Here is a 72089-nt window from a genome sequence, read left to right as displayed (position 1 = left end):
AGTGTAACAACACACAGATACACAAGATCAGTCACAGGTAATTGTGTATACTTACCTTTCATGCTACGAGCTGGGAGAATAGCTACGTTGTTACCTTAAACAGGCTTATTAAGTCAAATCTGTTTTATTTGTATAGCCCAATATCACAAATTACAACTTTGCCTCAAGGGGCTTTACAACAACACAACATCCTGTCCTTAGACCCTCGCATCGGATAAGGAACAACTGCTCCAACTTTCATGTCGCCATTAGCGTTGCACAGCATGCGGGATTTCTAGAAAGACCTGCGAAACCCGTTTTAACTTGAATGAGGATGAAAACAACAGGGGGTGTTTGTGTTGGCTGCAGGCTAGGTGGAGGGATGGACCTTCCTGTTATTGTCATACATAACTATTTTACACTCTGCTGCTGCTGCTTTTCTGTTGCGTGTACGAGGAGAGATCCTTCCTCTGATGCGCTTCCTGAGCTTTATCTTTGTTCTTTCTTTTTCTTTCGCTTTCTTTTTTTCCTGCTAAGTTTTTTTAAAGGTGTTTTTTTCCTCATCTGAACTGAGGGTCAGAGGATAGCGGATGTCGCACCATTACCACTTAGTCTGTTCTTATGTGTTGGGGAATGTGATGTGATTGTAAATCCCTCGGTGGGTGAAGTGTGATTTGGGGCTTTACAAATTCAAATGTGGCTTGACTTGAACCTTGGAGCGCGGGGCAACACTAGTGATTGATGCGCCTCTTTCGTCATATCTTTGCTTTGCTTGTAACACTGACCACAGTCCTCTCTCACTCGGTCTACATACGATCTGGCTTAAGCTTGTTTTGAGCTTCATGCAACACTTCACAGAGGCATGATTTCAAAACCAAACCCGCAGCAAAACTCATTTGCACATTGCTGTATAATCAAATACACGTGTGGGGGGGGGGAATGACAAGAGGCAAAGTTAAATCCGCTTGTCTGGAGGAGAAAACAGATCAACGCCGCCAAAACTATGCAGCAAACATGCAATAGTGCAGAAATCTGCAAAAATGAAGGACCACGTGTCAGTCTCAGTATGCATTCGCAGAGTATGGCGCGGTGATGTACAGCTGGAAAACAGCTGTGCAATAACGAAACACGCTTGGATATTCCCCGTTGATCGTGAAGCAGACACACTTCCGACTTGTCAAGCGAGGTGGGAAGAATCAACCAACATCATGCAACAAAAAAAAATGCATTGGCACATAAACGACCCGGTTGATGTAACTTTAGTTCAATTCCGCAAGTCTGTGATGATGATGATGATGACGATGATGATGATGTGCGTCGTTCTGTCATTTGTTTGAACCGGCGTGTTGAACAGTAATAGGAAAGCGTGCCCTCCTACCGTTTCCCCATTGCAGGGTCTGGTTTAAATGCCGTCCGTTGTCTCTTCGGGGGTCCGTAGTAAATCTGGTGACCCACCTGCAGAGCCCCGGCGGTCGTGGCAGCGCCGCTCGCTCAGCTGCGCCCCCGCAAGGTAAAAGACAACAACTGCCTCCGCTTCACCCAACAACTTCTCTCCATCCGCGCGCCTGCCTACCGCACTCATACGAAACACGGGGGGGGGGGGGGTGTATACTTTGTTATTGAATGGAGACCTTTAGCAGACGTGATCTGAGCTGAGTTTGCTATTTTATGACTTTGAGAAATGCTGAGAATCCACTTAGAATCGTTTTATTCATATTTGTGCCATTAAACCCTGCAGGAAACTAGATTTGAGCATGTTGTTAAAACGTCCGTTTCAAGCCGTCAATATGTAAGAAGTCTCGACTTCAGGATGTTGGCGCCCCCTTGTGACTAATTGATGGAAGTGCTGCTAAGGAAAAGGCCCTCTGTGATTGCAGCGTGATTTTGGGCTATACAAATAAAACTGGACTGGACTTGAAGCTTGGGGCCCGGGTCAACACTAAGTGATTAATGCACCTCTTTCACCAAAGCTTTGCAACACTTAACGGGAACATGACGTCAAAACACAAACCGCAGCAAAATCCGTCTGCACGTCACTGTATGTGAAAATAAAAATGACAGAGGCAAGTTTAACCCGCTTGTTTAGAGGGGAAAAAACAGATCACTGCCAAAAAACTATGCAGCAAAACGTGAAATACTGCAGAAATCTGTAAAAACAAAGGACCACGTGTCAGTCACAGCGTGTAGTCCCAAAGTACGGCGCGGTGATTTACAGCTGGAAAACAACAACAGTTGCTAGTGCTGATAAAAACCCAAAGCAGCATTTAAACACTTACTCTGTGAAGTCACAGTCACCCTAACAACTACTTCTGACTGTTACCAACAAACTCATGGCATCACAAAATGTCTCGAGTTTGCGGTAAAAAGCTGACATGCACATGAATTCAGAGGCAGAATCATGTTTATTGGCCGTGTAGGTTTGCGCTTACATGGAATTTGACTCCGGTTTCGTGGCTCTCTCAGTGTACTTAACATAGAATAACAGCACTACAACGCAACAATCTTCAGATATGTACACAAGGATTGACTTATACAGGTGAAATAAGAGGTGATAAAGTGCAGTGGTGCAGGGAATATATCAGAGACGCTGCAACAGATGTTAGTGGGCTACTTACATATACATGCCTTAGGCAGATCTGACAGAGCATACCAGTATACGTCCAATGTACAGTACAGTAGATACAAAATGGTGCGATTTATTTGACAATGTTAAGCGTCTATTTGAATGACAGCCTGCAGAAAGAAACTGTTTTTAGATCTGGTTGTTTTGGGGTACAGGGCTCTGTAGCGCCTGCCAGAGGGGAGGAGTTGGAACAGGTTGTGACCAGGGTGTGATAATGGGTCTGCAGTGATGCTGCCTGCCCGTTTCCTGAGTCTGGAGGTGTACAAGTCCTGAATGGAGGGCAGGTTGGCACCAATGATTTTCTCTGCAGACCTGACTGTCCGTTGTAGTCTGTCCCCTGTCCTGTTTTGTGGCCGAACCAAAGCAGACAGCGATGGATGTGCAGAGGACGGACTGGATTGTTGCAGTGTAGAACTGAATCAGCAGTTCCTAGGGCAGGAAGACTCAGAGACTCCTGATAGCCTATTTATTAAGGAGGCGACAGTATCCACGTTTATGGTGGTGACAAAAATTTAAACACAGAACTCAGTTGGTATTCCCAGGCCTTACTGCTGTAGTTTTCTCCTCCATTGCCAGATTCGGCATTCTTCTGCCCTGTGTAGGTAGCAGGTGGCTGAAAAGGGAAACCAGTTGCACTCCATTTTCCCCTAAACACCCTCTTATAGCGTCTGCTTTTCCTTGGGCAGTACCTCACAACCCCTGTTTGGTGTGACTCCAACAGTGGAGCCCTCAACAACATGGTCTGATGTCACCTCACCCTTTTGGACAGTAGTCATATCTCAGAGCTCGAGGGGGGACTCTGTATAGTTATATAAGATGGCCTTGGGAGTTAAGCTTGATTTGCAAATATAAATTCCACCAATGGAGGACATGGCCAATTTAGACACGCACATGCATGTGCACGTGCACACACACACATACACACATTTAGATAAGACCATGGAGGAAGACACGGTGGCACAGACCCACACTTAAAATAAAGGCAAGAATGTGCGATGAAGCCTGGGCGAAGACAAAAATAACAACAGCGCTGGGCGCTAATCGCACAGCAGGCAACACACTTCATCATTTGTTCCTGTCCATTCATGCACACACGCACACACACACACACACACTCACACACGCGCGCACACACACACACACACACTCACATGCATGTGCACACTCCCTTGACTGGTGCATTATGTCAGTCCATTAGTCAGTAGGAATTGTAGCTTCATGAATCCCTGCATTATTTGTGAGATTGATCAGTAGATTCATATTTTCATAACCTAATGTACTCAAAGGGAAACATATGTAGGTTAGTGCATTGGTTATCTATCTCTCTATCTCTCTATCTATCAGCTGCAGCGCCCGGGGACCAACTCCAGTTCTTCTTTCCATCGCCTGGGTCAGGGGCACAGACAGGAGTATTACCCCTAGCATGCATGTCTTTTTGACGATGGGGGAAACCGGAGCACCCGGAGAAACCCACCGCAGACACGGCGAGAACCTGCAAACTCCACCCAGAGGATGACCCCCCAAGGTTAGACAACCCCAGGGTTCGAACCCAGGACCTTCTTGCTGTGAGGCGACAGTGGCAACCACAACCTGTGTTTTCTTACTTGTCATCCTCTTCTTTTTGTATCACTTCATGCAACAACAAAATACAACGTCTACGTACAAAAACCAGCTAAGCATGAAAATTGCACCTTGCAAGAAACCCCCTCCAGTAGAGACGACTCTATCCATCTATCGTCTCCTGGTAGATGGGCTCCAGTAATTGGGCAAGGGAAAGTGGGAGGGGGGGTATGCAAGGAGGTGCTGACATATTTATAGTCCCCAAAACTTGAGGAGGAGAGAGGGACAGAGAGAGAGAGAGAGGGTAGTAATGGTGGTGATGTCGGGGTAGAGGAAGATAATGACAGGGAAGGGAGCGGGGAGGGGTGGGGGGTAGAGAGATATAGATGTTTATTTTTAAATCCATCTGCTTTGCGTTGAATGAGCAGATACAGTGTTCAGCTGGGGCAGCGAGTTGAGAAGTTAGGCCATTCAAATAAGCAGTGTGTGTGTGTGTGTGTGTGTGTGTGTGTGTGTGTGTGTGTGTGTGTGTGTGTGTGTGTGTGTGTGTGTGTGTGTGTCTGAGGGAGAGAGGCCGAGCGAGTGAGGGAGGGAGGGAGGGAGAGAGAGAGAGAGAGAGAGAGAGCATGTCGGACCAAAGTCATTTTGGCATATGCTGGGACATTAATCTAAGGACTGTGAGGAGGAGTTAAGAAAGAAAGAACGTAAGGCAGAGACAGAAGAAGAAGAGAGAGACACTCACACAGACAGAGACAGACAGAGAGAGAGACAGACAGACAGAGAGAGAGAGACAGAGAGGACATACATTGACCCCTGATAACCGGAGCATTACAGGCTACAGGCCAAACAACAGGTAAAATCATTCTCCTGCCTTCTCACTTCATTATTGTTCAGCTTCTGTGTGTGTGTGTGTGTGTGTGTGTGTGCGTGCATGCGTGTGTGTGTGTGTGTGTGTGTGTGCGTGCTAGCGGCTCTGATTGCGGTTTCAGTTACTGTCACCGACGTTCAATCTCACTCTTTCATTGCTTTGCCGTTCTGACAGATGAGCCACAAGTTCCCCCAAAAATAAGACCTCCAGTTATCTCCAACCTTACCCCCTTTTGTCCGTTTTGGTACCAAAGCTGAGTGAACCGAACCTCGTCCGGACTTCTGTTAAACATGCTAGCTCGTCAGACTTTAAAGGGGGAGACATCGGCGGCGGCACTACATGACTTACTCTTTACCACAATTGTCATATTGGAAAACAGCGGCCTGCGGGGGAGGCTGCCAAGGTGCCGCACTTGTGTGTTCTTCAGGAATCGGGTGCCAGCGTACACCGCTGTGTGCACTTGCGGGCAGCAGCATGTCCGTCGGCGTGGAAACGGGCATCTTTGTACGCGTGAGCGTAACGCGCGGTTTTCCACAGCAGATGCAGCTGTCTGCACGACTTGGCCGCGCTCGTGTCACTGGGACTCTATTTCGGGACGCAGTGTTGTCTGGAAGGTCCGATAAAGTTGCAAGGAATCCTCGCAAAGTAGGGGGAGAGGGGGTGAGAGGGGACGGTACCCACCGACCGACACACACACACACACACACACACACACACACACACACACACACACACACACACTGACAGAGACAGACTGGAAGCAGACAGAGTGAGTGAGAGAGACAGACAGAGGCAGGAGTAACACTGTAGCAGTGGGACAGACGCCCAGTCTGACGTCACACAGAGGAGGTTGGACAGTTAATGACTGCATGTAAACTTCTCGGTCCGACTGAAGGTGACCGTGCATCATGTAAAGGTCCCGATAGGTCATCGTGTAAAGGTCCTGCTGGATTACTGATAAACAAAATAAAGCATTGTCACTGATTTTTATTTTGTTTTGATATAGGTCTTCGTTTGCATCGAAGGTTGGACAAAGAGACGTAAAACCTTCCGAGGGACATGGAGGGAGAGTCGCCCTGCCCAGAACCCTCTGCAGACACAAACAGTCATACTGATGACAACAACAACAGCAACGAGGTCTGTTTTGTGTGTGTGTTTGTGTGTGTGTGCGTGCGTGCACATTTGTGTAGATGTGAAATATCACACAGAAGGTTTTCATGTTTGGCTGCAGCTATTTTCTGCCCCGTGAACAGACACTAGAAGTATTTGCGGCAATGGCAGGTGTAAGACACAGTACCGCAGTAGCCGTGTCCATGTAGGCTCCGCTACACCTGTTCTCACTTCAAACTGTGACCGAAGAATGTCGCACTCTACTCGCAGACACGCGGGTTACACAACGTGCACAACTACAACCTGTGATGAGTCACTGTCGTGCACAAGGCCTGGGCTTGACACCTCGGACTGCTCGTCACTTCCTGTAAACAGAGCAAATATAGAAGAAGTGACAGTGATATTGTAGAGCACAATATACTCTCTTTGTGTGACGAGGGTGGTGTTGTGTTTTTTTTCAATACTAGATTTGAAATCAGTGACATTTTCAAAAAAGGCTCCAAACCAAGGGGTAAAATTATTGATGGTGTTGGTTCGATGTCAGGGTTCAGTTTTATAACTCGTTATAGGAAGACTGGTTGTTCTTTTTTCATCTTAAATCCCCATCCTTCCAAATGTTATCCCTATGAGGGAGATGCTCCAAAAAACAAAAAAATCCCAAAGTGGGACTTTTAAGCCTCAAAGTGGTTTGCATGGTAGAGCACTTTGCTGATGCCAGAATAAAAAAAAGGCAAGATGATTTATCTTGAGGACTTCTACAAAAAGTGCTATTGAAATGAAACGATATATGTCGCGTCAAAGAGGACCCCAGCCAGATCTCTTTCCCTATCATCGTTTTAGCAGTGTGCTGTTTTTTCTCATCACCTAACTCCGCTCCGTGTTGTTGCAGATGGAGGTGGTGGTGAAGGAGGGGAGTGAAGTGCAGGAGAGAGATGGAGATCAGGGGGTGGAAGGAGCTGAGGAGACTGGCGGGGGCACCGTGCCACAACAAGAAATAGAGGAGGTCAGCCCCGGCGGGGACACCGTGCCACAACAAGAAGTAGAGGAAGACAGCACTGGTGGGGACACCGTGCCACAACAAGAAATAGAGGAGGTCAGCACCGGCGGGGACACCGTGCCACAACAAGAAGTAGAGGAAGACAGCACTGGTGGGGACACCGTGCCACAACAAGAAGTAGAGGAGGTCAGCACCGGCGGGGACACCGTGCCACAACAAGAAGTAGAGGAGGTCAGCACCGGCAGGGACACCGTGCCACAACAAGAAGTAGAGGAGGTCAGCACTGGCGGGGACACCGTGCCACAACAAGTAGTAGAGGAGGTCAGCACTGGTGGGGACACCGTGCCACAACAAGAAGTAGAGGAGGTCAGCACTGGTGGGGACACCGTGCCACAACAAGAAATAGAGGAGGTCAGCACCGGCGGGGACACTGTGCCACAACAAGAAGTAGAGGAGGTCAGCACCGGCAGGGACACCGTGCCAGAACAAAAAATAGAGGAGGTCAGCACCGGCGGGGACACCGTGCCACAACAAGAAACAGAGGAGGTCAGCACCGGAGATGTGAACAAACCTCAGGCCGTGCTGAAAGATGGTGAAGGCGATGCTGAGGCAGTTGAGGGAGAGGAAGCATCCCACGACAGAGAAGAATGCAATCCTATACCGGTGAATGGAGAGAAGGAAGGGGAAGAAGAGAAGGAAGGAGAAGGAGAGAAGGAAGGAAACGACAACTGCACAGGTTCAGAGGTGGCCAAGAATGGAGAGATCACGAAAGAAGTAGGGGTGAAGGGGGAGAAGAGCAGAAAGGGAGAGGGCGATGGAAGAGAGAAGACGGAGAACGAACAAAAGGAGGAAATGGATAAATTAGAGGGGAAAGAGAAAGGTGAGGATTTAAAACCAGCCAAGGGGTCAGATAACAAGAAAAAACAAGCCAAAGGAAAAGAAGGGGGAGAAGTGAAGGACAAAGGGAAAATCAAGGAAGCAGAAAAACAAGGGAAGACCAAAAAAAAGGGTGGCACTATTCCCCCCTCTTCCTCTTCTTCGACACCTCTTCCTCTGTCCCGGCCAAGGACCTCGGCCAGATCCATTCGCGCATCTAAGAAAAATGACATAATAGCCAAGTTCCAACAAGGTGCACCTGAGTAAGTTATCAAAAAATTATGTTCTGTCCCTCAAATGGTCATTTGCAAAATAATGATTGACACTAGCGATCCACCAATCAGTGCTTAGTAAGCGTCTTAACTTCCTGTGACACTGAGCTGCAGTATTGCTCCTCTAGGAGCTACAGATGAGCAGCTTAGATGCAACATACAGTTGATAATGCTGGATTAGTCAAATTAGATTAGTTAAAAAGAAAACAAGACACGGCTAAAAGAAAGGGAAATAGCGAAAATTAGTTGTTGGGGAAACTGTAAAAAAGATTCACAGGGCAACTGGAGGGCATGCAGACCCAGATTTGACCCCATGCAGACCCAGATTTGACCTTCAGAAATGCCTTGTGTTGATTCCACTTTGTGGAAAGAGCACAATTTTCAGTTTAGCAGTATTAAAGAAACCATTAACAGGCATACTCACCCCTGGTCAGAGGGAAGTTAGCTACAGGTAATTTAGTATTTTTACACTACTGATGTGACACTAAGGCTTTATCTCAGGCATAACAGCAGTGGAGCTCATCTTGAAAGCTTGTTGAACAGAACAAGGCGGAACTTAGAGAAATTCGACACACAGTCATTTATAGAATAAGTCGAAAAAAACGAAGACCTGTTTATAACATGTACAGGTTTTGGAATCTGTTAACATTTCTAGGACACCGATACCCCGCAACTTTAAAGTTCAGAGGTCATCCATGGCGGCCGCCACCGGGGCATCGATTAAGCAGAAGGTGCTTCAGTGGTGCCACAACAAGACACGCAACTATGAGGTGAGATTAGCAGAGAGCCGCTATTTGCTGTTGGAGAGCTCTAAAATAATGCTTCCTGTGTTCTCTACATACGGGACAACAGACTTATAAGCAGACCCGGCGCTAGAGCAGATCAACAGGATGGGCATTGGATTTTCAGCCCAGATAGCATCCAGATGTGGGCCACTTCAGGCAATGATGTGGCACTGATGGCCTTCTTCTGGCCCTGACAGAATGAATATGACCCTGAAGTGGCCCACATGTATAATAGCAAATATGGCCCAAATATTCCAAATCAAATGTGGGCCGTTTTTGGCAAAGACACGGTGCTCTCGGCAACATGTAACCTGGATGTGACCCTGAAGTGGCCCGTGTGGTAAATGGTGAATATGGCCCAAATATCATAAAACAAATATGGGCCACCTTTGACAAATATGTGGCACATGCGGCATTGCTATGGCTTGGTTCTGGCCCAGATCTGGCCAAGAGGAGTCAACCGTCCAAGTGCCATCATTCCACGCATCATTCCACAGCAGCACCACTGCATACACAATGCCACACTACACAGCACTTTAATGTTTTCGTTAATAAAAAGCATTTTGTAATTATATGTTATATTAGTATTGTTGTTATAATACTAATACTACTCATTGTAATACAATAACAATAAGTTGGAGGGCTCACAGGCTGGTGGCAGCACTGGTGGCATGGAGAGTGAGGATGCTGATGATGTGCTGCTTGAGATAGGGTTTTTTGGGGGGGGGGGTTTGGAAAACTAATTTCTGATGTCCATTGCGATCTTATCGATGAAGTGGCGGTCTTCCGTTCCGACACTGTTGGCTAGTTCCACTCGCCAATTTAATTCAAAACGCGAGTCAAGTGATGCGCCGCTGTGACAGGTCAAAAATAACATCAAGCACAAACGGGTTTATATGTCAGGGCGGGGCCACTGTCAGCGGGCAATAAGCCGGTACAGCCGAGTCTGGCCCGCCCCCAACGCCGGCCATGATAAAAGATAGTATTGTAACGTGCATGGATAAGTACACACGTTGGTCCTTGACTAACGGGTCGGACCCTTTAGTCGACTGGTTAACGTTGTCGCTTGCGGAGTGGGACACACGGGTTCGCGTCCCAGCTGTGGCGACGGTCTCCCAGACTGCCCCCCCGAATTCGCTGCATTGGTGTCAGAAGTGGGATGGTGAGACCGTGAGGTCATCGGAAGCGCGTGCGCCCAGAGGCGTGAGGGAGCTGATATGCTGAAGCGCGGGGGCGCGGTTCCCGAAGGAGGGAGGTAGTGTAACGTAGCCCGGTATCACGCCAAAGCGTGTAATATACACTTTGGTCCAGCATGTCAGTGTCACGATTTGCCTCGCTCGGGCGTGAAAAGTACACGCGTGTATGAAGGTGCAGTGCCAGCAAGGGGCGATGATTAACTCAATGCCAGCAACTCCCCATGGAGGAAAAGAAGCGTACAGCATTTTCCAAAATCCCTCGCCTAACCTTAACCCAACCATAACCCTAACCTAACCATAACCCAACCCTAAACCTAACCGTAACCATAACCCTAACCCTAACCCAACCTTAACCCTAACCTTAACCTTAACCCTAACCCTAACCTGCCTTCACCTCTAAATCATCGCCCCCTGCTGGCACTGCACCTTCATACACGCGTGTACTTTACACGCCTTAGCGAGACAAACCGTGACACTGACACGCTGGACCAGCGGGTGTATTACACGCTTTGGCGTGATACCGGGTTGAGTAGACACGTTTGTCCTTGACTAATGGGTTGGACCCTTTAGTCGACTGGTTAACGTTGTCGCTTGCGGAGCAGGAGACACGGGTTCGCGTCCCAGCTGTGGTGACGGTCTCCCAGACTGCCCCCCGAATTTGCTACAGTATAAATAGTATTGTAGCGAATTCAGGGGGCAGCAGGGAACCGCCGCAACCGAGACGCGAACCCGGCGACTGCGCTAACCAGCCGACTAAAGGGTCTGACCCGGATTCGCGTACCGGCTGCCCCCCGAATTCGCTACATTGGTGTCAGACGTGGGATAGTGAGACCGTGAGGCCATCGGAAGCGTGTGCGCCCAGAGGCGTGGGGGAGCTGATATGCTGAAACGCGGGGTTGCGCTTCCCGGAGGGGTGGGGTAGTGTAACGTCCACGGATCCGTATACTCGCCAGCCCTTTGGGTCGGACCCTTTAGTTGACTGGTTAACGTAGTCGCCTGTGGTGCGGGAAACCGGGGTTCGCGTCCCAGTTGCGGCGGTTCCCGGCTGCCCCCCGAATTCACTACAGTATGAATACAAGTGTTAGGGTGACTGGGCCCATTGAAACGTTTTCTTTTTTTTCACTATTGTAAGTGTAAATTAATAGTCCAATATATTTATTCTTATTCAAAAAGACTTTTGAACTTACACGAAAGCCATTTTAAGTATGACTGAAATTCCTGTATAGTCTTTCATGCGCCCTTAGCCTACTAACATTACAATGCCACAAGGTCTCTGCAGCCATGAATAGCAATGGCTTCATCAAAAACGAAATGTAAGTTTAATCACAAACTGCTGGCAGAATTCCCAATTATCCAACCTTTACCTGAAGATGAAACTCCCGAGAAGTGGTCAGTGAAGATGGATGTACATGTGGGAGGTTTACTGATCTTTTTTTTTTTTTTGAGGGGGGTTTCACAAACGTCCCCAGTTTTGCTCCTTGCTATGGTTGTATTACTCGAGCATGGACTCAGTCTCAAGTCCACGTTTTGAAGGACTTGGACTTTTCTTGGATTTCACAACACAGTGAGTCAGACTTGACTCTGTCTCACAGTGTGGACTGAGGACATGAGTTTGATTTTCTTTTCTTTTTTCTTTTTGAAATAAACTCAGGGCTGGGGAGGTCAAAAAAGTGCAATGTAATGTGCTTTGATTCTTTTATTATTATTATTATTATTATTATTATTATCTTAGTCATCTGAAGTGTTGGAAAACTAGTATCTCCTTCCTTGGCAGAGATGGAGGGAAATTTTGATATTTACTAAGATTTACTATTGCAATTACATTCATAGTGTTTAATTGGATTAGCACTTCTGTTGTGTTGGTCTTATTTAAGTTTCGGTCTTGAGTTGGACTTGCCAACCAAAAGTCTTGGACTTGACCTAGACTCGACAAGTTTGGGTGTCGGACTTGACTTTGACTCGTCCTAAAGACTTGGTCTGCACTCGGTGTTTGGGTGCATGGCCACACCTTACTATGTGTACATTGCTGATTCCTCCCTTCGGTGAACATCTTTTTGTCTTCTCATCCTCCTCAGGGAGTCAGCATAGAGAACTTCTCATCATCCTGGTGTGATGGCCTGGCGTTCTGTGCTTTGATCCACCGTTTCTTCCCCGACGCTTTTGATTACAGCTCCCTGAAACCAGAGGAGAGGAAGAAGAATTTCAGCCTGGCCTTCAGGACGGCAGAGTATGAATTTCTTTCTCTCTCTATCTTGATTTCGAAATGTTGCTATCAAACTATTTTCACAAGAGTGTCTATAGAAGAAAAGAAAGAATCGAAGACTCTAGTTCTATGTGCTGTTGTATTCTAGAGGCCATGACACAGATTAATTTAGGCAAATGATTGTTGTTGTTTTTCTTCGTGGACTTTGTATAATATTGTATATATCATTGGTGACTGGCACCAAGTGTCAGATAATCAGCCATATTACCTTTTTAAGTAGTGGTTTTATGGTTTCTAGATGAAGGCTTTGGCTGAAACGTTGGTCTAGTGAATTCCATTGCATCTAGAACAGAGTATGCGATTCTTTCTTTTCTTCTGTTGTTGTTTTCATAGAAACTGCACCTCGTAAGAAATTTGGTGTGCATTGCCCATTTTTTTCCTACCATATTTTCAAATTTTCTTCATTTCTTTCTCCTGGTTTTCCTGTCACACCACCCCTTATCCCCCCGACCCACTTCTTCGCAGGTCCCTCGCGGACTGCTGCCCCCTGCTGGATGTAGATGATATGCTCATGATGGGGAACCGACCGGACTCGATGTGTGTGTTCACTTATGTCCAGTCCCTCTGCCAGAGCCTCTCAAAAATAGAGAAGGAGAGGAGAGATAAAGAGAAGGAGAAGGAGGAGCAGGAAAGGGGTACAAAGGAGGGAGGGTATAAAGGGAAAAGCATGGGAGAGGAGGCAGAAGAGGCAACTGCCGAGAAGGAGGAGGGGGAGGCTGTCGAGAACGGAATCAGAGACAGCCAAGAGAGGGAGAAAGAGGGAGGTGAGGGGGCAAAGGCTGAGAGAAAGGAAGCTGAGGAAGAGGGGGATACACAGACGAGCTCTGGAAATGAGGGAGAGGGGCTGAATGAAGAAAAGCAGGGAGGTGAGAGACCATTAGTTGGAGCAGAGGCCTAGATGGAAAATGTTAGAAAACAAAGAGACTGTGAAGACCAAAATGGTACGCCTATTGATAAAATGAGTTAAGTCTTACAATGGCACACGTCTTGGGTTATGAGCGCCCAGTGTGAGTGTGATGTATTCGGCCTATTTCTCCCCTCAAATTCTGTAAATTTATCATTTTGCAACGTCCAGTTTTCACGAGTGCAATGCAATTCAGTTTTCCATGGTGTCTGATAGATTGTAGATTTCTCTGATGTGATGTTATGCAAGTTTGTTTTGAGCACGTAAAACAGAACATGTTTATTTTTTTCCATTTGTTCTGCATTCGTTATGAGCAATAAATGAAGGGATAATTTGATCGATGAAAATAGAGCATGTGTTACCAGTAAATCACTGAGTTGTGTAATTTGGCGTCACCACTACAGTCCTATCCTAGAGCATGACGATGAACGAGATGATTTATGAAAACAGTGTAATGGATTATGAACGGTTTAAGAGTAAAACAGCATTAGAGCTGTGTTAACGTAGCAAAGCGAGCAAATGTGAAATCCTTATGTTTTAGGCTATTTGTTGGAGATCAATCAACTTTTCTTCCTCTAAAGAAAGGGGACAGTGAGGAAATATTGTAATAATTGAAGCAGTGGCCGGTCTTCTAGGTTCTTAATTATCAGTATAGCCTTGTTTAGAACAGTGCAATATAAATAAAGTTTATCATTTATTATTATTATCATCCATCCATTATCCAAACTTCTTATCCTGCTCTCAGGGTCGTGGGGATGCTGGAGCCTATCCCAGCAGTCATTGGGTGGCAGTCGGGGAGACACACACACACACATTCACACCTAGGGCAAATTTAGTACGGCTGATTCACCTGACCTACAGGGCTGTGGGCTGTGAGAGGGAGCCAGAGCACCCGGAGGAAACCCACGCAGACACGGGGAGAACATGCAAACACCACACAGAGGATGACCCGGGACGACCCACAAGGTTGGACTACCACAGGGCTCGAACCCAGGACCTTCTTGCTGTGAGGCGACCGCACTACCCACTGCACCACCATGCCACCCCTTATTCTTATTAATAATAATAATAATTATTATTATTATTAGCAGTATTTGAAAAAAATGTTGAAGGGGGGTTGCTGGAAAACGCCCTTTTCAATGATTTTACTTAGAAACGGGAGGTTTGATATGGGCCTATAATTGTCCATTAGTGAAGTGTGTAGATTATTATATAAGAGTGGCTTGATGACTGCAGTTTTCAGGGCCTGTGGGAAGAAACCTGAGAGAAGAGACATGTTAACAAGTTGTAGTAGATCTGAGGCCATGCAATTAGAAACATTTTTGAAAAAGCCTGTTGGCAGACTATCAAGCCAGGGGGATTTCAGATGTATATAGTATGTGTCCTCCAAGTTTTTATGGTTGATGGGATCAAATTGTGTCATGCTATGTGAATTGATTTTAGGTGGACACAGGGACAACAACTTGTAACTACTACGGAGGGACTGACTGCCTGTCCAATTTTCTGAATTTTGTCATTGAAGAAGGGGGCATATTCATAGAATATATAGAAATTCAGAGATAACTGCCACAGGAGGGTTTGTTAGCCTGTCGACAATAGCAAACAAGGCATGTACATTATTATTGTTTTTGGCAATGACGGCAGAGAAGTAGGACGGCCTTGCATTTCTCAGTTCCAAATTATAAATGCAGTCTCTCTTTGTCAATGTCATAATGAACAGTAAGATTTGTTTTCCATCACCTGCATTCAGCTTTACGACACTCTTTTTTCTATTCTGGCCAGCGTGGCACATCTCCATGGAGATCTTTTCTTACCAGAGACCACCTTTACCTTAGTGGGTGCAATGGCATCGATGACATCTGTAACTTAAGAATTGAAATGACCTAAAAGCTCATTAACTGAGACCCAAGAGAGTGCGGGTGTGGAAGAGAAAGCCTGAATTTCACTGGTGCTTTCAGTGATATGCCATTTTGTGATTACCTCTGTTTGAACATTTGTGTGCACGGAGAGATAGTACTCTCAAAGAAAACAGAGGAGTGAATGGAGAGAACAACATCAGTCACCACAACCTTAGAAATGTTCAGCACCTTGGAGATAATTAGGTCCAGAGTGTGCCCCTTGTTGTGTGTGGGCTCCCGTCACATGCCAAGTCAGTCCACAGTTATCAAGAACACAACACAAGTTCTTTAGTTCCTCTGTCCTGGGGGTTATCAACATGGATGTTTAAATCACCAGCAATAACTACAAAGTCAAAGTCAGTACAGATTATAGACAGCAGTTCGGTTAAGTCATCAAAAAGTTTGCATTGTATACTAGGTGGCCTATAGATGTTTAGAAATATAATTCCAGAAGAGGAATTCAATTGAGGAGCCACATATTCAAAAGAAGCGACGTTTCCATAAGATAGCCTCTTGCATTGGAGTGGCTCATTTAACAAAATGGCAACTCCACCTACTTTCTTGTGCTTTCTGGTCGCGCTCACAAAACTGAAGTTGGCAGGGGTTGACTCAAATAGAACAGTTGTGCCGTCATCTTGGTCTAAACAAGTTTCAGTTAAAAAGATAAAATTGAGATTGTGCTTGATGATAAAATCATTGATGAAAAAAAAATTTCCGGCCAAAGACCTGATGTTTAGAAGAGCTAAATCTAGTGTTTTCAGGGTATTATTTGCCCTTTTTTTGCAGCAGGCTGTGGCTGCTGGCGTGCAACGGGAGTCAGATTAGATAAAGGAGCTATATGCTTTCAGTACACTTTGTTCTTCCTGAAGCTGGTCAAAACAGCAACTGCAGACCTTAAAGCTGCACCTCGCTGTCTGGGGTGGTCTGTATCAGCAGCAGTGGGTCTATACCCAGTAAGCAGAGGGAGACATGAGCTGAAGGGGGGGCGGGGGAGGGGGGTAAGGACCCAGTCGGTCCTAGTAGTCAGCATGCCCTCTAATGCTGACTACAGGGAGATTGCCCTCACTTTTGGTGCCACATAGGAACATCTCATCAATCCCTTCTACAATTTCATTTAGCAGCTTTTATCTGCATCCTTTGCTTTTGTGAGAGATATCTGAGAGGTGGGGGGGGGCTGGGGGCTGGGAATGATCCATGGTGTTGTCCTTGTTGTCCTGGTTAGAAAAGATTGCTCTACTTTTCCCAGATTTTCCTGACCCTTTCCAAATATCAGCAGTGGGATGCTGGAGGCCATAGGTTAAGTTGGCACTAAGCATTTGGACCCCCCCCCCCCACACTCTGTTTAAATGAACCCTTAAAAAAAATTTGTTTTTTGTTTTTGCTCCCAGAATAGGTTGAAGTTGTCAGTGAAGCTCAGTTTTTGAGCAGTGCATGCAGAAGAAAACCAGGTATTTAATGCCAGCGAGTGGCTGAAACATTCAATTCCCTTCACTAAAGTGGGGATTGGACCAGACACAGGCCCCTTGTCTGGCTCTAACGCTAGCTGTGGCATTACCATTGGGCTCGCTGACAGGCAGCTCATCCGAAACAATATACTTGTTTTCCAGCCGAACGTCTGGTGAGACATTAATGGAACTGTTACTGTACTTGTTGTGTCGGACTCTTCTTTTACCCCAGACAATATCTGTGCAGAGCTAAGGTTTTGACACTGCATGGGTAGGACAGGTCTTTGGTCTTGTCCCCCGGTTTAGCCAATAGCACATATCCAGAACCATTGTGGTGTCAGTCTCAAGTGAGTTTGGGTTGGACCAAGGAATAGTGTCTGCATAGTCATCAGCATGGGGCTCTCATTATGTCCGAAAGCTGCTCTGCAACACGCTTCATGTCCCTGGTTCTGATCATCTGCCAGGTCCGGGACATCAGCTTGGGAAGCAGCAAAGAGTGTCAATAAGTTGTTCATCCTCTTGTATTTGGTAGAGCATAGAGATTCTTTTTTTAAGGTCTGTGATTTTCTGATTGAGCTGGTGCATTTAGTGGGGGGAGAAGAGAGGTTTTTTTTGTGCATTTTTCCCAAAGCAAAACCAAGCCTCCAGCTGTCCAGTTTCTGTCAGTGTTTTTCACGCCATTATAAGGCTTGTGCACAATGCCCAAGTCGATGAAAAGGAAATTTAAAGAAGGGGTTTAATATGCAGCACTTAAAATAAAAGATGCACCTAATAAAAATACTGTAACCGGTAATATTCTTGCCCGGTGCGGGATTCGATACGGGGTGTACTGCACCACAAGGCGACGTCACTAACCGCTCGGCTAAAGGGTCAGATCCGTTAGCTGCGGACTAACATGTGTTATTAGTAGTTTACAATATTATGCCTGTCAGTCTGTGGATGCACAGCCTCCTAGTCGAACCCTCGCACAAGTGACAAATATAAACTTGCTCTTTCCAACAAGCAAAAGGTTTTTTATGCGGCCCATGTCTTTATTTTCATAATATAATACAGCTGGGTAAACAGTTTACGGTCGCGCATGCATGACTCACATCTACATGCAGCACTTCCTGTTTTGACTGCAACCTAGAGGAAGCTGTTGACTTTTGCATTTTTTTTTTGATGATCAAAATTCTTTTAATAACTTTTGATCCTGACGCTTTCAGCGACAGAGCGCAGCAGTAGTCGAGCGAGCTAGAGTGAAGAAAGGAGTGAAGAAAGCGAGAACAAACGAAGGGTTTGAATCACTGCAACCGCCCAACCACTAGAGGTCCTAGCAACGCTGCCACTGAAAATTCTAACCCATACCGAACACTACCGAACAGCTGATTAGAACGCCATTGTCGCGTGATCCGGAACTTTTCCCACGGCCGGAACAAATTTACTGCAGTCACGGTAAATGTGTTCCGGTCGGGGAAAGGTTCCGGTTGCGTCATCCGGACCTGTTCGGACCTTGTTAGGATCTATGTTGGCAGTTAATGCATTGCTTTGGTGCATGCTGCCACCTACAGTAGGCTATAGGAGTGTGCAAGGCGGTACAGTAGGATCTTGCCACAGAATAGGTTCGAATCCCGCAAGGGATGTGAAAATAAAAGTGATGCTATCCCTTGCAATAAGTGCGGAAGTGTGTGAAAACAATGTCAAAAAGATAAATGAGTAGAGAAGAAATTGATATATTGTATGTTTTTTCTTCCTTTTCCTCCTTTTCTTTTTCCCTTCTTTCCCGCACCCTAGCAGTCCCTTTTGCCCCATTTTTACAGCTTCGCTACAATATATATATAAACCAGAATTTATGTCGAAAGCAAGACGAAACACTCCACTGAACAGAGCCTACAGTTCATTAAATATTGTAAAAGTAAGAGTGAATCTTCAGTTTAAACGTTGTGTAAACTAGTAATAAAATACGTTAACCCCAGGTTTATGGTTCAAACCCTTTAGCCGAGCGGTTAGTGACGTCGCCTTGTGGTACAATACTCGCCGTATCGAATCCCGCACCGGGCAAGAAAATAACTAGTTACAGTTGTTTTTAAGGTTTATTCGCAACATTTTCTTTTGCTTAATTGCAAATCACTGTTTCCCCGTTGAATGGCATGCAACGTGACTGCGTAATTTATGTCAAATGGAAGAAACTAAAACACGTTGGAATGCACTGTGGGAGGATTCGCAGAGAAAGAGGATTGATGAATACAGAGTTGAGAGAGGCTGGACTCAGAGACACCAGTTTTGTTCAGATTATGGACAGCATTGCCTAAGCAACAGCACCATCTAATACTCATGGACTTCATTAAAAACACAGGCGTAAGTGAAAGGATTTAGGGGAAAAAATGTTCTTCATAACGGCGACACGGTGGCACAGTGGGTAGCGCGGTCACCTCATAGCAAGAAAATCCTGGGTTCGACCCCCGGGGTAGGCCAACCTTGGGGTCGTCCTATGTGTGGAGTTTGCATATTCTCACCGTGTCTGTGTGGGGCCCCCCTCATGGAGGCCAGGTGAATCAGCCATGCTAAACTGTTCCTCGGTATGTGTCGGCCCCGTGATGGACTGGCGGCCTGTCCTGGGTGTCTGCCGCCTAACGAATGCTGGGATAGGCTTCAGCATCCCCGCGACCCTGACAGCAGGATAAGCGGTTTGGATAATGGATGGATGGATGTTTTTCATAACAATAACAGAGAGATGGAGCAACAGAGAGATTGAGCAAGTCTTACTTGAGGCTGCACTGAGATGGAAGTTAATGAGTTCATACGCTGAAGAAAAACGGGAATTTCACTGAGAGCTGGAGTGACACTGACTCAAACACAGATGAGGTAAACTAGCACGGGAATGCTGTTAGACTCACGATCACGAAAGTGCACAAAATGCGTCCGCAGTGCTTTTATCCGTACTCCGGAGCAGTAGATGGCGGCAACGCACTTCAACGCTGGATGCCAGAGCTCCCTTTAAAATGCAAGACGAAGAAGAAGAACCAGCGAAGAAGCGGAAGAAGAAGGGAAAAGAAAAGGGAAAAAGGGAGAAGAAGTCGGCATTCATTCATTTCGCACATAAATCTCCCTGGCAACGAAACTAAACATGTCAACAAACATGTCGCCGACCACAATGACTTTAGAGGCGCAGCTTGTGTCGATAATGGACGTACTGGCAAAAGCGGCAGTGGCAGAAATCTGCCAACTCTTCTCTGCGAGCTCGGCTGCCCTGCGTCTGCAAATAACCCAAAGCCTCAAAGAAAACGAAATGTTGAGGATGAGGATGAAGGTGATGAGGAGTGAGCTCTTTTCCCTGCGGCTTCAGACCAGGACGAACGTTTCGCGGCCGGCGAGTCGTTTTTCTCTGGCCAGGGCAAATGTTTCCAAACCCCGGACGAAACCACATGGCAGCGGTAAGTCCCAGAAAACCACAAGCATATTTTAGCATTGTAAACAGTTGACGTTTCCCTAACACCGCCCCCCCCCCCGCCGCCGCCGCCGCCGCCGAGGAGAGTTTATATCTATAAACTAGGTTATGTATTGTGCTTGTTTGTTATGCTGGGAAATATTATCACGATAATCAGGGAAGTTTGCACGATATCGATATGTGTGTCACGATGTCTGCTCATGTAATGCAAAAATAACATGTTTAAGAATTCGTCTGAAGTTCTTAACGTTGGACTTTTTGTCAATGTTAATAAGGCGTGATGTCAAAGCCCGAACTAGAGACCCCCTCAAATATTGCCGACCTCGTTTTGTGAGAAAATTTTACTCAGTAGGTTCATTGGTCATAGATTGTCATTCATTCAGACAACAAAACCGTGTTTCGATATGACAACATCCAATTTTCATCCCGATACAATACGATGGAAAGACAATAAACTAATAATTGAATAACAGGAATAATACTGAATAAACAGTAACTGAATTATTGCCAAGCCTTGTATATTACTGTTGTGGTTATTACATCTACTACTATATAATAATAATAAGAAGAATAAGAATACATTTATTTGTGGGTGCCTTTCACAGCACTCAAGGACACCTTACAGAACACAGTTAAAAACAAGCAGCACTGTATCAGACAGCATAAAATCAAAACAAAGCAATAAAAGGTTAATATATAACAGATACGTATAAAATCATCATCTGCACAAAACTCAAGTTAAGTGTGGATCAGACTGAACATGCCAATTTGAAGAGGTGCATTTTGAGATAGGATTTGAAGGTTGAGAGTCAATATTGCAAATATCTTACGGGAGAGAGTTCCATAGGCAGGGGGCAGAACGACTGAAGTCTCTAGACCCCATGGTAGTCAAGTGGGCCAATGGTGTAGTGGAGTTGGAGAGCAGAAGAGGATCTGAGAGTGCAGGAGGGCATGTGGATATGAAGGAGTTTGGAAAGATATGAAGGAGCTAAGTTATTAAGAGCCTTAAAGGCAAGAGGCAGGATCTTGAAGTCGACACAGTATTTAACAGGGAGCTTATGGACTTGCTGAAGAACAGGAGTGATATTATCTATGGAAGGAGTTCTGGTAATGATGCAGGCAGCTGAATTCTGGACCAATTGAAGTTTATGAAGACACTTGAGGGGAAGACCAGAGAGGATGGAATTAAAGTAGTTATTATTTATTATTATTATGGTCCTTACTTTCAAATTCTGTCCTTTGCTTTCCCCCGCAAGTCCTTGTAAAGCCACTTCTGGTCAACAAACATGTCAGGAGTACTGTTTCTTTAACTGTACCATCAACAAATGAGGACTCTTCTGTTGCCACCACAAAGGGGGTAAGAACAGTGGCTACCATATAATATCAGGTGTTTTCAATGATCTACACCCACATGTATGACTATACTTATGTTTTTGTGTCAGTGTGCAGAAGAGGATACCCCGGAGGTAATTTTGATCAAAGATGAAGAGGAAATTGGAGGATGCAGGCCACTTTTAGGTAAGTACTGTAATTATAAAAGGTTTTCCATTGATTTTTGAAAGGCTTTGGTGGCAAAGTTCAGAAGATTGTACCAGTGGGACATGGATACATTTTTATGCCACGGTATGCAATAACTAGTAATTACATAGAAAGCTGTAGTTATATAATTGTATAACTGTAGTTATATGAGGTTATGTAATTATGTAGGAAGCTGCAGTTAATTTAACCCAGTCTATGTACATATTTTTCAATATGTCAGGGGTAATCATGACCCAGCTTTTACACTTGGATCTTTAAGAATCAAAATCCCATTTTCTTGCACTCGATCTCGAGTGAATTTCTATGTCTTTATAAAAGATATTATTAGATAACGGTCTTAATAACATTCATCAAAGGTTTATTGCCATTTCTATGTTATCCCTTTTTATGGCACCCTGTTGCTTCTCCATATCGGGTTTGTGTGTCAGCCTGCCTCTTTGCTTTTGTGCACAGCTAAATAATGATAATAATAATAATTTTATTTATATAGCACTTTACTAAAACAATGCCACATAGCAAACTAAGTATTTATTTAACATTATTATTAGTCATACTAATTATATGCGGATATAATTTGTAGATCCATAAATATGTGGATCATAAATCAGATTTCCATACCGGATCGGTTGAGGCCCGGGTTACCAATGATTTTCACCAATACTGTTGGCCAGTAGGGTGCTGGCGGAAACTATGCAACTGTTGGGCAATGGAGAAGGAGATGGCGAAGGCATGTCCAGAAGCAGCAAGAGAGGAGGAAGGGTAGGAGTCTGGAGGTTAGAGTCGGAACTTTGAATGTTGGCACTATGACTGGTAAAGGGAAAAAGCTGGCTGATATGATGGAGAGAAGGAAGGTAGATCTACTGTGTGTGCAAGAGACCAGGTGGAAGGGAAGTAAGGCCAGGAGTATCGGAGGTGGGTTCAAACTCTTCTACCATGGTGCGAATGGGAGGAGAAATGAGGTAGGGGTAATCCTGAAGGAAGAGTATGTCAAGAGTGTGTTGGAGGTAAAGAGCGTGTCGGACAGAGTGATGAGTATGAAGCTGGAAATCAAAGGTGTGTTGATGAATATTGTCAGTGCATATGCCCCACAAGTTGGGTGTGAGGTGGAAGACAAGAAGAATTCTGGAGTGAGTTGGATGAAGTGGTGGAGAATGTACCCAAGGAGGAGAGAGTGGTGATTGGAGTGGACTTCAATGTGCATGTTGGTGAAGGGAACGGAGGTGATGAGGAGGTGATGCGTGGGTGTGGTGTCAAGGAGAGGAATGTGGAAGGACAGATGCTGGTGGATTTCATGAAAAGGATGGAAATGGCTGTGGTGAATATGTATTTCAAGAAGAGGGAGGAACACAGGGTGACATATAAGAGTGGAGGTGCACACAGGTGGACTATATTTTATGCATGAGGTGCAATCTGAAAGAGATTGGAGACTGCAAGGTGGTGACAGGGGAGAACGTAGCTAGGCAGCATCAGATGGTGGTCTGCAGGATGACTTTGGCAATCAAGAAGAGGAAGAGAGTGAAGGCAGAGCCGAGGGTCAAATGGTGGAAATTGAAGAAGGAAGACTGTTGTGTGGAGTTCAGGGAGGAGCTAAGACAGGCACTCAGTGGTAGTGAAGAGTTGCCAGATGGCTGGGAAATTACTGCAGAAATGGTGAGGGAGACAGCTGGGAAGGCACTTGGTGTGTCATCTGGACAGAGGACGGAAGACAAGGAGACTTGGTGGTGGAATGAGGAAGTACAGGAAAGTATACGGAAGAAGAGGTTGGTGAAGAAGAAGTGGGATAGTCAGAGAGATTAAGAAAGTAGACAGGAGCACAAGGAGATGAGGTATAAGGCATAGAGAGAGGTGGTGAAGGCAAAGGATAAGGTAAGATACTTTATCGTCATTGTGCGCACACAACAAAATTTCGTTTGGTGACTCTCACACCAGCAACACTAGACAAGGTAAATGATTAAAAAAACAAGATGAAAACAAGAACAAGCAACATGTAGTATAAATAAGTGAGGCAGTAAAAATAAGTGAGGTAACAAAAAGGAAAAGGTGTATGGCAAGTTTTATGAAAGGTTGGACACCAAGGAAGGCAAAAAGGATTTGTAACAATTGGCTAGACAGGGAGCGAGCTGGGAAGGATGTGCAACAGGTTAGGCTGATGAAGGATAGAGATGGAAATGTGGAGAGTGTATGAGAATCAGGAATCAGGAACAGTTTATTGTCATTTCATTTCATGTACTTGCATACACAAAAAGAAACAAAATTTTGTTTCCCCCAGCCCACAACATTGCAACACAGAAGACAAAAACACATATCCAAAACTTTCCAAAAACAACACCACCAAAAACACACAGAAACCGAGACAACAAAGGGAAAAAAAACCCGTTAACAACACAGTCCACCCAGTGCAACACAGTCCAAAAATGCCACTGTCCAGAGAACGAACGCCAGCCAGAATGACTGTGTGAACCCCCAGTCTGCATGGACTAGCAGTTAGCTTAGCCTGCCCCACTTCTGTGTCCTGTTAGACCGCCCTTGGTGTTTCCTCTTCGGACACAGCTCCGGGTAGGGCCATGGTCCTTGGGCCCACCGGACACTGCAGACCAGGCTCCCTAAGCCAATCCAATGCAAGCTGTCCCAGCCAGACGCATAGTCGACGCTTAGCGAGGCTGCTGCCAGACTACCTCTGTGTTTCCTCTCGGGTACAGCTCCAGGCAGGGCTGTGGTCCCTGGGCCCACAGGACGCAGTAGACAAAGCTCTCTCAGCTGATCTAATGCCAGCTCTCCTAGCCATTAACGAAATCGATGATCAAAATAAAAACTTCACACGATGACACAAACTTAGACGTAGACGTGGACAAAGACACTGCATAGTCGATATTGGGTGAAGCCGCTGCAAACATGAGTTTGTGCCGCTGTCTTCCAAGTCCGGAAGGTGGAAGGAGTACTTTAAGGGGCTTTAAGGTAATGAAGAAAATGAGAGAGACAGATGGCTGGATGATGTAGGAATAGTGAATCAGGAAGTACGGTGGATTAGCAAGGAATGAAGTGAGGGCAGCTATGAAGGTTCAAGGATGGTCGTTCCCTCTTCACATAGATGGCCTCTGACTCCCCGTTCAAAGCAGCATTCCTCCCTATCAAGGATGTGCACATCCTCATCCTTGAAAGAGAGGCCACTGGCCTGTAGATAGGTGTAGACTTTGGAGTTCTGGCCTGATGCAGTAAGTCTTTTGTGTTTTGCCATCCTCTTGGCCTGCGGCGTCTGTTTAGTTTCCCCAATGTACAAGTCACGGCAATCCTCCCAGCACTTAACAGCGTACACTATGTTGCTCTGTTTGTGCTGGGGGACCTGATCCTTGCGGCAGACCAGTTTCTGGCACAGCATGTTTTGGGGTTTGAAAGCAACTGAGACATGGTGTTTGGAAAGTATGTGTCTCAACTTTTCCGACACTCCCGCCACATACAGAATCACCACTGGTTTACGCTTGGGCAGCTGTTGTCCTTCTCCTCCCTTCGATTGGCTGGTGCACTGTTTTGGTGTCTTCCTGGCTTTGACAAATGCCCTGTTAGGATAACCATACTTAACCAGGTTCTGTTTAATGTGGGATTTCTCCACTTCCCCTGCTGCTGTGTCAGTGGGGACGTTTTCAGCTTGGTGGTACAGCATCCTGATGACTCCTAGTTTGTGCTCCAGTGGATGATGAGAGTCAAACTTTAAGTACTAATCAGTATGTGTTAGTTTACAGTAAACATCAACAATCAAATATCCCCCAACACTAACTGCAATTTCAATGTCTGAGAAGGCTAATCTGTCATTTTTCACATCCTCCCTCCCTTCAGCAAATTAATGTATTGGGGAAGATTACTCCAGAGAATTGGCACTAAAACTGCAAAGGCACGGTCACCTTTTGTTTTGCAGTTAGAGTGGGGGATGGATAAAAGACCGAGGTTTGAGGATCGGAGTGGTCGGGAAGTGGAGTGAGGAATGGGAAAATCAGAAATGTAATTGGGGGCAAGATCATGTGGTGTTTTAAATGTAGTCAATAAGATCTTCTGGATTATTCAGAATTTTATGGGAAGCCAATGGAGGGATGCAAGAATATGGGTAATATGGGACCTACGGCAAGTTCTAGTTAGTAGTCTAGCAGCTGCATTCTGAACCGAACCAACTGTAGATGATTTAAAGTAGCTTGGTTGAGGCAAGAGTAGAGGGAGTTACAGTAATCTAATGGGAGAAAATGAAAGCGTGAATTAATATTTTGATATCCTTAAAAGACAAAATATTTCTGATTTTTGCAATATTTCTTAGCTGAAGAAAACAGCATTGGACAAGCTTAGTAATATGGTGATCAAAAGACATATTCTGGTCAAAGATGATACCAAGATTTTTAGCGGCAGGTTTGATGTTTGAATGAAGTGGACCAATAATATGATCAACTGCAATGGCAAAGTTCTCAGGACCAATTAAGAGATCTTCAGTTTTGTCAGGGTTTAGATGGAGGAAATTAAGGGACATCCAGTCTTTGATGGCAGCTAAGCAATCATGGAGGGAGGACAGTTGATTCAGGTTATTGGGTTTGGCAGAGAAATAGATCTGAGTATCATTGAAGTATCATCCAAGTACGTGGATTGAAGACACAGCTTCAGGAGCAGACACACTTGGTCAGTGTTAAGGGTGGTCCTATCACTAAGGGTGGGGTCGGTTTTTAAAAAAAAAATGTTTTACCATTTCATACAGACTACCTCCACTGCTTCTTCAACAGGAATGCATCAAAAGGAAGAGAAACTTAAACTTAACATCATAAGAGACCAATGTTTTATTCCTCCCCCCATAATGATATCCCTCACTTTATCCACAAAATTCATAGTGTTCTGAATCTTCTCCTGGATCGCCACCTTACCGTGGTGGAGAAGCTTGCATGTACCAATGATCCCAAAAGCTATGCCATCTGCGGCTTGGCTCTTGGTGGCCTCCAAGGGGAAGGTTCCAGATGAAGCATGAGCCAACAAACACCTCAACAGCAGAACTGCTGGAAGATGTCTCCAGGTCACAACAGCAGTGATGGCAGATGAAGGCTGCAACAGAGGGTGGTCCCCAATCGTCTTGGTTCTCCATGCCATTAGACTCTGGCCACCCGCTGTGTAGTGGCTGCAGGCGCATCAGCCATTCCATGTAAAAAAAACTGTCATGTGCAGGCGTCCTCCCGTTACGCGGCTCCAGGATTGGCGTCTATGCCCACCTGAGGACCCAGAGGGAGGATGGTCATACTTGCCCCCAAGTGACCGCCGGTGATGATGAGTGTTCTGAATGTATTGTTCATTACTGCCTACCAACGGGTTAAGAATAGAGCTGTTAGAACAGGACACTGCTATTGACAGAATTTTGTACCACAGATTATACCCAAGGGAAGCTACACCTAGTCTGTATGGTTAATATACATAAACAGGAAGTGACATTACGGCCTATTGTTTATATGATTAACTCAGTGACCTATAACAGTTCTAAATTTCTTGCATCTATTCTTAACTCATGTTAAGTACATTGGAGAAGCTAAATAGATGCTGGCCAAGAGGATGGCACAAAACAGAAGAGCTAACGCATCAGGCCAGGACTCTGCAGTCTACACCCATCTACAGTCCAGTGGCCACTCGTTCAAGGATGAGGGTGTGCGCATACTTGATAGAGAGGAATGCTGGTTTGAACGGGGAGTCAAAGAGGCCATCTATTTGAAGAGGGAATGACCATCCCTAAACGGAGGGGTGGGGGAGCTAACAGTACATCTGTCACCATCTTACAATGCTGTGATTGCAAGCATTTCCAAATCCTCTGTGAATAGTACACATGGCCATTTAAACTCTAGTTAATGGCCACATAGTGGCCTCATCTCTTGGATCGAGCTACTTTATTCATCTTCTCACGCAGCAGCATGCACGAGTACTCAACCGTCCAATTTTTTTCCACTCTCCAGTGGGACACGCCAGGGGTGCCCACGCTCCCTGTTATTGTTTGCTATCACCATCGAACCACTATTGATCACTCTGTCGGTGGAGAAAGGACTGAAGGGGATTTGGAGGTGGGGCACTGAGGATAGGGTTTCGCGGTAACACTTTAGTATGGGGAACATAAAAAAACTTAATTACTAGTGAATTAGTAATGATCAAGATGTCACTTTAGTATGGGGAACATATTCTAAGTAACAAAAACTTAATTTACAGTAATTTAACACTATTAACACTTGTAGTTTTGTGTTTTGTTATGTAAGAACAGACCATATTCATTAAATGTTAGTAAGGGAGAATAACTCTTCTTGTGGTACTACCACCTTATAAAGTCCATACTAAGCAAAGCATATTGAGATGGTACTACTAATAAGCAATAATTCTGAGGTTATAGAGGGAAAACTCATAGTTAATGGCTTACTGGTTGTATAATAAGGCCATGCAGAATAAGGCATTAATGAGTATGTAATAATGACCAATTAAGAGCCAATATGTTGCTAATTTGCATGCTAATAAGCACCTAATTAATGGTGACTACGTTCCCCATACTAAAGTGTTACCGGTTTCGCTATATGCTGACGATGTTTGGTATGACTGAGGAAGATGCAGATGACAGGAACAGATGGAAACGGATGATCTGCTGTGGTGACCCCTAATGGCAGCAGCTGAAAGAAGATTAGTTATACTAATTATAAATAGGTCAGTAAGATTTACTGTGTTGTCTAACATGCAACAACTCTCCTTCTCATTTTGCAGTTTTCATCTCTGCTGTACTTAAGGGTAGCCTTTGCTGTCCAATCCCATTTACAACCTTGCACACTCAGGGAGTCGAATGTGTTATGTTTCAGCACACACAGACATGGACTAATGTAATGATGTTAATGGATGCTTAACATCACCCCCCAAATAACAGCTGTTTTCCACCCCTTTTTAATCTTTAAAAGAATCATCAGCAATAGGACAGTTGGGTGGGTGGGGGTGGGGTCTGTGCTATTGCCAGAGAGAAGAAAGGAGAAGTGGTTGTTTTGGATCAGACTGTCTTTCCAAATAGTCAGGCTGGTAATATGAAAACAATTTTTGCATGTATGATGTGTGTGGACATAAACACGTTGACATGTAAACATTTGGGACTTTGCATCTATGGCAGAGTTCAATCAACACAGGAACAACGTTTGCAGATTTATTACATGAATGCAGACATGATCATATTTGTACAGAAATCTCGAGATGTCATCCAGGACTGATGTCTTTCATTGAAATGAAGCCTTGTTTCATTTTTTTCATTCATAAACTCAAGTGTGCAGTTTTAGGTTAGTTTTGGGTAGGATTTAGGCCATTTTTAGTTGGCCAGCCTGCCTAATTGCCAAACGGTGTTCATGGAGCTGGAAGGATTTCAGTGCCGACACACCACACCTTACTAGCTGTTGCTAATCAATACTCTACTGAGCACATTTCATAAAAAGGGTGTCTGTGTGCCTGACAAAATGCATATCAGGACAGCATAACAAGTGAAGTGAATACAATGTGACTCATAATGTCGCTGTGTCACTTGTTTGCAGGAGGTCAGGATAACTTTGGGAACCACAGCACTCAAGGTGTCGTTGCCATGGGAACTCCAGATTTAGAAGTCTCCGGCTCCTCCTGCACCTCGGGTCATTCTGAAGAACTGCGAATTGTGAGCGTCCATGGTCGAGGGGAGGGGCCTCTGGCAGAGGAGGAAGAAAGCCTTTTCTCTGCGTCTGAATTGCAGGCTCTCAGCTCAATGTCATCTGACCACACCATCATTCACGATAGCCTCGAGAGTTTCAACAGTGGTCCTAATGAGAGACCACCAATCAGAGGGGCACAGGCTAATGGTGCAGGGCTGGTGAGAGAGAGCCAACTGGAAAGAAACCATGTCACCCAACTAGCTTCAACATCACTGAAATTTGCAGAAACATCAAAACTCACATCTGATAGCAATGCCAGGTATCCGAGTCACATCAGCCATATTTCCCAACAGCAGAACTCTATCTTCCCTAACACTGTCAACAAATTGCTGGATTGCAATTTCTGTGGGGAGCAGTTTCCCAGTCGCAAGGATGTGATTGTGCACCGAGCAAGCCACACAGGAGAGACGCCGGTTCCCTGTGGCTTATGCGGTAAGTCGTTTGTGAACAAGACGACATTGAGCATCCACATGCGCATCCATACTGGTGAGAAACCGTATGTTTGCCCCCAGTGCGGGAAGCGTTTCACGCAGAATGGCAGCTTGAAGATCCATCTACGAACTCATTCTGGTGAGAAGCCATACACATGCTCTCAATGCAGCGCTAGCTTCAACAACCCCAGCAACCTGCGCCGACATATGAGCACACACACTACTGACGGGGTACTCAGACACTCAGGTCACACAAATTTGTAATGATTTAAAGCCGCAATCTGCGACTTTTCTTTATAAATAAGTTATTTTATCCATTTAAAAGCGATCAATATTACAGTAGAACAGTGTTCCAGTATACTAGTTCAATGTAGAAGGCAGTGAGAAATAAACCTGCAACTGATTTTCTCAGACTACAAACAAGCTGTAGGTGCCATTGTCGCTTGTGTGCTATGAGCTCAGCAGTAAACTTTTCCCACCCTTGTAAAAATGGGATCCTCAGGCTAAAGCTAACACAGGCAGTCTCCCACTATATCACAGCACTGTTTTAAGGTAATATTGATTGTGTCCATAGGAAGCATTGCCACATCAGCATCACGTTTCAATTTTTTTTTTTTCCTGCTGGAGTTGTTTCCAACGAGTATGTGTTTACTGCTGCACCAGTTTGTCCTACCTGGTCAAAACATTTCAACAACGGTATACGGAGAATGGGGAGTGTTTCCAACCATCGTACAGATGCCAGTAACCATGTATTCATGGAGAAAAATCATGGCTTTCAGCTTTAAAGGTAGAGCAAGTAGGATTTTTCCTTAAAATCAATGGAAAGACTCATACAAAAAATAATCCCTCTCAATCATCACTTATGACCCACTAGATGTGTGTGGCAGTGTCTGTATCTGCAGACACCCTGTCTTCTGCCTGGATTTTCTTACTTTGCTGTGTACGGGATGTTTCTGGGCGTTAACCTTTGGGCAGCGGAACTCTATAAAACGTAGTGACCAGGTGCCACATCAAGATCGTAAGCACACATCCAAGAGGAAGCTACGGCAATGGCGGACATGGCGCCAATAAGATGCAAATGTAGTGAGGCGAAATGCTAAGTGGACAATGCCCATTCCAGAATGAGGGTGAATCTGGAGTTGGCTTTCACCTATGGTGAGCGCTGAAGGAGAGGATAGGAATAAAGAGCGATGCGGAGTTAGCCTGTACACTGGGATATGTTCTGGCACCTGCGGGTCAGGGGGTGTACACTTCTGGTGTCGCTGAGCTGGGGAGGAGGGCCCAGCTTTGAATGTTGTGTTTAGAAACCACAACCGACAAATCCTACTCATTCTACCTTTAAGAACAATTCTGGCTTTTTTTCTTTTTCTTTTTTGTTTTTTAATTTCTCAGGCAGCACTTGTTGAATATATTTGTTTTGTTTCACTGTGCACTGATCTACACAGCCGTGGTGTAGGCAAAAATCACAGTGTGGGTGGGCACTGACAAAATGAGGTGGGCCAAGCCTGTCCAAGACCAATCATACTTAATGGGTTCTGAAATGAATATGTTAACTAAAATAGGCCATTGCATCTATACTTGCTTGAATGCACCACAGTTTAATCATACAAGGCTTATACCTTATCAGAAGTAATGTTGGACGCACCAAGATGAACATTAACAGCATCGCATAGCCTGGCACGGCGGCCACATAGTCACACACACAGAGCTGACAGACGCAACAGCATTAGTAATCAAGCGTATGGATAGAGGTACGCACAGGGCCGCTGACACCAGGGGAAACCGGATCAGTTGTCCTGGGCTGTCTGGGTCAAGGAAGGGTCCAACTCGGATGCCCCATAGCACCGCTGGAGCAGGGGGACCCACGTGAGCCCGGTTGGGATTGAGGTCCAGACTAGAGAAGAGGCTTACATACACAGCGCCTATGTTTGAGCTGTTTAAGGTCCCCGTATGTTTTTTATATAAATCTGTATAGTATATGTTCAGATCATTATATAAGTTTATCAATTTTCCATGGACAACTTAAAAGCATTAAAGTTGGGATTTGGGAATGATAGCATGTCTCTAATATGACTGAATTTTGGTGGATGGGCTACCCTTTTAAATACCCTATATCCATCCAATTCATCCATTATCCAAGCCACTTATCCCAATCGGGTTCGCAGGATGCTGGAGCGTATCCCAGCAGTGGTGCAGTGGTTAGCGTGGTCGCCTCACAGCAAGAAGGTCCTGGGTTCGAACCCCGGGGTTGCCAACCTTGGGGGTCAGCCCGGGTCATCCTCTGTGTGGAGTTTGCATGTTCTTCCAGTGTGTGCGTGGGTTTCCTCCGGGTGCTCCGGTTTCCTTCCACAGTCCAAAGACATGTAGGCCAGGTGAATCGGCTGTACTAAATTGTCCCTAGGTGTGAATGTGTCGGCCCTGTGATGGACTGGCGGCCTGTCCAGGGTGTCTCCCCGCCTGCTGCCCAACGACTTCTGGGATAGGCTCCAGCATCCCGCGACCCTGATTACCCTATATTTGGATTAAATAGTGTGTGGTAGAGGAGAGCTCTTCTGCCGTATGCAAATGGAACAAGCATGTGTGTCTTATGGCCTGTCAGCAACCTGTGCGCGGTTGGGATGGGGATGGGGGGCTTTGGAGATCATCTTGTCCTGGTCACGAGCAAGACACGCTTGAACATAGCCATATAAACCATACACACACACACACACACAGTGTTGTGCATGAACGCATTGAACAAGCTCGTGTTTTTGGTGAACAGTGAACTGTACTTATCCATTTGCAACTAATGAACGTGAACATGAGCATTATTCCATCCCACAAGCGTGAACAACAGTCACACACCTTGTTTTACGGCATGCCGGCATGGCTCGTGCAACTGGTAATGCAGGCGCAGCTAACAGTACTGCTGAAGAAGCCAGTTCACATGAATACAAAATTTTACATTTTTATGCACTTGTGCCCGCCGGGTCTGGAAAAACACCCCCCAGTCCAAAGACATGACTCGGCCATACTAAATTGCCCCTAGGTGTGTGTGTGTGTGTGTGTGTGTGGACCCTGTGTGATGGCCTGGCGGCCTGTGTCTCCCTGCCTGCCACCCAATGACTGCTGGGATAGGCTCCTGCATCCCCGTGACCCTGAGAGCAGGATAAGCAGTTCGGATAATGGATGGATGGATGGGTCTGAAAAAACAAAGTCCGAACGTCAGCCACATCGGCACCGAATTTGAAACGACACAGCGAGTTGAAGCATCCGACCATCAGAGTAGCTCATTAAAAAAAAATGGAAGACAACTGGTTCATTTTTTGGAACTGTGAACTTAGTTCAAAATTTAAAATTGTGAACTATGAAGATGAACTAGTTCATTTTAATGTGTGAATTGAATTTTGAGCTTGCTCTTGTGAAGTGCAAACTTGCACAACACCCCACACACACACACACACACACACACACACACACGGCAGTCACAACATCAACATAAAATCCAATTGTACACCCAACAAAAACTATACCCAATAAACAATAACACTGAAATAGGCAATAGGCTACTACAGTCTGACATTGTAAATTAGCTTACTTTTGTCTTCATGCATGCTCAATAATTCAGGTAAGAAAATCAAAGAAAGTTGAATCAGTTCATCTAGATACAACGTTCATTGATGGATACGTTGTATCCAGATGAACTGATTCAACTTTGATGGCTTACTTTTGATGATTACAGCAGGAGATGACTGGGCTTGGTGTGGGTTATGAGTTGAGAATGATGCCTGAACTTGAGCTGAATTCTCTTCCTCCTTCTCCTCACATCTTTTTGTGACAAACTTAAGCAAACTGCTTTCTGATTTTTATCTCAGCCTGCATTACAAGCAGCTAGCTAACGGAAAGTAGGCTTCTGTTCCTTTGTGCAATGTGCGGGCTGTACGCTGAATGAAAGAGGAGGGCCTGCTCGCAATCTGGCAATTGCGAAATGCACCGCCACTTAAAACATCTTACCTATCATCATCATATGGTAAACAAGAAGCAAGGAACAAGAATTGTTGGTCGCATGATCAGAAAAATTAGATAGTATTCATTGACTGCTATTCACTGGACGAGCCAGCAAAAAAAGAAGCCTTCTGATTGGGTGGGCCTGACTGCCAAGTGGGTGGGTCCAGGCCCACCTTGGCCCACCCACAGCTACGCGGCAGCTACACAGTAATGGCAACGGTGTTGAAGTCAGTTGAAGTGAAATGAATTATACTGGCTTGTTAACAAAGTGAGTGCAGTTTGCCACACACTAGCTAGCTTGTTTGCTTACAAATGGTGCTACTCGTGAAGAAAAATACTAATGTCAGCATGCCATTTTCAGGGTGGCTGGAGGACAAGTGTAGATTTGTTTTAACAATGTGGAGGGGGAAAAAAGGCTACAAGTCATGTAATCATAACATTATTTTAAAGCTTTTTGTATTATGTTCAGAACCACAATACTTTTAAACAAGTAATACTTGAATACTCTAACAACTGGATGGATGGATAGATGCAAAGGCTGAACCTCAAACCAGGGATTATTTTCTCGGCCATCGGGGGTTTATCAGAATTGAAACTGTACGGTAAATCTAGTGAAAGATTTTTTACACCACTTTTTTTTCTTATTTCTACTTTGTTTTATATCTATGAAATGTATCACCATGGTCCTTTCTGTTCCTGTTACCCAATCTTCTGACTTTTTACTTCCTGGACTCTGTTATACTTGGCAATAATGATTGACGTATATTTAAAGTATTTCTACCTTTGGTGTTGATTATTTGTCTGAACACATGTTTTTGAATAATAATAAAAAAACTGATTTCTTAACAGTTGTCTCCACTCTGTGCACCTCTAGAGGGAAGCATTGGCTCTGCTGACTGTTACCACTGTGTGATAAAGGTTGACTCAAGCATTGTGGGGGAACTCTTCAGGAAATTGGGGGAAATTCCTTACATTGTTCCTCTTTCCACCATCTCCTTACCACGCATTGTGTATCTCGGTGCTGTTTGTTTGGCTTTGATTTCACCCAAATGCCTGAAATACCGTACAAAAAAAGAGAAAATGTGAAGACATCTTGAGGAATAATATTGAATTATCAACTTTGACTGGACTTCGACGCACCAAGACAGACAAAGAAAAAAACACCCTGACATTTTACACTCTTCATCAGTGACTCGGATGTGTTAAGCAACGACCCTAACTACATGTTTGTGGTCATTTATGACTCGCGTACAAATGATTATGATCCATAAATTCAGTGCAGTGGGAAACCGTTGCCGGCATAGGATGTGGTGCTCAAAAGTGAGTTTTTGCTTCAGGTGTTAATTAGATTGCTGTAGTAAACCTCGTGAAATATAGTTTCCTTCAGTCTATTGTTCTCAGGCAATGTCATGATATATTTGTGTGTGTGTGTGAGATAAGAGGTGGAAATGGGAGGGGGGGCAAGGGGTGGCGAAAGACCCAAGATAGCTTACATAAATTCTCCCTCGCAATTCCCACGAATTCGTTACATTCGGCTGCTAATAGTAGCAATTGCAGAGATAGATAGATAGAGAGAGAGAGAGAGAGAGAGAGAGAGAGAGAGAGAGAGAGAGAGAGAGAGAGAGAGAGAGAGAGAGAGAGAGAGAGAGAGAGAGAGACAGAGAGAGAGAGAGAGAGAGAGAGAGATAGATAGATAGATAGATAGATAGATAGATAGATAGATAGATAGATAGATAGATAGACCAAAGTTCTTCACTGATCCCTGGGGGGGGGGTTGTTTTGAATACAGCAGGACAATACACAATCACAGAGTAAGCACGGAACATACAGTAAAATAATCTGGTGATATGATCAGATCATTTATAATTGAGTAAAAAATAAAAAATAAAACCACATGGAAGGGATTTATATTCATGTTAGACGAGCACTCATGTTCCGCCCACTACTGGATGACTGGACGTCCCGCAACTGGTGGCACACCTGTACAAGAGAGAAGAATTTCCGTTGCGCCGTAATTACGGTAGGAGGGCTGGCCCATCCCGCCCTCTCTTTGATAGAAAACCCGACGAGGTTGCCTCGTTTCTGAGAGGCTTGACCGAGAACCCAGGAAAAGGAGGGCGAAGGAAAAGGAAAGAACACATCTAAAAGGAATACGCCGGAGGGGGGACGGGGTGGACTGTGTGAATAGGTGGGTGAAGTACTAAAGTAAATAGAGTGCGGTTGATTAAAATGTACTGACGTTCGAGCGCTCTCTGATGCGTCGCGGCGTTGGGCAAAGGAGTGGTCAATAAACACGGGGGGGGGGGGCACTCCGAAGCTAACGGGAGCTAAACGGTTAGCGCCTAAGCTAACCGTTACACCCAAGCTGGAGCCCGGAGTCTCGGATTTTATCGCCGTCGGTCGACGAGGTTGTGTAATCTGTTCGCCGCCCCGTCGCGTACACGCAACTGAGTGTCGCGGTCTCGTAAAGACCCGAGTTTCTTAACCGGCGGAGGCCGCGCGAAGCGGAATAAACGCCGCGCAACTCTCGTCCGCGCTCGCTCGCTCGCCTTTCGTATGTCAGCCCCGCCGAGCGGCGCGGAAGCTATGCTAACGTTAGCCCGGCGTTACTCGGCTTACGGCCATGTAGGTTATTGTGATGCTAACGACGCTAGCTGGACGGCTAAAAGGGGGTCATGCCGACGCTCGTCGCCGTGTTACGCGCAGCCTCGAGTCGGCTGTGATTTTTTTTTTCCTCTTTCGATCACTGATTTGTTTTGCTGGAGCAGAATAACGACGATAATAATAATAATAATAATAACGCTGTTAACATTCAAGTGCGAGTCTTTTGTTCACTGCTCTGTTCCCAAATTACAGCCGCCACTGTTTATTCAGCAGCACTCGTCGGTCAGCTTGGCTCCCCTCGCTGCCGAGGGCTCCAGATAGCTGGCTCACGCTCGCTGATCCAGGGCGCCGCGGACGGTCTGATCGGGTCAGACGGGGGGGGGGCCGTTGACCTCGGATGAAATTCCTGCTCGCGCTTTATAAAACACGGTCGGAAAGGCGTCGACACCAAATTTTTGGAGCTCACGTCTGTGCCACCCACAACTATCCGCTCAGCGAGACGTGACTACTTAAAAACACTGAGGTGTTTGTCTTTATGCTGAATTTGCAGTTTTTCATTACCTAATTATCATTGTTATCATGTCTTTTTTTTAAGGTTCTTTGCTCCGGAGAAAGACAAAAGACGAGTTCCTGCCCGAAGAGTAAAAAACGCCAGTTATCCAAAGGGCAGTTTCCGAAGGTAAGAGGGTCAAGGGATGGCCGTGGTCTACCCATGCAAAGTAACTGGAAACATCCACTCGTCTAACAAGTAGGACAAACAAACCGGCTTGTGTATATTTGAGTCTTTCTTTTAAGGGTGGTGGTCTTTGATTTTGTAGTTCTCGCAGACGGGGCCGGAAAGGTTGTCTGTCAACTAGTGAACCTGTTGGGTGGGTCCTGTTTCAACTTGTTTTGATAAGGAAAAGCCTGGGCGGGGATAACTGTCAATTTTTGCTGGCGTGTAAAGGAGCAAACCGGCTTTTTTTCTTTCTTTTTTTTGTAAGCACGCTTCTCATGCGGGCGAATATTGCTAAATAGATCAGTATCTTTCATGTAGTTCCAAGGACTTGGTTACAGGATGTTTGTGTCTTTTAGTCACTGGACCAGGAATCGGATATCAGTCGATTTGTAATTCAGATGGATCTGCTGCAGGTGCTTCTATTGATGTCTCGGGGTGCGAGCACACTTGTTTCTTCCAGGCGTCTCCTGAGGACTTGTGTGACAGTGGCCTTTTGATTGTTGATGCATGCTTCCAGTGCAAGCTGCCGTTGTTTGTGGTATGTAGGTAATCTGCAGCAGGTTTGTGTGTGTGTGTGTGTGTGTGTGTTAGAGGGTAAGTGGATTATTGGGTTAAAGTCTCAAGCCAATTACAAGCCACACACCGCTTAAACTAGTGCCAATGACATTACACTGACTTGCAAGCATCTCTTGTCATTTTCCTCCTAAGTACATAAACAGATATTTGTACGTTATTTCACATATTTATGTGGAGGTTAGTGTCTGCATGTGTCCTTTAACGCTAATGCCAGGTGTAGGCATAGATTTCAACACACCAGGTTTCAGTAAGTTAACAAGGGCTTTTTGTGTGTGTTGTGTGTGTGTGTGTGCGCGCGCGCAGATGTCCTTTGAAAGAGTCAAATGACTCATGTGGACTGATGGTTGCGGAATTAGACAGGATGATGTGACTTGTGTGTCAGGGCTGGATCAGATGATAGAGGTAAGGTTCACGAGTGAAATTATTGAACTTGAGGCATTCTGCTTGACATTTTGACCTTTTGCTGCAGTCACAGAAGGCACAGTGGCAGATTCCATGAGTCCTTCACTCCAAATATGTACTGTTGTCCACTTGCCTTTCAAAGATTGAAAAACCAAACCATTGGAATATTATCCGAGTCTATATTTTGATACATAAATCAGGCTTGTGGTGTATGGCATAAGACGGGTTCAGGCCATGTACTCTTTAATGTCTCACTCTTTATTTATTGTCACTCTAAATTCATTGTGACTCATTTCTTTGCTGATGATTATTTTCATCCCAAGAGATAATAGGAGAGGTCCCTGTTTCAAAACGTTGAGCGTGTTATTTTTAATTTTACTTGAATCCTGGCCTCTGTTGCTCAGCGATTTATGAATAACGACAAGCCAAAAACGAGCAAACTCACAAATTCAGGAGAAACGTAACAGAATATTTGCAGACGTGTCGTTTTCACATACCCTCAGTGAATATTGTTGGCTCTGATCAGCATATAGTTTGCTGAGGACTGCAAGTGAGCCAAGCCTCTTTGGGGGGAGTGGCGTTAAACAATAACAAAAACAACTTGGGCAGAATACTGAAATATGGGGGGGGGGGCTTAAGTTGTTTACTTTGCTTCAGTGTGAACCTTCACCAACCCCTGGTAATGTTTAATTGCAATATGATGGCTCTGCATAGCTGCAGCTCCGTATTGCACAAAGCACATTCAAGATGATCGAAGAAAGTTGAATCGGTTCATCTGGATTCAACTTTCTTTGATTTTCTTACCTGCATTATTGAGCATGCAAAAACACATTTAAGATGGCTACAACACTATTTTTGTTTCAAAGATGTATTAGCAAAATGTTTTGACTTTGCCGTGTTGAATGTGAAAACGTGTATCATCAGCATGATTTGCTTCTTAAGTGGACAGAAAAAGCAGAACAGGGATCAGTGGAAAGAGAAACATTAGCTTTAAGTGGAAGTGCTTCATGGTGGCATGATCAGTGTTACTGACTGTTGGAAATTTTCGCCACGAAACAGTTCTGTTTAATGGATTAACGTGACCCACCACTGGTTTACAAAAAAACCCCGCTTTAATGGGAAAGTAGTAGGGTTTTCTTTTGTTATATTTATCTTTGCCTGTGTACGCAGTTGAGGAAAATGGTTCTTTGCAGGCCAAGGTAGCTCTCTCATCCCTTTTTAATCACCTCTGATTGAGAATCCATAACATCCTGTTACTCGGGAAGTCCCTTGAAAGGGGATGGGGGACAGGAATGGGTCAGCCCTGATGTTTTCATTGTTCAATGAAACCCACAGCTGACTTCCGAAAAGGCATCAAGGCCAAAACTAGCAAATGTGAGAGAGGGTGATGGGCGGAGAAAGGGACGTGGTGCTAAGGAGAGATTGGTCATAGGTTGTCCCTGTGGGGAGCGACACATTTGACACACAACACACTCAAATGTCTACATGCACCCACACAGAGGCCCAATCGCTATCTCTTTCACACTTGTGCTTGCTTGCACAAACTTCTCATTGTTTCACTAGCCTCCCTGCCTGACAGCTGCAAATTCCCTTCGCTGGCTGTGGTTAAAACACATACGCGTGCACTCACTCACACACACACTCACACACGTACATGTGTGCACATACGCCTACACATAGAGCATCCCATTCCTGTGCGCACAGGCCAATGAAATATCACTCTGTTTATAATCCTTCTCGTATCAATGACAGCCGGGCTCATTACTGAAACGCGATAGCGTGTGGAATGTTGATTGTACTTATAATTGGTTGGTGTGTTTGAGATGGGATGAAGAGCGAGGCGGTGTTTGTATCCGAGGTCAAATTGTGGAATGACGCCAGCGACGGATGTGACTGCATGTCACATCCTTTGGGTCACTGTGACCAGCGGACTTGCCTTCAGATGCCCTCACGGCACAATGTACACAGAACGCTTGAGGGACTGTTGTGTCCTTTGAATGGGCCTTCAACAATGGCCGAGCGACTCAGCTGGTGTTTTGAGTCAGCCAGGAATGCAAGGCCCGCTTTTATCTTTTTATTCAGCAATCCTCTCCTTATCTTAACCCCACCCCCCGTCCGTAGTCTGGTGTGTTTTTCATTGTCTCGCTCTCTCCCCTTGTTTCATTTGTACGCCTCTCTGTCTTTTTCTTTCTCTTTCTCTCTCGCTCTCTCTCTCTCGCTCTCTCTCTCTCTCTGTCTGTAGTGGATAATATCAGGCCTGTCCTGGCTTTGACCATATAAGGGCATGTGTGTTACTGGACAGCAGTTTGGGGTTTGCTCAGGTGGGAGGTTGTAGCTCGAGGGCGCCACAACGCTTGTGCAAAAGGATCTCTGTTTGATGTCGTCATCAGTGTAGGGCAAATGGTGTACTGGCTTTACGTGGTCAGGCTTGTTTACCGCTCATTCCAAATCCGGTTACCCAGAATTTCTGAGATTCAGCAGAATTCTCCGCGGCTTGTGAAATGTATGTGAGCCACTCCTCATTATCCCAGCAACCCACCCAACCTACCTCCCCCTTTTTCACACATTGGGCACGCCCCTATACAGTAATAATTTTCAGACATTAGACTGCAGTCGCTGTAAAAGTGTGAGTCATTAGGCAAGTCTACATGAGCAGATATGGTTTCCCAGACCTGACTCCTTCCTGATTTCCTGTTCAGGTGCTGTCAAATGGTGATGTCATCATATTCCTGCTCGTCTGTCTTCCTCTACTGTAATTTCCTCAACCCTCTGCAGGTGAAACCATGAGTCACCGGCCCTCTCAGGTGTAGGCCTCAACAGGCTACTGTCTTATTTTTCAGTCCAGTAGCACTCGCTAACACCTGATTTCTCACACACACATTCGCTGCAAAAAGTATAAATGCAGGTCCTTGTTTTAAGCCAAAACCTATGCTTATCTCACTTCATTTTGGTGTGTGCATGTGCGTGCGTGCGTGCATGCGCACGTACACTTCAGGTTAAGAATAAGACACTGAGAAACCGTAAGAGGCGAAGAGAAATTTGGTCACCCTGTCATCCCTCCTTTACCTTTCCGGTCAGGCAAGGGGTGTGTGTGTGTGTGTGTGTGTGTGTGTGTGCGTGTGTGCGTGTGTGCGTGCGTGCATGGGTATAGTAACCCCTTTAAGGGTTGACTTCAGGGAGCTGGATGCTGCAGAGGTTTTATCAGCAGATAAGAGAGAGCAGTTACACATTTGAGTCTCTTTGATTTAACTGTCTGTGTGTCTCTTGACAGCAGGCCATAGAAAAGCCGAGATAACAACACAGTGAGGGAGAGGATAGGCAGACAAGAAGAAGGAGCAAAAAGGCCAGACAAAGAAATTAGGAGTAGAGTTAGATGGAGACAGAGGCTAAAGGAGGAATGGCGGGAGTAAGAGGGAGGTTAGGTTGTAGCAGAGACGGACGAGTTGACTGGAGGACGTGGGGCTTCTGTGTGTTGTATTTCTCCGTCCCCACCACTACTCCTCTCTGCATTAACACAGTCTGTTTCTACGGCCCAGAAAAAGTTTGTCTGTCAGCCTCCTGCAGCTAGCGACTTTGTGCTGGCCAGATGTTGAGTAAATATAGGGTGTGTCTTACTATTTTACTGTCTGCGGGTGTGTGAGTGATTCCATGGAGCAAACTCAATCCAGTTCACACATTTGTATGGTATTCTCACTATGTTGCTGTTTTCCAAAGGTAACTTCAGCTATCTCTATAACATTCTCTTTGTCTCCCTTCCTCTTTCTATCTCTCAATAGCTCTTTTTTTGTTTTTTGTTTTTTTTTGTTTTGTTTGTTTGTTTGTTTGTTTGTTTGTTTGTTTCTTTGAGTTCAAACCTCCCTGTTGGTGTTCCTATTTCTGAATTTGGTGGTTTGGTGACCCAGTACCCATGAGCCTTTGCAACTAGGGCTCTTCTGACCTTGGTGTGACCTCTCACCTCTCCTTCCAAGCCACGCCCACAGGTGAAGGTGTGTATAGTTTTAAGTGTCAGTCTCTTATCAGCTTTGCAATGTGTGCCTATGTAAGAAGCATTCTTGTCTCTCTGTGTAAATGGAATTGTGGATGTTGTTTATTTTTTATGTGTGAGTTTGTGTGGATGTGAGTGCATCATGATTTTGCCTTCCCTGTTAAATGTATGGCGCTGTTTTTCCACATGTGAATTGGACCTCTTCTTTTTGCAAGAGTCTTGCGCATATGTGTAAAGTCTTGCACAGACATCTGTGTGGCATACACTATGCTGATAATGGACAGACACAACTGACACAGGAAATTATAGTGAAGTCAAGCGCTTTTTATTCTCACTTAAGCTTTGCTTCAGAAGAAATGGGAAGTTGTTTACGAAAGCCCAGTGTGTTGTGGGATTTTGTGACTCTAGAGACGTTTACAAGACTGCATGGCCACCACAAACCCCTTTATTACAGCTAGCTACTTTTAACTCCAGTATTGACAAATGAAGTGATGCATTGTCGTACTTTGTTGACAGTGCTCAGTGCTTGGCATCTTCTTAGCACACTTTAGGCAGAATGCCAACTTCTAAATGAGTCCTGTGTGCTTGCCATGAGATGTACTTTTCTGCAGGCATTTATTTAGCATTGGAAGTACTGCAAGCTTAAGAGGGTCGCTGGACACGGGCTAAGGATATTTGATGTCAAATAACAGAAAAATGTAGTGGTTAACACGGGTCATTCTACTACTTGTTCTTCTATAATGAGTATGCTAAAAATGGGCAAATCTGGCTAATAGTTTCCCAATTAGATCTCCACTTTTAAAATAGCCAACACACAAAATATGCATCAAATGTATCGAATAGAGTTAACCCCTACTTTCTGAAAAAGGTATCCTCAAAATGTCTGCACTAGCAGTGCCCCACTATCTGCAGCACCAATATTGAGGTATCTGTATGTCAGTCAGATACCCTTTGCCCATGTTGTAGCATGGGTGTAACGTCCCCCTCTCTCCCCTTGGGGCCGTTTAGTGTGTATGGAGCAGTGTGAAAGTGCCGCGGCTCTGCTGGAGTCGGTCAGGGAGCAGGAGGTGCAGTTTGAGCAGCTCACCCGGGCGCTGGAGGAGGAGAGGAGGAGAGTGGGCCTCCCTGCCACCAGCCCCTCAGCTCTGGGCCTCCCTTTCCCCCACACACAGGTAACACAGCTCTCTTCTCCCCACAAAGACCACCACCCCACAATTCATCCTCTGCCAGTCGAGCTTCTCCTGTAGGCATCTGCAATCTCCAATCCAGTGCCTGAGAATCACCCAGCTATGGCTGATAACGGCTTCATTACCCCAGCCAAACCCAAACATGTACACAGTTAATCGCCATCCGTCACTCTCTCCATCCAACCCTCCCTCCATGTAATTCAATTCACACATTAGTTTCTGTCTCGTTACATTCATCCCTCCATCGCCCTGCTTATCCGTCATTCAGCCCGTCCTTTGCTTGGTTTATCCTTCTCTCCAACACTTGGTGTATGTCACTTTTTCATATGTCAGTGTGTGAATGATTGTGCATGCATATTTGCTCGTCTTTTATATTTGTCTTGTACATGTTTGCGTGTTTGTCTGTCAGCCCAAATCTAGTAACGGATCACCCGGTTCGTTTATGTGGTTGAACAGTTTCTGACATGCCAGGAGATAGTCATCATTCTCTACAGCATACCTTCATTGTCACTCACCCAGTCCATTTATGTATGCACACACACACACACACACACACACACACACACACACACACACACACACACACACATGAACACAGACACACACGAACACAGTGATACTTCTCATCAGCCCCTGTCATGGCATCTTGGATGTTTTTGCTCTATGTTGCAGCATGCCGTGTTGTGGAATGCAGTCATCTGTTATGCATGCATTGCACAGCTCTTTGTCCACCCTGACTCCTTAAATAATGGATTTTGACATTTCAGTTTACTAATTAATTGACTTTTCACTCTCTTAATGGCAGTGTTGGAGTATTAATTTGTTTTCTTTCTGCTTGCAGGTTTATTTTCGCGTACAAAATCCACCCACAATATTGCATGATCTAGTATTAAATAAGCGTGTTTTATGTCTTTTGTGTAATGCATTCGCAACATTTTATAGTTCTTCTAGCCTATGTGTCTGCAGTGTAGGTTAATCTGCTAAATGTGAATTGACTTTTGTGTGTTTTTTTTGTAAGCTTAGCTGACCTATCAATGAGAGGTTTAAGGCTCCCTGTCTGTGGCATGTTTATAGCCACGTTAATTGGTTGGACAGGGCCGGCTGTCGCCTGCATGTCTAGTTTTACAGACTCCAAAGAAAGTGTTGTGATTGTCAATGGATGGCAGTCCAGGCTCTCCCTTAGGTAGAGACTGTAGCTTTAGTGGAGGAGAGCGAAAGAGAGAAGGCTAGAGTTGGTCGGCAAGGGTGTCTCCGGTAATGTGAAGGGTCGGGTGTTGTTGTATTTAGGGATTGACGTGGTTAACTTTTCCAACTGACCTAACACTTTTTTTTCCCGAGATTAACACATTGCAAATTATTTGGCATTGTGCACAGACTGGATGAACCAGGTCTGATTTGGCACTTTATTCTTTTAATCCTCTCCATAGGCTTCCTGACCGTTTAGATTTTACATTTGGTCTGTGTCATTTTAGTTTAATTAGGCCGTACATGATGAATTGTTTTGATTTGAGCTGCTTAGTGTAAACTAACTGGATGATAAAGGCTAATGGTCTTTATTATAATCAGGAATATCTGTTGCACTGGTAAATCGTTGGTGTCCAGTCCAATCAGTGTTATCTTTGGCCTCAGGCCAGCTGGCCATATTTCATTCTTTCTCATCATTAGATGAAGCATGCATGCTTTTTCAGTCTGCTAACTCTGTTCTCCTTTTGAGCAGAATAACCGCTGAGCATTTCGTAAACTATGGAGAGATAAAGCTTAGAGGGGATATACTTGTCTTCCTGTAAAACCATAGTATACTCTGTGCTGTTGATTTATAACAGCTCTGCCCTCTTTTGGGCATAATATGTATTGCACTTAGTCATAGCTTTTGTCTGTAGTTTGTTTTGCTAGACCCTGTGCCATGCAATTTATTTGCATTGCTTAATAATGCTAACATCACTCTAAAGAAAGTATTGCAAGATTATGGTTTGAATGCACATTGTCATTTACCAATTCAGAAAGTTAAGCAGCCCCAAATCAGTAGTAGTAGAGTGACTCATATTACGTAAAGCTAGTGATGATGACTAATGGTGCTAAAACGTTGTGCTCACTTATAGTCATTGATCATGTGACCGATTAGCGGGGGAGGAAGTAAAGCATATGGGTCAATGGCTGCATTCTTAAAAGTTCCCCATGTGTGACTCACTGGCTGTAAATTTGCAGTGGATGGTTCGGTCAGTGCTCCGTGTACTTCAGCAGCATTACAGTATCGGAAAGGTTTTAAGGAAACCGTTTACTTACAGGAAATCCGGACTCCCTGGATTTAGCTTTATTGTGAAATAGAATTTTATCATTGCACCTGTTTTTGTTATGTTGCTGACCACTCTTTCTTTCTCCCCTACTTCAGAATGGTTGTTTAGGAGATGCAGATATACAACAACTGAAACTGACTGACGGATACATAAACGGGACACAGGTGTGTGTGTGTGTGTGTGTGTGTGTGTGTGTGTGTGTGTGTGTGTGCGCGCGCGCGCACACGCGAGACCCCCTGCTTTGTTGTTTTTAGACATGGCACCAATACTTTGTGTGACTGAAAATACCTTGTGTGTGTGTGTGTGTGTTACAGTACAGGATGGTGGACCCTGCCCACGGCACTCTCGATGAGAGCTACACACCAGAGGATGACTCCCATGAAGCACACTCTGTCTTCTCTGAAGAAGGAACCACCCGGCGGCCAAACAATGGGGTACACATGCCCGATATCCACACACCATCTCTCGCTCTCTATTTGTTGTCTCTGTGTTTGTTGTTATCGACATTTTTTTTCGATACTTCTATTTCTATGCGTCTATTCATCTCGATCTAAATTTTCCTTCACTCACAGATGAAAAAACCAGTGGCGTCACGCACAGTCCTACCCTCTGACTCCCTCTCCATTGATGGGGGTTTGTCAGTGTCTGGTATGGGTGGCTACAGTGCAACACTGGACCGTCCCTATCGGCAGGCGGTCGGAGGGGACTACCCCACCGCCACAGTGCCAAGGAATTACCACTACGGCCCAGCTGGTGGTTATGATGACTACAGGGGAGGTCCGCCATCAGAGACCTACCCCAGCCTGAGTAGAGGCACGCGCATGGACGAACGATACAGGTACACAACTTCTATATCTATATACAGTAATGCCTTGCATCAAGATTTGATTTTGCTTGCACATATCAAAATGTTGTATTTTAAGGACTTATGCCAACCATTTTAAAATAGTACTAAACCAAAGCCACATTTCCTCTTTTTAACTGCCCTGACATTAAATTTTGATCGACCACATTTGCTAAAATAGTCTAGTCAGTTAAGGCAAAATGGCTGCAAAAAGTCATTCACATTTGAGCCTATGTTTTTCTGTTAATTTAGAGTCCAATAAAGAAAAAAATGCAAGGAGCCCAAAATTTTAGGTGGGGGAAGTCTCTGAAATGGCCACGCCCACTTTTTAGGCCTGGAAATCAGTATCTCGGCTCCTGAATGTCGCAGAGAGCTGATCATGGGCTCAAAAGAAGCAGAAGCACCACATTTATATAAGCATTATGAACAAACATATACCCCAAAACCTTTACTTTTTCAGATATTTTAAGAAAACTAATTTTTACTGGTCACGTTTCACGTATCAGCTCCTGAAGGTTGTAAAAAGCTATATTTGACATGAATCTCATTCGCTGCCTATGTTATAAAGCATGAAGCACAATACACACACGAATCATGAGTTTAGAAAATATCTTAGTTGTCTTCAGCTCCATGTCATGAGAATAGCAGTATCATACACAAGATATCTTAACCCAGGCCAGGTTGCAGTGGGTGGATCCGATCAGCCCCTTTATGCCATCAAGAAGATGATACAGTGGGCCATGGGGGAAGAGTTTTCTCATTCATACTTCGCGTTCATGGGTGGGCTGCACCTTGAGAAGGTTTCTCTTGTCTGTGTTGGGCAGTTGATAAAAGGAACTGGCCTTGATACCATCTTAACCTCAGCTAATCTGAATATCACAGGTCTGACAACTGCTGTCTGCGATGTGAATTCCATAAAGAAGGCTAGATACTGTATTCAACTCCTGGCTGTGGTGCTGGCCAAGAAGAGAGATGAAGCATTTCAGGCAAAACGTCTAGAGGACAACAGTTTGACTTGGAGTAACTGGGTGGCCAATGAAAACAGCCCCATGTTTCACTACTGGAACAATGTTGTTGACACAATCAAGAAGGTTCTTATCTTCATAAGATCCTTTCGAGAGGCAAACTTCATCATGATGATCAGTGCACTTGAGCAGCTCATTCCTCTTTTCTTTGCACTTGATCATACACACTATGCCAGATGGGCATCAGTGTTTCTTCAGGATCTCAAAGAGCTCAAATGGAGACACCCATACTTGTTCAAGGAATTTCTTTCAGGCTCTTTCACAGTAAACACCAGAGACAACCCATTCTCAAAGATTGCATGTGATCAAAAGCAGGAACATAACATAAAGGTCATCAAGTCTGACACTGGATATGTCGATATCATCAATCGGGAAGATCAAGAGTTCTTCAGGAAACTCGAACTTGCGCTACCCGAAATCCAGCGCTACCTAGATGAGGTCGAAGGTCAAGATCCATCACACGGGCACAAAGAAATGCTGGATTCCTTCAAGGAAACATTTTCAAGCCACACACTCAAGGTGTACCAGGGTATCCTTACCAACCCGTTCGATGAAGCTCAGTTCATGAGGTTGAACTCATCCATTCCCTTCCCAGATGTCATAAGTAAAGACTCCAGTTTTGTCTTTACAGTCGGCAAAACTCAGCATGACCAGTTTGTGCAGGAGCGAATTGTATTAAGTAAGAAGGATGTCAATGCAACCATCTCACGAAATGCCCTGAAACTCCCAAGTTCATGTGCAAAAGTCCAACTCGCTAGCCCTGCAATCAAGCCACCCAAAGGAACCTTTGCAAAGCTGAAGGAGGCCTGCAGATCAAGAGAAGAAGAGACAAGGAAGTTATTTGGTGGTGAATTCACAGGTGAAACTAATTGATATAAAGTCAGTTATTCAAATATTTTAGATGTTACTTAAGTCTTACCAGATTTTTAATACAGTGATATTCATTGATTCAATTTCACATTCAAGTTAATTGATTTGACAGTAAGCCCAAGAGTTACACTTAGCTTAACTATTCATTTCAATTTCAGGTTTACCCGACGCCTTGTCAACAAAGGATGGAGATATTTATCATAGCCAAAAGTCTCAAATTCTTAAGGACATCGGTGTACAAGTTCAATCTACATCCTCAGAAGGACTTGTGATAGATTTGTCTGTGCAAGTACGAATCATGGCAAAGTCTCTCACCAAAGGCATGACATTCCAAGACTTTGTAATCAAAGTGTTGAACAGCATTGCCAGGATCGGTCATGAGAAGAAAGCCAATCGTATTGACATTGTGGCTGACCTCTACCAGAATATGAGTATCAAGACTGCGACTAGGAAGAACCGGGGATCAGCAGGTAGTTCACAGATGGCTTTCAGTGAGAATGACACCATGCCAGAATCTAAGCAATTCTTTGAAGCTTTTCTGTCTAATGTAGACAACAAAGTAGCCCTGAATCTAATGTTCGCCAGGATTGCTAAGGCACAAGCGTGGAACTGGGACAAGGAGTTCAGCATCACCTACGGCAGAAAGGTGCTTGCAAACTTCGGCGAAAGCTTCGAGATCCAGCTTTATGACAGCATAGATATGCTTGAGGAGGCTGACAACCGCATCGTTTGCCATGTGATGCACATGCTAAACAAGGGGATCAAGTCAGTTACAGTTAGAACAGTCGACTCCGATGTGGTAGTCATCCTACTAGGGTTCACTACACAGTTCCTATCAGTATGTAATGACTTGCAACTTATAGTTGACTTTGCAGTTCCTGGCAAACGCCAATTCTACTCAATCACAGAAGCACACAAGAAGCTTGGTGGAGATGTGGCCGATGCCATGCCTGTGTTCCATTCTTTTAGTGGCTGTGATTCTGTGAGCGCCTTCTTTGGCCACTCAAAGACTGCTCAATACAAAGCCTGGATAAACCACAGTAAGTCCACAGAACTCACTGCTGCTTTGAGAGGACTAAGTTGCTGCCCTAGTATCGAGACAGTTAAGGAAAGCATGGAAGTTATTGAGCCCTGGGTAATGAGCTGGTACAACAAGACTGGACTGTACAACTGTGTCAGTATAGATGAGCTCAGATTCCAGCTGTTCAAGCACTCAGTTAATGATGAGCTGAGAGACCTACCCTCAAGTCAGGATGCGCTTCTACAGCATCTGTTGAGAGCTACATTCCAGGCAGGATGGCTGTGGGGAAACAGCCTGCTACAACTCCCTTGTCCCCCTGTCATTGAATGGGGTTGGACTACCGAAGGAGAGGAACTCTTCGTCAAGTGGAGCACAGTTTCCACAAGAGATACATTGTCTCAAGTAACAGGGGTGTGTAGTTGCAGATCTAATAAGTGTACCTCATGTTCTTGTGCTGGCAGAGGGATGAAATGTCTCATTTATTGCAAGTGCCTCAGCAAGTGTTTGAATCCAGTCTGATGGGATGTGTGAGGTTAAAATAAAGATTTTTTTGGACCTCACATGGTTTGCTTTGTTTCTTTGGTGGTTACTGGGTTCCTCCTCTTATAACAAAGAGTCAACTTGAATACTAGCACTCCATGAGTAGATGTAACACTTTTACTCAAACAAACTGTATAGCCTTCTTGCACAGATTTGGCTAAAGTTGATTGCATGCTGCTGATCAATTCAATGGAAAAAAGAACATGTTCATGAATAGCTCAAAACGTGAAGGTTTTAGGGCATACAGTATATTTGTTCAGAGCACTAATATAAATAGTTATTTCCACATCTTTTGAGCCCAATATCAACTCGGGGCAACCTCCGAGAGCTGAGCCTGATATATAGTCCCAGGGCTAAAAAGTGGGCGTGGCCATGTATGTGACCAGTAAAAATTAGTTTTCTTAAAATATCTGAAAAAGTAAAGGTTTTGGGGTATATGTTTGTTCATAATGCTTATATAAATGTGGTGCTTCTGCTTCTTTTGAGCCCATGATCAGCTCTCTGCGACATTCAGGAGCCGAGATACTGATTTCCAGGCCTAAAAAGTGGGCGTGGCCATTTCAGAGACTTCCCCCACCTAAAATTTTGGGCTCCTTGCATTTTTTTCTTTATTGGACCCTAAATTAACAGAAAAACATTGGCTCAAATGTGAATGACTTTTTGCAGCCTTGACCCCATATTTGCCCTTAACTGACCAGACTAAAAAGGGGATCTTGGTTTAACAACAGCCACTGTCTGTCATATCCTTAATGTTTCCCACATTTAGTTTCGTTTCTCTACTGTGTATGTGTTCTGTTTATGTGTTCTCTCAGGCCAGTGGATGGCTACAGGACCCTGGACTCTGGCTACAGGGCACCCAGCCGTCAGCAGATTGACCCCTATGCAGCGCAGCCCCAGGTGGGCCGGGGGATGAGGGCCATGGGCTCAGCCATGGAGATGCGATACGGGCACGGCCACTATGGCCTGGAGGATGACCAGCGCAGTCTGGGATATGATGACATTGACTACGGTATGGGACCTCCCCCCATGCATCCTGGGGGCTACGGTACCATGCCACGCTTGGGGGCTGGCCCAGGGGGAATGGACAGACGCAGACTCAGGTATAAAATGGAGGCTATCCCTTGCCACCATCACCTGGTTATTATACTCCGAGTGTATCTACTGTATGCAGTTTAATTGACCTAGACAGAAATATATTTGAAAAATGGATTGAAATGAAAAAAAAAAACCATAATGTTTTATCCTATTTTAACTATACTCTTATTGCCCCCTCTCATTGGACAAATGTGCAAAAACAATGTCTTGATTCACCTTGATCTATTAAATGCATTGAATTGCTTCTTGGGCTAAAGCCACAATACAATACAGACTAGATGATACTTGTCCTAGAAGTTCACTTTGGATTAGACCATGGACAAAAAAATCAAGACGGAGATGAAACCATCTCTATAGTCGCAGAACAGAATAGTTCCTGCTAAAGACATAATTAGCAGTTTATGCATCTCTTGACAACATATAGGAGCTGTGAGGACACTTTGGATGGTGATATGGGAGGAGTCGATCCATATACCTGGGGTGTTCCCATGACAATGGTGGAGAGGGGAAGCATGGCCTCATTGGATAGCACATTAAGGAAGGGCCCTCCTACTTCCTGGAGACAGCCAGAGTTGCCAGAAGTGATTGCAATGTTGAACTACCGCCTGGACCCTGTCAAGACCAATGCTGCAGCCTTCCTACAGCATCTGACCTTTAAAAATGACAAGGTGAACACATTTATACATGTGTCTGACACCACACTGGCCTTAAAGGAAATGCCACAGTTGTATGCCACTCACTTGTAATTTGGCTTTGTGACTGTAATTGTAATTTGATACACCCCCCCTCCCCATTCCCTCTTCAGGTCAAATCAGAAGTGCGTCGTCTGAAGGGCATTCCATCCTTGGTCTCCCTGCTAGACCACCCAAAGAAAGAGGTCCATCATTCGGCCTGTGGTGCACTTAAGAACATCTCCTATGGACGAGACCAAGACAACAAGATTGCCATCAAGAATTGTGATGGAGTACCAGCACTGGTCCGGTTACTGAGGAAGACCCATGACCAGGACCTCACTGATACCATCACAGGTACAGACTAGATGATACAGACTAGGCTCCTTGTACTTATCAGTTGTGTGTTTATTCCTAGTCAGTTTAGGCAGTAATAAAGCTATGCTCTTTTACTTTTAGAAATTCTTAAAAATCTTTGCTCATTTTGAGTTAAAGTCTTCCCTCATAGTTTTTACATAGACACATAGAGGTTGTAATTTTACAAGACACATAGAGGTTGTAATTTTACAAAACCTCCATCCTAATTGTACCTTTTACTTGTACACTTAAAAGTGTCTGTGCCCCCACTGCTGAAGGAAACATTTCATGTCTATTGGACTACTTGATATAATGCAAAATGTAGGTATCGCCCACCTTAAAGATGTATTTATCATTTTTGCATTTTATATTTGATGGGAAAAATTCTGCTGTAACACAGGCAACGTTTTGGCATTTGGACTCCATTTTGATGGCTCTCATATCTACACATATCTCACATCTACTTAATACTGTCCCTAACAGGAGGATAGAAAAGAGAACCTTGGTTACCAAAATGACAATACCAAATTGATGGATGACCCCAACTGAGAACTGACAAGACAGCTCTGTATAAACAACACAGGCTAAAATGTGAAAAACACAAGTTTAAGACTTAGAAAAATTAACTTTAGCTCATAATGGCATAACTTGTATCTTTGGTTGATTTTTATACTTGTAAAGGCTATCTTGTCTGTTCTGCAATAACTCGGATAAAAATAACAGATGGTAATGGGAAGGACATTTAGAATCTCTTGGTTTCCAGGTACCCTGTGGAATCTGTCATCCCATGACTCTGTAAAGATGGAGATTGTGGACCATGCACTACACGCCCTGGCTGATGAGGTGATGGTGCCCCACTCCGGTTGGGAAAGAGGGAATGACGGTGGAGAGGAGAGTTGCAAACCACGCCACCTGGAGTGGGAGACTGCCCTAACTAACACTGCTGGCTGCCTTAGGTATGGTGGGATGTGGATAGATGGATAGACAGTTAGATGGAAGGATGGTTGGACTGAGAGGTTCAAGAATAGATCAAGAGTGGGGAGAGACTGATGTAAAACAAAGTTTTTTTACTTCCTTCCTCCAACAGAAATGTGAGTTCAGAGCGCAGCGAGGCAAGGCGGAAGCTTAGAGAATGTACAGGATTGGTTGATTCCCTCATGTACATTGTCCAATCACAGATCAACCGCAAAGATGTGGACAACAAGGCAAGTGTTAACTTTCATGCTAATTCCAAATTTCAAATCAAATGTAATATGAAAGATGGGGAGGCAGGATGGTCTAGTTGTCACTATCCCTCAATCTGTCCTTCCTGGAGTTATGTTAAGTCCCTACATGAATCAGTAAAGTGTCACATTTAAAGATAAAGAGCTATGTTTGACTAATTCACCTTTTCCTGTCTTATCTCTCCTCCTATTACTGTTGTTCTGGTCTCGTACCCTTTCTGTAGTTGGTAGAAAACAGTGTCTGCCTGCTGAGGAATCTGTCCTACCAGGTTCACCGTGAGGTGCCCGGCTGTGAACGCTATGCGGAGGCCGCACCTCTCAACCAGGGCCCTGCCCCCAACTCCAACAAAGGTGGCTGCTTTGGTTCACGAAAAGGCAAAGGTCAGTGTCAGGCTGTGATTTTAGGGTTCAAAGGTTACTGGGGTTTGTGTCAATATACCATTCAAAGGTGAACAGTTGCTAGTTGGGTTTGAGCTTGGTGGTGGTTGGGGGCACCTGTTGCTATTTTTCACGCTCTATAAAACTTTCCCCCCCTTTTCCTCTTCCCTCCTCTGGTCCTTTCTCTCCCTTTCCTCCGCCCATCACTTTCCCTTCTCTTTTTCTTATTTTTTTCACCCTATCCTCTTCCTCTTCTTTTTGCTGTGTTTAGATGAGTGGTTTTCTAAAGGTAAGATTCTTCTTGGTGTTGTAGTAGTAACCTCAGCCTGCCTGTGCACTCTGTATTACAACAATTATATATATTTTTTTTACATTTATTTTACTTGGGTGATTGAGGATGTCATCATGTGGTGTCACCGATGACTTGACTAACACATAATAACATCACAGTCGAAACATCTGTTAAGTAATTTTGCATGGTCACATTGCTTGCACGACTGGCTGCATGGTCACTACATATTGTGTATATCACATAACCTAGACAATGTTCATAACTAGAGGACTGAGGAGGATGGAATGCACTCCCGAGCCAACTGTATTTGACTAAGTTTTATGTTTCTTAAATTCCTCACTTTCTGTCCTCAGCAAAAAAAGATGGAGATGATGGGAGCACTGACCAAGTTGACATTCCAAAGAGGACAACACCTGCTAAAGGTTGGTGTGGCTCTCTCCAATTCAATTTAATTTTTAGCCATTGATCATTAGGATGGCTGTAATGTTGTCCAGGAGCATGGTTTTAATTGTGTCTAGACCGTGTTCATCTGTTATGTCCCTTGTTTAATGGTCCCATGTGCCTCCTCCTGCAGGTTACGAGCTCCTATTCCAGCCGGAGGTGGTGCGTGTATACACATCTCTGCTCAGAGAGTGCCAGAACCCTTCAGTTCTGGAGGCTGCTGCCGGGGCTGTCCAGAACCTGTGTGCTGGCCGATGGACGGTAAGTTGATTGCTTATCAAGGACCATCGCAAGAGGTGTCTATTTTTTAAAGAACACTTCACTTGGAATTCAGGAGGGCCACAGAAAAACTTGTCAAGAGCCACATTTTATACACATCAGCACAGACCCCTCCCCCATACACACACGCATACACACACACACACACACACACACACAGGTCACAGTCTGCTTGAACTCCTACCCTCTGGCAAGCAGTGGGCAACAAACCACCAGACATAGGAACAGTTTTCCCGGTAGGCCATCTTTCTCATGAACACTTAACAGCATGTTGCAATAATGCACACTCTTAAACAGACCCTTCTGGTCAAGATGTCGCACCTACATATCTGATATGCACTACATCTTTAAACTAGATGTGCAATACAAATGTTTGTACAATTATAAATACATATTCAACTGCTGTATACTAGTTACAATTATTGCTGTTATTGTTGTGGTTATAACATGGGTATATAATTATAGTATGTGGTTGTTAAGTGGATGGTATGTATGTGAATGTAGTGTATACTTCTGGTACATAAGCTAATATATAGTGGAAGTATATAGCATTGTACACTGCTCAAAAAAATAAAGGGAACACCTAAAAACACAATATAGACCTCGATGAATGAAATATTTCAGCTGAAAATCTTTATTTATTAGACAGAGCAATGTGTTTAGAGCAAAATAACCTAAGAATGATCAATGGAAATCAAAATCATTAGCCCATTAAGGTCTGGATTCAGAATCATACTCAAAATCAAAGTGGAAAATGAGAACATAGGCTGATCCAACTTCTGTGGAAATTCTTCAAGACGATTCAAAATGAGGCTCAGTAGTGTGTGTGGCCTCCACGTGCCTGTATGCACTCCCTACAACGTCTGGGCATGCTCCTGATGAGACGACGGATGGTCTCCTGAGGGATCTCCTCCCAGACCTGGATCAGGGCATCGGTCAACTCCTGGACAGTCTGTGGTGCGACATCGCGTTGGCGGATGGTACGAGACATGATGTCCCAGAGGTGCTCGATTGGATTCAGGTCTGGGGAACGTGCAGGCCAGTCTATAGCATCAATGCCCTCGACATACAGGAACTGCTGACACACTCTGGCCACATGAGGACGAGCATTGTCATGCATGAGCAGGAACCCAGGGCCCACTACACCAGCATATGGTCTGACAATGGGTCTGAGGATCTCATCCCGGTACCTAATGGCAGTCATGGTACCTCTGGCTAGCACGTAGAGGTCTGTGCGGCCGTCCAAGGATATGCCTCCCCAAACCATCACTGACCCACCGCCAAACCGGTCATGCTGGAGGATGTTGCAGGCAGCAGAACGTTCTCCACAGTGTCTCCAGACTCTCTCACGTCTGTCACATGTGTTCAGTGTGAACCTGCTCTCATCTGTGAAGAGCACAGGGCGCCAATGGCGAATCTGCCAACCAAGATGTTCTCTGGCAAAGGTCAATCGGGCTGCACGGTGTTGGGCTGTGAGCACAGGCCCCAATTGTGGACGTCGGGCCCTTATACCATCCTCATGCATTCTGTTTCTCACTGTTTGAGCAGAAACCTGCACATTAGTGGCCTGTTGAAGGTCGTTTTGTAGGGCTCCGGCAGTGCTCCTCCTGTTCCTCCTTGCACAAAGGACCAGATAGCGGTCCTGCTGCGGGGTTGTTGTCCTCCTGCGGCCCCCTCCACGTCTCCTGGTGTACTGGCCTGTCTCCTGGTACCTCCTCCATGCTCTGGACACTGTGCTGGGAGACACATCAAATCTTCTTGCCACAGCACGCATTGATGTGCCATCCTGGATGAGCTGCACTACCTGAGCAACTTCTGTAGGTTGCAGATACCGCCTCATGCCACCTCTAGTGGTGAGGGCACTAGCAAAATGAAAAACTAACCAAAGATCGGCCAGAAAAAGATGAGGACAGGCAAATGGTCTGTGGCCACCACCTGCAAATCCATTCCTGTTATAGGGGTTTTCTTGCAAATTGTCTAATTTCCACCTGGTGGAAATTAGACAATTTACCAACAGGTGAAATTGATTCACAAATCAGTGTTGCTTCCTAACTGGACAGGTCGATATCTCAAAAGTGTGATTGACTTGGAGCTACATTGCATTGCTTATGTGTTCCCTTTATTTTTTTGAGCAGTGTATATGGGCATGATGGGTTGTGGAGTTGTGGTTTGGTATAGTGTATGGGCAATATAGTATATAAGCAATATTGTATAATATATGGGCATAGGTTGTTGATTACTCAACCATAACAAACTGCATAGTAACGACATACCTGTTGTTCCATTTAGTCTTTTTTTTTTTTGTGTGATATCTGCAAGTGCTAGCAGCTGCTGTGTACCGGAGTCAAATTCCTCATGTGGATAGGCACACTTGGCCAATAAAGTTGATTTTAATTTTATCATTGCTTTATAAAACTCTTAATTCAAATTTGAATAATCTGACTTGATTCTATTTACTATACAGAGTTTGAAATAAATTCTGTGAGGTGAACCAAAATGTGTAGAACAGTGAAATGTGAAGACATGAAACTGTTAACTAGCTTAAAGTTACTAGAATGAATCTACTGTTGTTGTGAACAGAACAACTGTACTCTATACGATTATGTTCATTATTCCTCTCTACCTCTCTTGTCTCCAGTATGGTCGCTACATCCGGGCCACAGTGCGTCTTGAGAAGGGTCTGCCCATGATGGCGGAGCTGTTGGCCCACGGCAATGACCGTGTAGTCCGGGCCATGTCCGGAGCCCTGAGGAATCTTGCCATAGACAACCGCAACAAAGAACTGCTTGGTAAGAGTCACTTTTTGTGTATCATCAAAGTTTACTTCATCAATGTGGCCTCTGCTATGATTGAAAGATTTTCAGGATATAGATCTATTCGTTTTTGGGTTTGGTCTTCTGAAAATCACATCTGGGGGAAAAATTTCAGACAATTGACTTCATTTATAAGTCTAACACAAACTCACTCTTTCTCTCTGTCACCCTTTATGTAGGGAAGCATGCAGTGCCCCACCTAGTGGCCAATCTTCCTGGAGGCCAGGGCCAGTCTGGGCGAGCACTGTCAGAGGAGACGTTGGTGTCTGTCCTGAGCACACTTGCTGAGGTGCTTGGGAGCAACTTGGAGGCAGCAAAGACCCTCCGAGCCTCGCAGGGCATTGAGAGACTGGTGCTCATAAACAAGGACAGGTAAGGAGACGGTTCTTTTTGAAGTCATTTTCGTTAGTATAATATTGAAATCAAAAGTGGTTCCTGTTTGGTCTGTTAAGAGCTGTTGTTCGGGTTTTAGCCCATACTCAATTCAGCTTTAAGCACATCTCCATCTTCACTCTCCAGCAAAAGTTCAGAACGTGAGGTGCGTGGAGCAGGCCAGGTGTTGCAGCTTGTCTGGGCCCACAAGGAGCTGCGCCGGCCTTTGGAAAAGGACGGCTGGAAAAAGACAGACTTCATGGTCAACCTAAGCCCCAGCACCACAAACGGACCAACCAGCCGAGCTAACGGCAGTTATGAAGATAGCACCCTGCCGCTGCTGGACAGAGGTCAGAGTAAGAAATTGTTAAACGTCAAATAGAACCTAATTCATGTGGGGTTTTGAAAAGCGTCTGCAAATGCTTCAGATTTTAATAACATTATTGGAAAAAATGTTCAGGCATTTAACCAGAGTTCCCAGACATTCTGGAAATTTATAGGCTTGTTTTCCAAACATGGAAAACACCTGAAAAAAAGACAATTGATCAAATATCCTGGAAATATTGAGGTTATGGAAAATTAAGTTAGGTTACATAATCACATTTTTATCCATTTAAGCAACTTAGATTACCCATAAGTGCTTGAAGTTTGAGGGGTATGTTGAGTGAAAGTTACACAAATCCTTTATTAGAGACTGTTAAGGTTTCCACTCAGTTTATCCTGAATAATATGACCTTGCAGGGCTCCAGACTGCGTTGGCACCGATTCTCTTTTGTGGCAGAACATAAAAGAAAGAATGTGTATTGTCCTAGAAATGTTTTAATATTCCTTTACCATCAGACATGTGTCTATTTATGAGGGAATTAGGAGAGAGAGACTTTATATGAAATAAAGACTTGTGCAACTTTAATGTCTCAGGTTTGAAGTTGGTTGTGGCTGAAGCAAACTTTATGTTGCCAGCACTGGAAATGCCACACTGCACAGTGCATTTTGTTCTTTGCCTTGTTGAACCTCAACCAAGGAAATTCAACCAGTCATTCCTGTCAGAAAACATATTTCTTTTTGGTTTGACTGGCCAGCAAGGCCAGCCCTACAAACGTGAATATTACTGACTAACTGATCAGTTTGACACGATTGGGCTGCTGGATCAGGTTTCAGCTAGTGGCAGCCAATGACGTCACTGGAGTTGCACAATTGGTTGGCTGACCAACGACGTCCCTGGTAAACACAAATGAGAATTTCGCTATTGGCTGTGAATTAATGCAGTGGCTCGCACGCTAACAAATGTAATATATTGTTGCTCGTGAATTCTACTGAAAAGCCTCATTGCAAAAAAAGTCACACGCAGTTGGTGAAAATTGTTAGCATCTTCAGAGAGTTGATGGTAAGTGAAGTGCATTTATAAGGGGTGTCACGTCCACTTTTCAGTGATCATGGCAGCAGTGATTGTAGCCAGGTAATTATCCCATATAAAAATATAAATTGGTGCTATTTAACTGTATGAATAAATCTATAAATATACTGATCCAAGATGGCAGCGCGCACAGACACAGTGGCTCGGCGCTCTCAGCACAACAGTATTTTTGTGTTTTTGTGTGTGTTGTGGTTGCTTGTTCGAGCGCTTGAGGCTCGTATACAGTATGAATGAGCCAAACTCCTTAACATTGGAGGATGGTATTGGGATTACACAACTGAAAGCCTGGAGTCTATCCTAGTGGAGAGCCTGCGTCCAGGAGAGCTCGGAGAAGGAGTTATGGCTATCCCACCAAAGAGGCGTTGGAGGCGGCGCAGGGAAAGGAAGCAGAAGCGGAGTAAGAGGAGCGGCCTACAAGCTAGGCTAAGGGCTAACCCGCACAGACCAGTCCTGCCGAGTCTCTTTCTTGCCGACTCCCACACACTCGTCAATAAGATGGACGAAATAAGACTGAGGATTGCGTCACATAACATGGACAGGTAGCTGTGTGATGATCCTCACAGAGACCTGGCTGGACAGCACCATTCCCGACGTGGATATTGAACTAGCAGGGCACTCTGTTTACCGAGCGGACAGGACAGCAGCAGCTCCGGTAAGAACAAAGGTGGAGGAGTGTGTATTTACATGACTGGTGTACAGCTACAAACATTATTGGGACACACTGCTCCCCAGACTTAGAATACCTGGCTGTGAAATGCAGGGTATTTTATATGCCGAGGGAGTTATCTGCCATCTTAATCACAGCTGTTTACATACCACCACATGCTAACGCTAAGATAGCATAGGAGGAACTGCACAGCACTGTCAACAACCAGCTGAATGCACATCCAGAGGGAACTGTGATTGTGGAAGGAGACTTTAACCGCTCACAACTAAAGATAGTGCTGCCCAAACTCCACAAGAATATCAACTTCCCAACCAGAGACAAAAATATTCTGGACCAAGTATACACCGACATCCCGGGAGCATACAAAGCCGCACCATCACCACACCTTGGCTTATCAGACCACATCTCACTGGTAATGACTCCAACCTATAAACCTCTAATCTTCAGAACAAGACCAACTGTTAAAACTGTCCAAGTTTGGAGTGAGGAAGCCAACTCACGACTGCAGGACTGCTTTGGAAGCACAGACTGGGAAGTGTTTGCACAGACTTGGAGGAATTCACTTCGGCCGTCCTGGCCTACGTTCAGTTCTGTACTGAGACAGTACTAACCACCAAAACCATCAAGGTATTTCCGAACCAAAAGCCATGGCTGGACAGGAATGCGTAGTCTCTGCTCAGGGCTCGAGATGCTGCCTTCAGGACAGATGACATGCTGGCCTACAAAATTGCCCGGTGGGACTTGGGAAAAAGGGCATTATAGAGGCTAAATGCAGGTACAAGCAGCGTATTGAGGGGCACTTTACACACAACAACCACCCCCAGAGCATACGGAGATGTATTCAAAACATATGACAGATTACAAATGCAGCACCCCCACACATCACCTGTGACAGCGCACTCCCCGACATGCTTAACCAGTTCTTTGCACGCTTTGAAACGCAGAACAGCAGAGTGAGGGCCCAAATGACCCTGCCCAAGGAGGAGCATGCACTCGTCTTACAGCACCATCAGGTGAAATTTAGTCTGAGGAGAATCGATTATCTCCAAAGTGGCAGGACCAGACAGAGTGTCGGGCCACACATTGAAGACATGCGCTGACCAACTAACAGGGGTGTTCACCAACACCTTCAGCCTTTCCTTAGAACAGGCTGTAGTCTCCACCTGCCTTAAATCCACCACCATTGTACCTGTACCCAAGAAGACAGCAATCAACTACCTCAATGACTATCGCCCAGTTGCCGTGACCCCAATTATTATGAAGTGCTTTGAGAGGATTATACTCTGTCACATCAAGGACATCATCCCCACAGATTTGGACAGCCACCAATTTGCCTGTCGGGGGAACAGATCTACAGAGGGCACAGTCTCAATTACACTTCATACAGCCCTGTCCCACCTGGAGCATCCAAACATATCTGTCAGGATGCTTTCTATTGACTTCAGCTCTGCTTTCAATACGATAATCCACCATAAGCTGGTATACAAACTCAGCAACCTAGGATTAACCACCTCACTCTGTTCATGGATTATGGACTTTCTCACTCACAGACCACAAAATGTCAGGATAGGTAACCGTACATCTTCAGCCCTCATCCTGAACACAGGTGTGCCGCAGGGCTGTGTCCAGCCCTTTTCACCCTTTTCACCTACGATTGTACCTCCATTCACTCCTCCAACACTATAGTGAAGTTTGCTGATGACACCACTATAGTGGGACTCATAACCAACAATGAGGAGACGCACTACAGAGAGGAAGTCCAACCTCTGGCTTGGTGATGTTCAGACAATAACTTGGTCCTGAACACCAGTAAAACAAAGGAGATCATTGTGGACTTTAGGAGATCCAGGAGGACCACCCCATCCCTACTGCACATAAACGGTGAAGAGGTACATATTGTGGATAACATCAAATTCCTGAGAATCCACATAACCAAAGAACTCACATGGTCACTCAACACCTCCCACCTGGTGAAGAAAGCATAACAGAGGCTTTTCTTCCTCAGGAAACTTAAGCAAGGCGGTCTCTCCTCTCAGCTGCTGGTCAACGTTTACAGAAGCACAATAGAAAGCATCCTCTGTCAGTGTGCCACAGTGTGGTATACCAGCTGCACAGCAGAGAATAGGAAGGACTTGGCCCGGGTGGTAAAGACAACAGAGAGGATTGTGCTGTGTAAGCTGAACGCCTACAGAGGAAAGCCAGTAACATCAGCAAAGACAACACACCCAGGTTACTGTTTGTTTGTGCCATCAGGGAAAAGATACCACACCATCAAAACCCTGACTAAAAGGCTAAAGAACAGCTTCTTCCCCAGAGCTGTAGCCTCCATCACCCCCCCCCCCCCACACACACACACACACACACCTGCCTATAGCTGCTGAGGACTACTAACTGGTACTGAAGCCGCTGCAATATGGACAACTATGGGCAATAATCCCATGCACTATTTTGAGCTTTAAAAGCCGCTGCTAGCTTTTATTGTCTCATCATTTTTGCTACCTCACTTATTGATACTAAATGTTGTTTGTTCTTGTTTTTTTTTTTTTTTTTAATCATTTACCTTGTCTAGTGTTGCTGGTCTGAGAGTCACCAAACGAAATTTCATTGTGTGCACACAATGACAATAAAGTATCTTATTTACCTTAGGGTTTGAAAACTGCTGTCCAATACAGTCTCTGTTCATGGAACCGATTTTAAAACAGCTACTTTTTAAACATAGTCGTGCAAAACCAGACGCCCTGTAAAGGTAGTCGTGGTCCAGCCATATACTCTGTTTTAACCTGGTCTTGTTTCTAGTAGCCTTTTCTGGCTCATCGGTCTCCTCCCGTCTCTCCCCTTGTGCTTCATCTGCTGTAACATTACTGGGTACAGCACTTGAAAAGACGAAAGAAAGCCACTTTATTTTTTGTTATTGCACAGTTGTTTAGTAACAGTGAAATTTGTCTGCATTTAACCCATCCTGTTGTATAGGAGCAGTGGGCAGCTGTGGTGAAGCGCCCGGAGACCAACGCCAGTTCTTTTTCCTATTGCCATGGTCAGGGGTACAGACAGGAGTATTAACTCTAACTTGCATGTCTTTTTGATGGTGGGAGGAAACCAGAGCACCCGAAGGAAACCCACGCAGACACGGGGAGAACATGCAAACTCCACACAGAAAGGACCTGAGACGGCCTGGGGTTCGACCTCAGGACCTTCTTGTTGCAAGGCAACAGTGCTAACCACTTGGCCACCGTGCTGCCAATTTTATTTTTTTTTCTTAGAAGAAACACTTTTCTACTAAGCACTTGCTGTGCTTGGTAGACATCACCACTCTCTGCGATCGTCCACGTTAGTTTCAATGTTTGCTATCAGTGACAAACATTAATTTTAAAGTTGTGCATGAGTAAACGTTGCTATAACTCGGATGGGGAGGGGTATAGCCTGCAGGAGTTGTCCATAGTTTCCTTGGTGCCATTTCTACCATTGGGCAACACAGTGGCCCAGTGGTTAGCACAGTTGCCTCACAGCAAGAAGGTCCTGGGTTCGAACCCTGGGGGTCATCCCAGGTTGTCCTCTGTGTGGAGTTTGCATGTTCTCCCCGTGTCTGTGGTGGGTTTTCTGCGGGTGCTCTGGTTTCCCCCCACCATCAAAGGCAGACATGCAGGGTTAATACTCCCGTCTGTGCCCCTGACAAGAGGCGTGGCAAGACGACCTGGAGTTGGTCCCTGGGCGCTGCACGGCAGCTGCCCACTGCTCCTAGCTACACAGCTGGCATGGGTTAAATGCAGAGAATGAATCGCCCCACGGAGATTGATAAAAGTAGTTAAAATAAAAAATTCTACAGTGACTGGATTTATTGTAGACATTTATAAAGCACAACCAGACCAGAACAGTTTCAATCAGATAGCAAAAAAAAATTTTTTTTTCTCTAACATCCATTGTGCAGTCGCACTGGTGCTACATTTGAAAAAAAAAATCACTCGCACTTTGGGGGGAAAAATGGTTTCAAAATGCAACCAATCAGTCGCAGTCTGGAGCCCTACCCTGTGTACAGCTGTCATGCATATCCTAGTAAAAGTCCTGAAAAGTGTCCTGGAAAATTATTTTCTAAAGAGTGGAAACCCTGTTAACAGGAGACACAATTGTTTGAAGTATGCAGAGTAATGGTTTTGAATGTATTTTAACTTAAAATGAATGCAGGTTAGTCAGTGTTTGATTAGGACCATTTAAGCCAAGCTTATTTGTATAGCCCAACTGGGAACTGGGGGGAATAGCGTGATCCTCCCATGCGCTACGTCCCCCTGGCAAAACTCCTCACTGTCAGGTGAAAAGAAGCGGCTGGGGACTCCACATGTATTGGAGGAGGCATGTGGTAGTCTGCAGCCCCCCCCCCCCCCCGGATAAGCAGAGGGGGGTGGAGCAGCGACCGGGACGGCTCGGAAGAGTGGGGTAATTGGCCAAGTACAACTGGGGAGAAAAGGTGGGGGGGGGGGGGGACAAAACACTTAAATGTAGGCACTTCATCAGTACGCTGCAAAAAAGGATGTGGGCACTGGGATGGCACTGCATTGACAATGTGTGCGCAATGTTTGTTAACTGGTGGCTCTGAAATGTGTTTCCAACAGGGGAGAAGCGGGACATGATTCCACTAAATGACCTAGGCCCTGGTTAGTACAAGCATGAATTAACTTCTATGTATTTATAAAATGTATCTAGAATATATTGATTTTAGAAGACTCCTGACATTGTGTCCTCTGTCTCCCAGAAGCCTACACTACACTGGACCAGAGGGAGAGGAGACACACGTTGGATGACACCACAGATACTATGCCGGTATGTCTTTTTCAAACGCACACACAATGAAATGGATTTTTTTGACTAAACCACACTAACTCCTCTTTCTGTCCTGCACTGCTTTTTCAAGTTCCTCACTTTTACTTTTCCATTTAAAACCTCGCTGTTACTGACTTTTTTATAACAAGTCTCACCACGTCTCATTTCTCTCTCTCTGGTTGTCCCTCAGCGAGGGGTGTATGGGGGCAGGAAGGGCTCCCTGCCCCTTCTGGACTCCTACGATGGTTAGCCCCTCCCCTCTACTCTCCCCCTCTGCATGTAACAGCATGGTATGTCCAACTCACCTCCTGTCCTGCATGGACTTGTAGAGGGCTATCTCCCTGTGTCTGTTTTACTTTGAAAACCCTCAGTGGCCATTGGTCACTGTCTTACTCTTGTTTTGGCCACTAACTGAGGTATACCGCTACTGAAACCGAAGTATACCCTGCCCTTATGTGACATGTACATGCTGGTACAGTATGCTCCAAGGTCCTCGACGTGGATTGTGGTGTGTACGTATAGTACTGTAGTACTGGCTGGATTCTTAGTATTGGTAGTAAATTGATATAAAATGTGTGTGTGCAGTGTGCTATACTCAGACTAAATCTTTGTGTTATCTCCTTTGTGCGTGTTTTCCTATCGGTATCCCCCCCCCTTTTTTTTTTTTTTTTTTAAAGAGGCTGTTGTTGGGGTTTGTTGTAACAAATGCACTATGCTCTCCTCTCCCAGAAAAACTGATAGTGTGCATCACCCGGCGCGGGCCCTCCCTGCCCTACCACTGCTACTGAGGAGAGAGGATCGGAAACCTGGACGGAAACACACACACCTTTTCGATCTCTCTCGGTCTCTGTCAGAAGAAAGTCGGCATCCAAAGAAAACGATTGTGTTGTAGTCATAAAGTGATGTACAACACACATAGACATGTAAAAACACTTTTTACAAACTCATGGTAGCATCAGAAACTTTTTTTTTAAATTGTTTCTTCTCTGAAGGCAATCACCTTTGTTGACAATCATTCTTTCCTTTTTTCTCCCCCCCCCATCATGTTATCCTGTTTTTGTTGTCTTTCCTCATCGATCAGTGGTGTCACCATAAATCATGTCGCTGCCAACATAACATGAATTAGTACATAGACTTCTTTGTAGGGCTTAAAGTGTATATAAGAGAACATGGGATGACCTTTTTCTTCTTTTTTTTTAACTTTGTGTTCCTTAATTTAAATTGTCCCTGTACTGGGACCGGTATGTTGGGAGATGGAGTCAGATAGGGCTGCCCTCTGGTTTCAGGAGGTTTGTTTGTACAGGAGTTACGTTTGTCTCGTTGGAGATGGGCACAGATGTATGCGGGCAGGGGCAGGTGTATGTATATTTCTTGTACATTCAACCTGAGTGTGTATGTGTGCATGCGTGTGCGTTTTAAACAGAAGAGAAGAGAGATGGACTATGGACCTTGGAGTGACTGTGTGTGTGGGAGTGACTGTATATTAAGGACCGGACCTGTAAGACTCACACTTGTTTTGTTTTTTTTGTTTCTGTAATTCATTCATTGTGTGTGTGTTTTTTTTTTCTTCTCTCTCTCCTGTGACAGTTTTGTTTGTTAGTTACGATGCACACACTGCCTCTTTAATGTTTTTACAACCTTAATTCGCAATCGTCTTTATTTTTATTTCTTTCCCTCCCACCCTGAGTGAAAGAAACGACGGGGGGAAGTTTTTATTCTCCCCTGTCTGGATATGTGTTTAGGCGACCCAGCCCTCCGGTTGGCGGGTGAAGACATGGACTCTGTTGCAGAAATGTGGGTGCCAGAAACTGGAAATGTTGAGCAGCACCACGTTGGGAGAAATGCACCAGTAAACCACTTAGAAATAGAGGCTGGGTTTGGACGCGGCGTGTGGGGGAGGGTTTGGACTCGGTGCTTTAAGACGGTGACGGACTCTTGACAAGACGGTTCGGTGCGCCCCGTGCGTCCTCCACCGATTTCCCTAACCGATGCTGAACATCTCAACTGCGTTTGGTTTTAGAAAAACAAAAAATGCTTGCTTAGTGGCGGGGGTTTTTCTTGCCCCGTAGCTTGCCATATGTGCACATCTGAAAGTTTCAAAACCAGTCTCCAGTCATGTCGCTGGATTTCTGTTCCAAAGTAAACGTGACACCATTAGGTGTAGCGCTTGGCTTGGGGACTCTTCTTCTCTCGGCTTGTTCCCTGTTTCCCAGGGGTCGCCACAGCGGATTTGATGTGTCCATTGGTACCCTGTGAGGGCACAGAGACTAACGGGTTTTAGATAAGGTTGTCGCCAGTACTAGCGGAGGGATCCCCCCCCCCCCCAACTCAGAGGAGACTCGAGTTTGAACGAACAGACGGGGAGACGATAAAACGAGTGTCAAGGGGAGGGAAACAAGAAGCACAGGTTGGTTTATGTGGACCATTTTGTTTTCTTTTTCTGATTGTTACTTTTTCACTTTGTGTCTATTTTTTTTTAATTATTATTCTTATTCGGGTGTTTATGTATGGGAGTTGTGTCTTAGAGCATTATGCAATCTGTTCTTTTAATAAAAAAAATCCCAGTTTTACCACTCATTTGTTTTAAACGCAAGAGACCAATCATCCTTTTTTTAATTTTTATTTTCCGCACATACGTTATCTTTAATGTTGCCTAGCCGTGTAAAATTATGATTTAACGGTCATACCTGCCTTGGCTCTGATTTTTTTTTTTTTTCAGTACAAGTATGTAACTGGCAATACTGTTTTTATAAATAAAGAATGTTTCTTAGACAAGATTTGACCTTGTGGCTCTAATCGTGTGTGTGTGGTTTGGGTGGACACACGTGTGTTATGTGGGTACCATTAAAAGGCTCAAAAGCCTGAATCTGGGGAGACCTTCAAATTTATTGTGCAATAGAACAGACCCTTAACAAAAAGCCGGCTGCATCACAAGGAAGGGTTGTTCGGCCCCTTGGCATCTGTGGGTACGTCATTCATTTGTACTCTTATTATGGGTACTCCTGTTTTTCGTCATTGTTTTCGTCAATGTGAAGCGCTTTGGGTGTGTGGAAAATCGCTATATAAATGTAATAATAATTATTATTCTATTGCAAAAAACAGTCCTGCTGGAAAACTGTTCTACCTCAGCACTGCCACTAGGTGTCAGTACTACGTGTCGCTTTGGCACTAAAGGATTACTTTTAACAATGCCTTGCGTATAGGCGGTTTACAATTTTTTAAATTTATTTTTGTCGTGAAATTTCGACTATGGTCTATTTTTTGCCTTTAATTTATTGGCCATTGTTTTATTCATACAGTTGAAGCATCCATTCATCCATTATCCGAACCGCTTATCCTGCTCTCAGGGTCGCGGGGATTCTGGAGCCTATATTGGGCGGCAGGCGGGGAGACACCCCGGACAGACCATCTCTCTCACACACACACACACACATTCATACCTAGGGGCAATTAAGTACGGCCGAGTCACCTGACCTACATGTCTTTGGACTGTGGGAGGAAACCCTAATCAAACGTAGTTAAATGAACCTCGGTCTTAGTTTTTCATCGTAACAATGTATATTGATGTCATAATTTTATAACAGCAAAATATTAAACAGTTTCAATTCAATTCAAATCACTTTATTTGTCCCCAAGGGAACATGGAAACGCACGTAGAGTAGTACAATTAGCAGGTAGCACAATACAAGGAAGAAAAAAACAACAACATGCAATGTGACGTCTTCATGCACATTCAATAATCCAGATGAGAAAGTGTGTTTACCGAAGCTGTAAACCCGATCTTGGTCTCCGTGTTGAGAGGCATCATGGTGTAGGGAATTCGGGGGGGGGGGGGGCAACCACATGAACTGCCGCAGCCGGGACGCGACCCCGTGTGTCCCGCACCGCGGGAGACACCGCTAACCGCTTGACTAAAGGGTCCGACCGGTTAGCCAACGGCCAACGTGTCTGCTTATCCATGCACGTTACACTTGCCCCCCCCCGCCCCCGGAAACGCTTCCGATGGCCTCGCGGTCCTTCAAAAACGTACATGAATAAGTAGACACGTTAGCCCTTAGCTAACGGGTCGGACCCTTTAGTCGAGCGGTTAGCGATGTCTTCCGCGGTGCGGGAGGTACGGGTTCGCGTCCCGGCTGCGGTAGTTCCTGTGGTTGCCTCCTGAATTCGCTACATTGGTGTCAGGAGGCGGGATGGTGAGCGTTTCCCGGAGGAAGGGGGTAGTGTAACGTACACGAATAAATAGACACGTTAACCCTTAGCTAACGGGTTGGAGCTTTCAGTCGAAAGGTTAGCGACGTCAGTTACGGGTTCTCGTCCCGGCTGCGGCAGTTCCTGACGCTTTCTTAAATGCTGGCACAGGTTTGTAGCGTTGCCCCGTGTTGTAGCTACGGTAGCAAGGCTCGTTCTGCGCAACACCAGCATCTTCTTTCCTAAATCCAAAATAGGTCAAGACAGCCGACGTACCGCTCCTCTTGGACACCGAAGTCACCTCCTCAGAGTTCGGTTCTGCCGAGGCCATTTTCACATGACGGTAACGTTACTGCTAGAATCAAAGTGTAGCGTGGCACGTTGTTTTCCTTCAGTTACTGCTCTCACTCGCATGTCACGTGAGCCTAGGTGTGCACGTGAACCCCACGCTGCAACGTGTTTCCAACCCTCTGATTGGTTAATTACGTAACATAAAAATAACACTTTTTTTTTTAATCACAGCGTTTGCGATTTTATAATTGCGTTCGATTACTTTGCGATTTCGGTTTGACTTCGATTAATCGTTCAGCCCTCGTGCCATCCTTCTCTGAAATGTGTGAATTTTCATTTTAACATCAGACTTTTAAATGGTGGCCCACTGTATTTTCCCCCCTTGTGGACAAAAACGGGGGAAGTCCATTCCACTGCAGCTGAGAGGGATTAGGTAGGCATTGTGTTGATAAATCACTGTCAGGTGGTCGCAGTCTTCCCCTGCCAATCATACACTCACGTTTCTGCCAACCATGTGATGGGAGGGCTTTGGGGTTTTTATCTGTGCAGATGAAACCTTGCAAACTAATTCACAACACTAAATGCACTCAACAAATACATGCTGAACTTAACTCTTGAATCTAGACATCCCAGGATGTCTGGCAGTTTCCTGCTCTGAATCAATCAGCTAATCAGATGGGTTTGTCTAGCACACCAAATACAAAAAAAGGTGTTTATTCAAGATGATGCACAATTTCTTCTTGGCCCATCCCCAAACCAAAGGCCAATTAAACCCTGGTATAATATCTCTTGATTCATAGGCATGTTCTCTCCTCCCTATCCTTGGAGATGGGGCTCATGGACCTATTCCTCAAGGAGGAGCTCTCTATATCGAGTTGCCTCTCTGGTTCTGAGATATCCAGTAAATAAGAGTCCAGCTGCTCCAAGAATAGCTCCGATGGCCACGTGGAGCCCTTTAAACATAATAAATGTGACACATTGAAACACTGAAAAGGACCCGGTGATGACATCCCCTTCTTCTTGACTGTCATCTCTAGTTACAGCTTGAGACAGTTTGTGCTGAGAGGGGATACTGATATGTATGTGTACATGCACATGATGGAGGAAGGACATGCATTCTGTTATTGATGGTGTGTGTGTGTGTGTGTGTGTGTGTGTGTGTGTGTGTGTGTGTGTGTGCGTGTGCGTGTGCGTGTGTGTGTAGGAGCCTCTTGAGAGGTCTCACTAACACGGGGACGAGCCTCCCGAGTCCCCAGCTTCCCCGGATAACTCCTCTGCCGGTCCCAGCCTCCTCTCTGCACCTTTGTAAACAGCTGTCAGTATTTCACACATCCCGCCACTTCTGACTATGTGACAGCAATTCAGCCTCCAGATTACGGGGGGCTTTGCGAGTATGTGTCAAAGTGTGATGCTGCATTTTTATTAAGGGGTTTATGTACTTAAAGGCAATGAAGACGTCATCGAGTCTTGGACCCTTTGAGACGGTTGGAAGGTTTCAAAGCCACATTTTGGTTATTTCTGTTCCCAAAGACAACTTTAAATGCACGGGTGCGCTTTTATTGGTTGAGCATGGACATGAAAGTAATATAGGATTTCACGATCCGTATTTAGACAAGCAAATCACTAAAATTATAAGCTTGTAAACAGGGCTTTAAAAATTAATTTTGTAAGCGATACTACCTGATGACCTTTGGGACATGGCAGCATGTACTCCTCTGTGTGCTCCGTCTAATTTAGCTGTTCGTGCGGTTTTGCTGGCGTAATAGACGACACACACTCACAGAACCGTGAGATATAGGAAGGAAGGAAGATATATTTTGTACATTTGCTCTGGTGGGAGCTTTTGTGTGTGTGTGTGTGTGTGTGTGTGTGTGTGTGTGTGTGTGTGTGTGTGTGTGTGTGTGTGTGTGTGTGTGTGTGTGTGTGTGTGTGTCTGAACGGGCGGAACGAGTGAAGTGTGAGTGAGTAAGAAAGCGAATTTGCAGTGCTGGTAGTTGCTACCGCTGGTGCACATGTATCTCTCCTTAAACTTGAGACGACCCGACGCAGCAGATCCCCCCCCACACACCCACCCACCCACCCACCCACGCTGTCACTCAGTTCCAAATCTATTTAGGGCTTCCTTGATCTCCTTCATTTGCTCTCTTTCTATCTCTCCGAGGCTCAGATAGGATCAGTGTGTCATTTCACGCCTGGGTACATGAGCACACGGGAACTGGGAGAACAGTGGGGAGGAATAAAGACCAAAGGAATACGACACATACCCAGGGACGCATTTGTGCGTTCGTGTGTGGAGAATTCTGCATGCCAACTTCAAGATTGAGCCCGGCGAGCCTCATGCAAGGACGTTACTTGGCAGTATGAGGTAGGCAAAACATAGTCTGCGGATTCTGCGTTGCCCGTGAGAAGAAGCGTGACGAGGGTGGATTTTGGCATGATGGATGGTTTGAGTTGAAGTTTTTTTTTTTACCACCTGAGCACAAAGGAGCCCGCCTCTCAGGGTCGTCTCGTAATCCGTGATGGATCAACTCAGCGTCCCTTCCCAGTTCTCCAACGCGCAGGACTACAGCCCCTGCGGTACACCGGTACCGGGCTCCTCCCGCCATACCTCCCACACGGGGAAGCAGAATGGCCTCACTGGGCTGAGCTATGGGGTCATGGTGGCCTGGCACCACCTGAGGCCCTTCATCCCCTTCTTCCTCATCAGCTCTCTGGTGGTGGCCCTCGTCTACCTGGTGCAGACCATTATCTACGGGGGGCCTTTCACGGACCCGCTCTTCTTCGTCAAGTTCAACGAGCGCTGGCCCAGACCCGATCCAAACCACGGGGTCGACGCATCCCCCGCTGAGCCATTCAGTCTGATACCCGCC

General features: G+C 45.1%; 2 protein-coding genes across 7 annotated transcripts in view; one reads left to right on the top strand and one right to left on the bottom strand.

Moving 5' to 3' along the window:
- Nucleotides 1–1479, bottom strand: part of slc43a3b (solute carrier family 43 member 3b) — a 31743-nt gene extending 30264 nt beyond the window's left edge. The window contains exon 1 of the mRNA XM_056275635.1: nucleotides 1358–1479. The gene's annotated coding sequence lies outside the window, so the exon portion shown is untranslated. The remainder of the gene's footprint in view (nucleotides 1–1357) is intronic.
- Nucleotides 1480–35918: 34439 nt separating this feature from the next.
- Nucleotides 35919–67517, top strand: LOC130126794 (catenin delta-1-like). 6 transcript variants are annotated; one of them, XM_056296435.1, is made up of 23 exons: nucleotides 35919–36048; nucleotides 37060–37143; nucleotides 42063–42146; nucleotides 43154–43317; nucleotides 45722–45790; nucleotides 45941–46060; nucleotides 46199–46464; nucleotides 50739–51026; nucleotides 51446–51689; nucleotides 51827–52049; nucleotides 52813–53005; nucleotides 53137–53254; nucleotides 53497–53653; nucleotides 53922–53939; nucleotides 54296–54364; nucleotides 54517–54644; nucleotides 57301–57451; nucleotides 57655–57847; nucleotides 57995–58197; nucleotides 64533–64574; nucleotides 64673–64740; nucleotides 64931–65030; nucleotides 65470–67517. In XM_056296435.1, the coding sequence occupies exons 4-22, from the start codon at nucleotides 43159–43161 to the stop codon at nucleotides 64988–64990; spliced, it is 2769 nt and encodes a 922-aa protein (XP_056152410.1). In that variant the 5' UTR covers nucleotides 35919–36048; nucleotides 37060–37143; nucleotides 42063–42146; nucleotides 43154–43158; the 3' UTR covers nucleotides 64991–65030; nucleotides 65470–67517. The 6 variants fall into 6 exon arrangements, with proteins under 6 accessions (XP_056152410.1, XP_056152402.1, XP_056152419.1 ...); XM_056296427.1 differs by having other exon boundaries at nucleotides 41937–42146; XM_056296444.1 differs by lacking the exon at nucleotides 42063–42146.
- Nucleotides 67518–72089: the final 4572 nt, after the last annotated feature.

The sequence above is a fragment of the Lampris incognitus genome, chromosome 1 (genome assembly GCF_029633865.1).
Source record: "Lampris incognitus isolate fLamInc1 chromosome 1, fLamInc1.hap2, whole genome shotgun sequence".
Taxonomy (NCBI): Eukaryota; Metazoa; Chordata; class Actinopteri; order Lampriformes; family Lampridae; genus Lampris; species Lampris incognitus.
This window is presented reverse-complemented; position numbering and strand designations above follow the sequence as displayed.

What these genes read in the sequence shown, in the direction of transcription:
- LOC130126794 (XM_056296444.1), top strand. Translation starts at nt 43,159, where the DNA reads ATGGAGCAGTGTGAAAGTGCCGCGGCTCTGCTGGAGTCGGTCAGGGAG. An exon ending in GAGGACAACACCTGCTAAAG is followed by an intron (nt 54,365 to 54,516) that starts GTTGGTGTGGCT and finishes CTCCTCCTGCAG; the next exon opens with GTTACGAGCTCCTATTCCAG. An exon ending in CCTGCCGCTGCTGGACAGAG is followed by an intron (nt 58,198 to 64,532) that starts GTCAGAGTAAGA and finishes TGTTTCCAACAG; the next exon opens with GGGAGAAGCGGGACATGATT.